Source organism: Suricata suricatta, chromosome 11 (genome assembly GCF_006229205.1).
Source record: "Suricata suricatta isolate VVHF042 chromosome 11, meerkat_22Aug2017_6uvM2_HiC, whole genome shotgun sequence".
Classification (NCBI taxonomy): Eukaryota; Metazoa; Chordata; class Mammalia; order Carnivora; family Herpestidae; genus Suricata; species Suricata suricatta.
In genome coordinates, this window is record NC_043710.1 from 32,845,438 (window position 1) to 32,917,526 (window position 72,089).

The 72,089-nt window shown below is 37.5% G+C and overlaps 2 protein-coding genes across 3 annotated transcripts in view; one reads left to right on the top strand and one right to left on the bottom strand.

The window, feature by feature from the left end:
• The first annotated feature begins 10,550 nt into the window (after positions 1 to 10,550).
• SLC5A12 (solute carrier family 5 member 12) lies at positions 10,551 to 59,127 on the top strand. Of its 2 annotated transcripts, XM_029957175.1 has the most exons (15): positions 10,551 to 11,177; positions 20,696 to 20,761; positions 21,921 to 21,972; positions 22,822 to 22,889; positions 27,876 to 28,030; positions 28,148 to 28,288; positions 33,709 to 33,838; positions 34,989 to 35,077; positions 39,727 to 39,839; positions 45,091 to 45,158; positions 48,990 to 49,076; positions 51,980 to 52,146; positions 53,711 to 53,814; positions 56,632 to 56,759; positions 58,670 to 59,127. In XM_029957175.1, the coding sequence occupies exons 1-15, from the start codon at positions 10,839 to 10,841 to the stop codon at positions 58,820 to 58,822; spliced, it is 1,860 nt and encodes a 619-aa protein (XP_029813035.1). In that variant the 5' UTR covers positions 10,551 to 10,838; the 3' UTR covers positions 58,823 to 59,127. The 2 variants fall into 2 exon arrangements, with proteins under 2 accessions (XP_029813035.1, XP_029813036.1); XM_029957176.1 differs by lacking the exon at positions 48,990 to 49,076 and having other exon boundaries at positions 10,552 to 11,177.
• An 8,118-nt stretch (positions 59,128 to 67,245) lies between these two features.
• ANO3 (anoctamin 3) overlaps positions 67,246 to 72,089 on the bottom strand; it is a 258,575-nt gene continuing 253,731 nt past the window's right edge. Inside the window, exon 26 of the mRNA XM_029915555.1 lies at positions 67,246 to 70,663. Coding sequence (XP_029771415.1) covers positions 70,481 to 70,663 — 183 coding nt within the window. The 3' untranslated portion in view covers positions 67,246 to 70,480. The remainder of the gene's footprint in view (positions 70,664 to 72,089) is intronic.

The window sequence follows — 72,089 nt, forward strand, 5'->3', positions numbered from 1 at the left end:
TTCAATTAGCCTTTAATTCCTGGGAAGGATGGCATGTGAAATTGACTTCTAAAAAGGTTTCATCCAAGATGATTTAGATCCTGAACATTATTGAAAACGTTGCATTTATTCTAAGAAGTAGTACTATGTTTTTCAGTTCATACCAATGATTGACTATTTCCTGTGATAAAACTTTACAATTCATGAAGTCATAGAACTTTAGCTAAATGTCCATTTATGCTTGTGGACCTGTGAACTTTAGTGTAGGTAGGTAACAACATCTTATTAGTAGATAAAATAATGATTAACAGAAGCCAAAGTCCAAAAACAAGTCCTTAGCTGAATAAAAAACAGTCTTGGTTGTGTGCAAACTGGCTAAGTAAATATTTTAAACATTTTAATAAAGTTAAGATTTTCTTATAAGATTCTTGTAAGTTGCTGTATTTATAACATTATAACCTCAGCAGTAAGACCATTTATTGAGTTATAATTTATTAAACCTCATTTGCATACCTGGTATTAATTATCTTATCCATATAACCATAATACTATTCTTAATATTGATTATCTTAAGTACTTTAGAGGCATTGTCTTATTTAATCTTCACAACTACCTTTCAAATTGTTGTTCTTATTTTACAGCTAGGGAAACCAAGTCTCAGTTTTCATAACTTCCCTCAAACTCATAATGTGGAACAGAGCTTGAAAAAGAATACAGATTTGACAAAAGCCATGATCTGTCTACCATGATACCTTGTCTTCATAAAAGTAAACTTTTATTTCTGCCTTACAAGATCACAAGTTGATTTTTAAAAGCCCCCATCCCCCTTTATTTTTTCCTTGATTATATGCCAGATTTGCCAGTTCAGTGGTTACTCAAGACCAGAACCCTTAAATCAAGCATAAGATGTCTCTCTCTTAGGGAAGGAGCATGTCAGGCATACAGTAAATGAACAGACAGCTACACTTCCTAAACATTGAATTGTTCTGTTGAGTAGGAGCAGAGTCAGTGGATTCTTATGAATACATCATATAGAAGCTCCTAGGTTTAATACATAGACAAAATCAAACACAAATGTTTCTAATTTTAGGTATTATGAGGATTACTTACTTGGTCTTCTGTTTTTTTTCCCCTTTGACAGTGAGGTTGACCTTAATTCCATGGGCAGTTGGGGCATTTTCCCTCTCTAGTGACTATAAATAAACACATTAAGAAGTCAGGCTCAGTAGAGCATCAAAGCATATCAGCCGCAGTGTAGGTGTTCCTCCACCTGGGTGGGAATGCTGTGTGGGAGGGTGCTTTTTCACAAGATGTTGCATGATGGGCCCCTTCTTGATCTCAAGCATTTCCCCAGTGAAGGCACTGCCAGAGAGTGGGGGCGGAAACCAGAACATTCCGCAACCTCTTGTGATCAGAAACAAAGTACCAATCACTGGCCTAAAAGTTGGCCTGAGGCAGTTGCAGGAATTCAGTGAAATTTATTCTCACACTGTCCAGTGCCCAACTGTTTATCCCCTTATAGAGAGGGTGACTATTTGTCTTGGTCTGCTTGGGACAGCCTCAGTTTACATTTCTGTCCCAGGATCATACCACTACCTTTTTCACTGTCAGTAGTCCCAGTGAAGACAATGTATTATAAATTACATGATAACTTTATTTAGAAACAGCCCTCCTATCTTCCCATCTCCACACCCCTACACGATAATGAATATCTCAGGAGTAAGAACCAGGTTTCATTTACCCTTGCATACTTTCTGAGCACTTCACTCTGACCGTTTTATGTAGTTTGTACTCAACAAATGCTTGCTTTATTAAATTGAATCCATATGAATACTCCCATAGTGAAGAAAGAAAGAAAGAAAGAAAGAAAGAAAGAAAGAGGGAAAGAAAGAAAGAAAGAAAGAAAGAAGGAAAGGAAGGAAGGAAGGAAGGAAGGAAGGAAGGAAGGAAGGAAGGAAGAAAAGAATAAGAAAAGAGAAAGAAAACAATATGCATTAACTATTGTGTGGTAGACAGTGTCTTAGGCAATGATTTATATTATTTATATTTATATTTGGAACTCATAACTACGCTGCTAGGCATTCTCATTTTACTGAAGAGGAAATTCAGAGAAATTAAGTAATCAGACTAAGTTGTATGGTCAGAAAATAATGTAGCAAAAATGCAGTCCAGTTCCATATCATGTCTAAGCTCAAGATACTATTATCATTCTCCCTGCTTCCCCCTGAAGGGTTTATGTCCGTACCCTTGTGTAATGCTTTCCCAGTTTATAATCCATAATGGTATGGAAACCTCAAAACAGACTTTGAGGTAGGTAGTTTCATCTTCATTCTACAAGTTAAAAAATGTTTTAATGTTTATTTTTTTTTGAAAGAGAAAGAGAGACAGAGCATGAAAAGAGGAAGGGCAGAGAGAGAAGAAGATGCAGACTTGAAGCAGGCTCATGGCTCTGAGCTGGCAGCACAGAGCCTGACACGAGGCTCAAACTCAGGAACTTTGGGATCATGATCGGAGCCGAAGTCAGATGCTTACTGACTGAGACAGCCAGGTGCCCCTCTGCAAAGTTTTATTTGTTTGTTTTGCTCAAGGTCACACTGAAGATTAACAGTAGAACTGGTCTCAGTTCCTTTTACTCAAATCCCAAATTCCTTTGATCTAATATTTTTATAAATACTGAAAATGGAGAAGTACGTTAGTTGGTGATATGTTCAACATCTTGTAATTAATTGTGCTCTCCCCACTTCATGCCAACCCTCCTTCCTCAGTTAGACTGCATACAACCTGTTAATTTGTACTGATGATGAATTCTTACAAACAGTACATTTCTTTGGCTTGTAATGTTTTCCTAAAATTGTTATCAAAAGCACTTCGGGTTAAAAATGTCACAGTATCATATCTTTCCCAGTTAATAATTTTTGTTACTAACTCATGCTTTCCCATTAGGAATACCTCAGTATCCCCTGACAGACCTCACAAACCTCAAGTAAAATCTATTAATTTGGAAAGATATTTGGCAGGAACAAGGAGTGGGATTTTGAACATGAAATATAGTAGGTAAACACATGAAAATGTCATCCATATACACATTTCCATACAAAGATACATTTTAAAACAAATAGACAGTAGCTACTTGAACTCATGTTTGTCCCACGAAGGCACTGGTATGATAAGTGTTTTTCCATAAACCCTTTCTCTAATCCTCTAGAATTTTAAAATACAGAGCACACAAAATTGCTTGCAAATGTGTTTTCTTGCACATCCTTCTTGAAGTCCTAGTTGTTATGACATTCCATAACATTTTTGGCATCATGGAGGGACTGAAATAATTCTGATCTGTGTAAGCTTAGAACATTTATAAAAGTAAGCCATACACTTGCTTTTTAGAACGCAAAAGTGACAAGAAGTTACCTAGAAGCTGCGAGGGCTACAAATACCTACAGAATCACAAAACAAAGGTGGTGGTAGTCTTACCTGACAGATTTCAGCTGAGCTAGAATTTTTACCACATTTGTAAGAGCATTCCTATCCCAATACACCAAAAACTCACCTAAAAAGAAAGAAAGTGATATGAAATCTAAAACGTGACAAATTATACCGGAACAATGAAACCTAAGGGATTTCTGTAATTTAGACATTGCATATGCAGAAGAGAGCACAATCCAAGAAAATTCCAAGTCGGGAATCTGACTTTTGTTCCCCTGGATTGGGAAATAAATAATTACAAGTGATACTGTGGCTCCTCCTATGTTGTTTCCCTATAGTCTTCCCTCTTTCCAGAATAGTGTTCCACGTGTAAGTACAAACGTTGAAATGTGACAGCTGTCACTTATACAGTGACGGACATCAGTTTTGAAGTTCTTATGATGTGCAAATACTGAGTTTATCTTATCTCTAGTATTCACTGCAGTCTAGTGAAAAAGGGTCTTAATTCTATTTTGAAGATGAGCAATTGAGTGTCAAAGAAATGAAACACCTTGTTTAAGCTAATAATATTATAAATGGCTGAGCAAAAATGTGAGCTTAGCTCTGTCTCAAATCCTCCAGTCTTCAATATTAAGATTCCCCACTTATTGACACATAGTATGTATCTTTACTTGATGATCACATAGAAGTTTGTTAATATGTCCCAAAACCAGAAGCAGAGGCACCCAGAGAAAGCTTCAATAAAAAGAGTCACTATTGGAAAAACTGTATGGTGTAGTTACCATGCAGTGGTATCTGATGGTGACAGGAATGGCGTGAAGAACCTAGAATTGGTAGGAAATTAGGAACAAGGGAGTTTCCATGGTAAACGATAAAATTACATCAGAATTTGCCAACTATAGGGGTACCTGTATGGCTCAATTGGTTAACCATCTGACTTCTGCTCAGGTCATGATCTCATGCTCTGTGAGTTCAAGCCCCACATGGGGTTCGGTGCTGACGGCTCAGAGCCTGGAACCTGCTTTAGATTTTGTGTCTCCCTCTCTCTGCCCCCTGCCTTCTCACCCTCCGTTTCTCTCTCCCTCTTTTTAAAAAATAAATAAGCATTTAAATTAAAAAAAAAAAAGAACTTGCCAACTATACTGTATTATTCAAGTGCATTTCCAAAGAGACTCAATAATAAAAGTCACTTAATATTAACACTTTGTTGAATTGAATTGAAATTTTCTTTCTTTCTTTCTTTGGTACTTGAGAATATGACAGTATTACAGAACACAGGCAACCTTGGTTATCATTGCTCTATTTCACTGGGGATGTATTGATTATCACTGTTCAGATTGACAGGACAGAAAGACCTAGATTTTTCTTCAATGTTTTTGAAAAATCTCTCTATTAAACCTGGAAAGTGAGTAAGCTGAAAATGTCTTTGTAAGAAATACTCAGCACAAACAGCATAGATTTCAGAGTTGTCTAGGCTATGCTTGGTCTAAAACCACTACTCAGCAGCTATCTGACCTTGCTCTTGATCTTGGATAAAGCACTTTTATGTACATTTTTTTCCATTTGTAAAATGAGACTATTGACACTAATTTTTACAGATTTTTATTTTTTATTTTTTTAATTACAGATTTTATAGCCATAAGGACCAAAATGATATCAAATATCAAAGTGTCAGACACATAGCAAATTCTGTCTCATTTTTGAAGCTTATTCAAAAGTTCTATTTTAATGCCTGGAAGTCTAAACTAAGCAAGAAATGTTTTCCTGGGGTGCCTGGGTGGCTCAGTTGGTTGAGCGTCCGACTTCAGCTCAGGTCATAATCTCACAGTTCGTGGGTTGGAGCCCCATGTAGGGCTCTGTGCTGACAGCTCAGAGCCTGTAGCCTGCTTCCAACTCTGTGTGTTCCTCTCTCTCTACCCCTCCCCTGCTCATGATCTGTCTCTGTTTCTCAAAAATAAATGTTTAAAAGAAAGAAATGTTTTACCTTTATATTTATTTAGCAAATCAAGCCCATAGCAGATCATGCACGTGTTTTCCCTTTTGCTGTTCTATAATGGAGGGTCTGCTTGGTACTTAGGGCAGTTAGTGAAGGACATTGACCCTCATGCTCAGTTGCCCTTCCAATTGGATATTCCTTTAGAATGTTCTACCGCTGCAATGCCAGTAGTCTGTTTTAATATTAAATAACATTATCTGCTGGACTTTGAAATTTGCTTCTTCAAGGTTTGAGTCACTGTCTCTTCAGCTTAGCTGAGTGCATGGAGAATGAGTGAATGAAGTTTTAACTATAGTCTCTTTTAGCTACAATGACTTTGAGAAGTTGATTGTTTGGAATATACATTTCAGTTTTACATGGAAAATGTACATGGAGGTAGATCAATATTCCAGCTTTAAAAAAATCTTGAAAGTTTTTCTTTGAGTTTTTCCTTTTTTTTCCAGTAAGACAGGAATTAAACATAGATTATGAAGATGGAATGGATCCCTGGAATTTATACAATTTAATTTAAATTGTTGAGTGTCTACTATGGGACAGAAACTTCTGGGTACTGAGATTAACTCAGAGGACAAAACTGACAAGGCCCTTTAGAAAGCTTTGACTTTAGTGGAAGGATGTTGATATTTAAAATATTATATAGTATATTAGTAGAGAATACATTTTTGAAGAAAAAATAGAGCATACAAAGGAGATTTGGAAGTGGTTGTTTGCACTTTAAATAGATTAATCAAAGAAGGTGACATTTGAGCAGACTTTAAAAGATGATTTAGTCATTTATATTAATCTAAGTATCTAATTATTAAAATGATATACCATCTTTTTTTTTATAAATATGGTAACTAAGAACCAAATAAATAGTACAAAATCACAAGACAGCTCAGAGACAGGATAGAGAAAGAAATTTGGTCTCCTGTTGCAGGTAAGTGTTTTCACTATTTTACAATAGGGGTTGGAAACATTTTTCTTTGTGAGAATATGTAAATAAAATTCAAATGTCAAATTACAGTGCCCCAAATCCTCCAACCTTCTCATATTGCTTTTCCTTTTATTAAAAAAAAAGTTTATTTATTTATTTATTTATTTAGAGAGAATGTACTCACACATGAGCCTGGGAAGGGGCAGAGAGTGAGGAGACAGAGAATCTTAAGCAGGCCCTGTGCTTTGACATGGGGCCTAATCCCAAAAACCAGGAGATCATGACCTGAGCCAAAATCAAGAGTCAGAAGCTCAACAGAGTGAGCCATCCAGGTGCCCCACTCTTTCTTTTAATAGAAAAGAAAAGGAAAGGAAAAGAAAGGAAAGGAAAGGAAAGGAAAGGAAAGGAAAGGAAAGGAAAGGAAAGGAAAGGAAAGGAAAGGAAAGGAAGAAGGAAGGAAGGAAGGAAGGAAGGAAAGAAGGAAGGAAGAAAGAGAAGGAAAGGAAAGGAAAAGCAAGAAAAGGAAAGGAAAGAAGAAAGAAATGCAAAAACACAAGCACAAGACCAAAAAACAGAGAGACAAGAAAGCTCAGTCTCCTGACTTTGATAGACTATGGTACCAAGTAGTCTTCACCCACCTCAATCACAAAGATTATAAAGACTGTCAGGAAGTCTTTCTCCAGTTTTTGTTTCTTCTGGATTCTCTGTCTCCCCTAATGTGTCATATTTCCTTCAACAATTTTCCTTTCTTATCCCCCAGGTTGAACCCAAAGATGAACACAACCTCTTTTCCCTGTAGTGTAATGTTGAAACACCAATATAATATCCATGATGTAGCAGCTTTTCCATAAAGATTGTGGGTAATAAAAGAGAATCACTTCAGCACAATATGGTTTACAATATGGTATTACTTACTTAAAGTTGATAAGAGAGCAGATCTTAAATGTTCTCACCCCTGACCTCAAAATGGGAAATGATGGAATCAACTTACCCTGCTGTGGTAATCATTTTGCAATATATAAGTGTATTAGGTCATCACATTGTATGTCTGAAACTTACACAATGTTATATGTTACTTATATCTTAATGAGCTAGAAAAAATTAAGACTCAATATGAGTTAGTCTCATTGCTAGAATCCTTTTGGCTCTCCTTATATTGGTCTTGAGTTATCCTCACTGGTTTTGAGAGATATCTCTGCCACCAGCCAGATTCCTGTACTGTTTCTTTGTCTTCACTCCTATTCCATGTCCCCAACACCATACCCTAGATGTCTAGTCTTGTCAGTTTCTTTACCCTTTCCTCCCTTTGGTAGCATTTAATTTTCCCAAATTCTTTTCCTTTTTCCTATTAGAATTTGTTCCAAGCAAGGTGCAGAACTAAGGAGACTATTAATGATAACAACAAACAATCTAACCTATTACATGGTGGGTAATTGAATAGTGCAGCATCTTTAGGGAAGAATGTGTCGGGAGGGCAGGCCTGACATTTTACCCTCTAACAAAGGTCACAGCACATATGAATGAATAGGTACAAGTGTTTGCAAAAGGGAGCTGGAGATACTGGGGTTTCTTCAGATCAAAGAGGTACATTTCCTCTCCCTTCCATGTTAATATTTTTGATGTAGAGATGCACCTTCTAATTGATATAGCTGTTAAGTGTGCTGGTTCTTTTGTTTTCACTGAAAAGTTATTAATAAATTGACTCTATGTCTTATAATCATCATGAACCTTGCTCAGAGTGAGCTTCAATGGGAAATAAAGAGTTTGAAGACGTTGAATGCTACTAAAAGGAGAAAAAGATTTTTTAAAATGGGAAATAGCTGAGAATAAAATTAATAAGTTGATGCTGTGGCTTACAGTCAGCAAAATATTGAAAGCAAGGAATATTTTGCGATGAGAGACATGAAATTTCCTTCACATGTCAAACCATTAACCATTCTGCTTCTTCACGATTTTGAAATCCAAGATGAATAGAAGTTTCATAGGCAATACTGTTTCATTTATTTATTTACTTATTTATACTGAGAGAGAGAGAGGGAGAGAACATGCAAGTGGGGAAGGGACAGGGTGGGGAGTGGGCGAGAGAATCCAAGCAGGCTTTGCACCACCAGTGCAGAGCCTAATGAAGTGTTTGAACTCATCAACCATGAGATCATAACCCTAACTGAAGTTGGATGCTTAACTCACTGAGCCACCCAGGCACGCCCTGACAATACTGTTTCTGGATGATTGTTCACTAGAAAGAGCAGTACTCTTTGCCTTGTCAGCTGTAAGCTTCTGGTAGTTAACCCTGGGACCTCATAGATATAATGATAATGTTTAGAACAAGTATTCACCTGACCTGAACAAGTTGTTTGTGGATTGAATATTAACACTTAGCTGGTGTTAATATTAAAATATAAAGTAGTCAAGTCTCTGAAAGCCAGAGTTCTGATTTTCTGCTGAGACTATTGCAAAACAAAAACCTGTTATATAATTTAAATACCTCATGATAAAAATAATTAGAACCTTGGGGTGCCTGGTTGGCTCAGTCAGTTAAGTGACCGACTTCAGCTCAGGCCAGGATCTCATGGTTCATGGATTTGAGCCCCGCGTCGGGGTCCTTGCTGACACCTCAGAGCCTGAAACCTGCTTCAGACTCTGTGTCTCCCTCTCTCTCTGATCTTCCCCTACTTGTGCTTTTTGTCTCTCAGTCTCTCAAGAATAAATAAATGTTAAAATTTTTTAAAATAATTAAAAGCTTCGGTTAAAATAAAAAAAAAAAACAACTAAAGACCTATTTCCCATTAACACTGATTATACCAAGTCTGCAAAGTTAGAGAAGGAATTTTAACAACTGGATGCAGATAGCTCCTGGCAGAGACTTTGTAACCAGAGTAATTATTTGTAACTAAAAGCATATTTTGTCCATCAGAGCTTCCCGTGGCCTAATTTAAATCCATGGAGTAAAGTTGGGAGTGAAGACAGTATCCAGACTAAACAAATAATCAAAGATTTATTCCTTTATCCAGATGTCAAGAGCAAAATCAGAATTTCCTCTGTTTGACGGAAAATGTTTCTGATTTGGGGCATATTGAATAATTTATGTTTTCTTCTTTTGCTTTTTAAATTATATCCTTATTTTCTATAGTAGCCACCATTTCTTGGGCATTATGGACCAGGCTTCATGCCTCTGTCTTCCAGAAGCTGGTCGTCTACAACAATTAACTGACGCAGACAGATCCACATATACATTCTTTAAAATAGGCAAGGATTCTTTCAGAATTCAAAATGAGTACCACAGGATGCTGCTTCCCACAGAAGCTGAGGTAGAGTGAGCAGGAGTGAGTCAGGAAAGGTTCCACAGAGCAGAGGAAGCAGGAACTAGATCCTGTGAAAAGACTAGACTTTGTAGAGCTAGGGTCAGGGAAGACCACTGAGAAAAAGAAGTATGAACAAAATGGGGAACTGTCCCCTCAGAGGTTTGCTGGGGATACTGCAGAACAATTGGCAGCCTAACAAGAACAGAAACAGGAACTGTACTGGATTTTCATCTCTTTTCTCATTTGTCCAAGCGGTAATCTGACTTATCCTCTGGGTACACGTGTCGTAAATGTCCAAATGAAGGGGAGACTGGGAGATAAAACTGAGGACTACAGATGTTTTATTAATAATTTTAAAATGGTAAATCAACGGAGTCAAGAGACAATCAACCATCTGTTCAGGGGTACTCCACTATGAACATGAATAATGGCCAATGAGGTAGATGTTATTATCTTTCATTTTACAGATCAGGAGAAACAAGGTAGCAAGTTTGAGACACTTAAAGATTTCTAGTAACACTTGTAAGGTCTTAGTATCCCCATGTTCCAGTTTGAAGCTCAGAAAGGTTAAATGATTTGCCAACTACACAACTTGCTTGCACTTAGAGCCAACTTGAGCAAAGGTCTCCTGAATACCAGTCCTTTCCTCTTTTCCCTCCACACCCGCTGCTTCAGGCAATCACGGGCACCCATCCTTCACCCTCCCTTACTCGGGCTGAGACACCACTAAGGGTGGTGTTGTGTATTACAGATTCCATTTCACTAATTTAAAATGCTGAGATGGTCAACTTGTATCACTTCCATTTTTTTCCCCAGTAATGTTTAACCTTAAGTTAAAAAAAAAATCTGGAAGATAAAAGAGCATGTTATCTGGCGAGTTCATTCCACCCACATGGTTATTAATTTCAGAACACATCTAAATTCCTTCTCTGTGGCACATGCTTTAGTCCAGGAGCAGACAGCTCCTGGCTGGGGTCAGATTTCAAGTTCTCATCTGTTGGTACCAATACCACTACCAGATTCTTCTTTGTAGTCAACTCTTGGGGTCTTCCCTGAATACGACTTGGGTCTGAAGATCTATCCAAGTGCCTGTCGTCATCAGTCTTTTCAGAAAATCATAGCCTTCACTCTTGGCAAAACGTCTACTGTACTGAGCTTTGCTTTTGGAAACAACTTCTCCCTGAGACCTGATTTAAAGAAACTCTCTGCCATACTTCCCAGCATGGAGGTGAAGAACTTCGCAGTTTGGGATTACGTCGTATTTGCAGCCCTCTTTGTCATTTCCTCTGGAATTGGGGTGTTCTTTGCTATCAAGGAGAGGAAAAAGGCAACTTCAAGGGAGTTCCTGGTTGGGGGAAGGCAAATGAGCTTCGGCCCTGTAGCTTTGTCTCTGACAGCCAGCTTCATGTCAGCTGTCACTGTCCTGGGGACACCCTCTGAGGTTTACCGCTTTGGGGCATCGTTTGTGCTCTTCTTCATTTCATATACATTCGTCATCATCCTCACCTCAGAGCTCTTCCTTCCCGTGTTCTACAGATCTGGCATCACCAGCACTTACGAGGTAAGACAACTATTCCCTGATGTGGGAAACAAAGGTAGAAAGAAACGCAGATAAAATTAAATTTCCTTCTAACCTGCAGCCCATTGACAAATACTTAAGGCAGGTGGACTAGAACAATTCTCCAGGAACTCACAACTGTCTTTCTGTTCATGTTCTGCTAGAGGGTGAAACCACCTTAACTTGCAATAGCTAGGCCTGAGGATCCCGTGAGTCTCCTTTAACATATAAAAGTCCTTTTGGAAACTTCCCCTTGACTTTGCCTCCCCCAGCTCCCAAGTGTATAATCAGTCACTCCTCACAACCCCAGAGCAGCTCTTTCTGCCCGTGGGTTCTTGCCTGGTCCCATGATTTAATAAAAGAACACCTATTTGCACTGAAGACATCTCAAGAATTCTTTCTTGACCACTGGGTCTGCACCCCAACACTTCAAAACACATCATTCTCTTCTTCACTTTGGAAGGAATTGCTCTTTTCTCTCCACTTGGACATTTTTTGTTATTCTTTTTTTTTCTTCTAATAACATACATCATCTTAACAACACATTGTAGTTCAAAAACATTTATTTTCAGGACAATTACATATCACAATAAAATACATTTTATTGTTATTGGGAAAAATTATCTTTGGATATACAACTGTTTTTCTATTTGTAAGATGAAAATCTGGAGCCAATCCCAGAAAGCTATTTCGATGATTAGAGGAGAACCTATCTGTAACCACGTTATGCATGGCCTGACTTGTAAGAGCGTTTCAATGAGAGAGAGCTAAAGTCATTATCTGTATTATTGACATCATTATTCTAAAAAGTATTCAGAACATATACTGTAAATATTGTCATTTTCCAGATAAGAACAATGAAACTTACATAAATGACTTAGTCAAAATAAAGCCTACTGTGAGCCCATTTTGTCTTTATCCCTTTCCATCATATAGTAGATGAGTATTACAATCTTCCAATTTTCAATGGAGAAATGGTCATGTGTTTTAAAAAATTAGAAAATATTCCAAAGGGGGGAATATTTGAATAATAGAAATATGGGGATTATGTTAGTGAAAAGAAAATGAGGCAGTGGCAGTTTGATTTTATAATAATTCTCTAGAAAAATAGCATGTTAAAACTTAAATTTGAATGTCCAATATTTAAGCATGATCCTAAATCAATTTATCAGTTTATTTTCCTTATCTAATATCATCCCTACTAAGTCACAGCAGAGGACTCTTAACAGACCTAACAGATCTTTTTTTTATTTAACTCCCTAAATTAACTGATTATAAGAGATTACTCTAGACTTCAAAGGCCACTTAGGCACAAACTTTCCAGAAAGCTTTAAAACTTACTATTCCACAGATAATCATACCCTAAATATCCAACCTCCAATTCCCCTCCCCACCAAAACTAAGTAATCAGAATTAGGTAATACAACAGTTACTTTCTGGGATGTCATTCAAGGGAAAATGACTAAATTTTACTTAATCCTAAAATACATATGCACATGTCTTTATTGTTTATCAGTGTACTGCTAAAAACATAAATATATCCTTGGTTTTTTCCATTCAGACATTAAGGTTTGACTCCCAAAGGCATTGCTAGCATTAAAAGAAAGAAAGAAAGAAAAAAAGACTACCTAAGTAACTGCTAGATAAAGAGAAAGACCAAGAGAAAGAGAAAGAGAAGAGTCAGAAAACAGGAGTTCAATTTCAAAGTCCATTACTTAATAACAGGATGACTTTGTGCAAGTTAGTGAGTATCACCTCCAGCTTTCAGACAGGAAATCATAACTCCCTTCTTTCATGCAGGTTTACTTAAGTGTAAAAGAGCTTTTCAAATTATTAAAAAATATAGCCAAATGTGGAAAATCATTTTTACAACAAATTCAAGTCTATTCAATACTCATTAAGCATCTATGTTCTAGGCACACTCTAGGTCCCAGAGATGAAACACTGAGCCCAAATCCTGCTCGCATGGCACTTGCTTTATGACAGAGAAGGTGATCAGTAAACATACAATGTAACAGAATCATAACAGGAAAGTATTTGCTATTTAGCTGTGTGTTGAGCACTGCTCTAGCTCTAGATACTTTGCATGTATTAAATCATTTGGCCTTCAAATAACCTTTTTAGATAAGTTCTATTATTACCATCCCACTTAACAGACTAGAAAAATGAGGCACAGACAGTTAAGTCACTTGCTCAATGTCACACAGCTAGCAAGTGGCAGTTTTTCAAACCTCGGCAGTCTAATTTTTATTTTTTTTAATGTTTATTTTTGTAAGGAGAGAGAGAGAAAGAGAGAGTACCAGGGAGGGACAGAGAGGGAGACAGAATCTGAAGCAGGCTCCAGGCTCTGAACCGTCAACCAGGAGCCCGATGCAGGGCTTGAACCTACCAACCGTGAAATCATGACTTGAGTCTAGGTCGAATGCTTAACTGACTAAGCCACCCAGGTGCTCCAGGACCGTCTAACTTTAGAGATTGAATGCTGAATCACAATGATATTGTGCCCTACTCAATAAGATAGAGGAAAGGTAAATAGGATAATGTAGACTGTAAGAGTTCTGCTTTGGGTGCAGAATGTCGGTAATTCACATAGTGTGGTTAAGTAAGACTTCAATGATAATGGGACATTTCAGGGGGGACCTATAGAAAGCAAGCAATTACACCAAAAGAGGGAAGAACATCTGAAGCTAATCACAGAAGCAAAGGCCCTAAGAGGGAAGTGTGATTAGCATGTTTGAAGAACACATAGAAATCAGTGTACTTGATGAGTGAGCCAAAGGGAGAAAGGAGAAAAATGAGATCAGAGAGGTAGAAGCCCATTACAAGGAGTAGCAGTTTTAGTGGACGTGGTGTCAACACAGGGAGTTTAAATATTTTATGGAGCAATTGGGTTGTCACGATGATTGGGGGGCACTACTGAAATTTATGGAGCTTGGGCAGGGTCACCGGGTATCTTGCAGTATATAAACACGTATATATAATAAATAATTGTACCATGTGTTTAATGATTTTTTAATGCCCTCATGTTTAAAACCTACTGCAAATGAAATTAGTAGTACTTTACTACATAATAATGTTAATTTTTAAAAATAAGAAGTTATCCACACAGTATAAATTAGTATATTTTCCCCAAATTAAAATGGAGTAAAAACATTGTCTTGAAATTATTGAAAAATTTACTGAGCAATCTATTCCAGATGTGCTACTCAATACACAGTTGGCTGTAAGTAGTTTTAGTCAAGTGATTGAGTTACCACATTAAACCAATTGTAAATATGTAACTGAGGAGATTTGAGACTGCCTTTCAATTATTAAATTAATATAGATACAGGAAATGTAAGGGTTTCACTGATTTTAAATTATAGAGTTTGTTGCCCTCTACATATTTTATTTTGTTTTTAAATGTTTATTTATTTTTGAGAGAAAGAGAGGAAGCAGGGGAGGGGCAGAGGGAGAGGAGGACAGAGGATCCAAAGTAGGCTTTGCGCTGACAGCAGTGAGCCCGATGTGGGGCTCGAATTCACAAACTGAGATATCATGACCTGAGCCCAAGTTGGATGCTCAACCGACTGAGCCAGCCAGGTGCCCCCACCCTCTACATCAGGTTGTGTAAACTGCATAGGAGGTTATTTGAGGATGGAATTCTGCTTTGTAAGAACTGGCAGTATGACACAGGGGTTAGAAGCTTGGACTCTTTGCTCAGTCTAGGTGGCTTTGAGTGCTAGCACTGCCACCTACCAGCGGCGTGACTGGGAAAATTGCTTAACTTCTCTGTACCTGGTTTCCACATACGTGAAACAGTCATAATAAAAGCACCTGTCTCAGAGGATGTCGGTGATCAGTAAATTAGGTGTTACGTGCAAATATATTTTTTAATGTTTATTTATTTTTGAGAGAGGGAGTCAGAGCACAAGTAGGGGAGGGGCAGAGAGAAACGGAGACACAGAGCCCTACCTGGGGCTCGAACTCACAAACTGTGAGATCAAGACCTGAGCTGAAGTTGGACTTCCAACCGACTGAGTCACCCAGGCGCCTGTACAAGCAAATACTTCTAACAGATGCCGGCAAATGGTAAATGCTGCATAGGAGTTTGTATAGTTGTTGTTGTTGTTACTGTCCCAAATTTATACCACTTAAGCTCTTTGTAGCAACTTGAGATTATATTTCTTTGTTCATCCTCCATTCCCTGCTACCCATCCGTAGATATTCTTTCCAGGGTCTTTAAAGTTCTGAAGACTAAAGACTGAAGAGGTGGGGTCTATCTCCCTACCCTTTGAGTCTGTGATGGCCTTGTGACTCACTTTGACCATACGAGTGTGGTAGAAGTGATGTGTGTATTTGGGCCCTGGGCTCATGAGGTAGATAGCCTGTGGCCTTGCCCTGTTGGTTCTGCTATGTCAGGAAGCTGGGCTAGCTTCTGGAGGACGAGTGGACAAGAGAGGAGAACAGAGACACCCCATCCAGCTCGCAGACATGTGAGTGAGGCCTGTGGACATCTTCACCCAGCTGACCCTACAGTTGATCACAGCTCTATGAGAGGCCTGTGGAAACATGCAGAGAAATAACCCAGCAAATCCACAAAAGTTATTAAAAATGGAAATCCTTTTTTAAATGTTTTATTTTTAGTTGTTTTTTTTTAAATTGCAGGACAGTTGAGCATGTCCTTTGTTTTTATGCCATTGAGTTTCGGGGTGAATGTTCTACAGCAATAACCAACCCATTTAAATGCTTTGACACAAAGTGGGATTTCTAGACTAAGATGTGCCATCTGTGCGATATTGTCACTATCCTGTCCCATGTCAGAGCATAAGGAATTGTTCTCAGCCTCACGTTATAAATTAGGCTCAGCTCATTTGCAAGATCATACATTTTCATTATCTCCACTTGGACATTTTATAATTAGTCTCCTCATGTTGTCACCACTTCAGTTAAAGTTGTTTCCTTCTTTTTCTTATCACATGCTAATAAATACAGTCTGTTAGTATCTGTCCTTTGCACTAGTTTATACGTTGCTCTCTGCCCGCCTTCTCATTTTTCTCAGACTTCTTAAAAACTAAATGGCTTCTGAATTACTTACTTCTCTTTAATCCAAACCTTTTCATTATAAGAATGCACAGGCGATTACTTTCTAAATATCATCTTTTATAGTGGTTTTTAAGCATTATAGGTGACATAGTTTGGGGGCTAAATTTATTTCCTTTCAGTTCTCCTTTTACGCTCATTGTGTTCTAGTAATATTTAAATTTTCAGAAATAAGATGTAGAGGTATAAGATATTATTATTGAATATTATTTCAGCATAGTAAATGCTGTTAAAAATGTTTGCTTTAAAGTGGATATTCAAAGTTTGATAGGGTTTTAACCAATGCTATGAAGCCTTTTAGGTCATCATGAGGATTGACTCTTATTCTCTGTGAGACAGGTCATTACAGCGTTTTGACTGGTGAATCAGGAGGTCTAGTTAGGAGGCTTTTGCTGTAACCCACACAAGAGCTGATGGTATTGCAGTGGTCAGAGATGATGCAAGTGGCTATATTTTGAAAGTGGAGCATAGGAACCAGGATTCTTATATGAACTGGATGTGGGGAGTGAGAGAGAGAGGAGTAAGGAATAGATCCATGTTATGTGAGTTTGAACCAACATGAGAAGTTGAGTTACTATTTACTGAGATAGAAAAGAATGTAGTTTGATCGGGTCTGGAGTTTTGAAAATAATCGAATATATATTGATGGTAAGTGTTACTTGTACTGTTTTTGAAAATAGGCATGAAGCATGCAACCCCTCAGTTGACCTTCTGTTTATACTTTTGACTGTATACATAGATAGATATACACCAAAGTGGACCATTGAGGGAGGGAGGGACTAATTGAAAGACTGGGCAAATGCATTCATTCAGGTATAGAACTTTGTAGTTGGAATTGTCTCTATGGTTTCGTGGAAGAGAAACCAGAGGGTCAAGTCAGAGTGAGACAGTGGCAAAGCTCAAAGTAGAATTCAAGGAATTTTACTTCTGATCATGTCTTTTTCACACACACACACACACACACACACACACACACACGTTTTTTCCCCTCAATACTGCCTCTCAGGTTGGACTGAATTAGCTGAATTTCATGAAACTAAACATAGATGTTAAAACCCTTTACTTTGTCCAGATTTCTGTAGCAATTTCTTCGCTGTCTTTTCATTTTTCAGAAACAATTTTCCCTTTGTTTTCCCAAACATCATGTGCCATCCAGGCCCAAAGTCAAGACCAAATATTTTCTGGATTTACTACAATATTTTTCCACTCCTGGTACCAATTTTTATATCAGTTATCTACTGCTGTGTAACATACCACCCCAAAATAAATTTCTTAAAAAAAATTTTTGTTTGCTTACAATTCTATGGGTGAGTGATTTGATAAAGGCTCAGTAGAGTCCTCCTGACCTCCCATGGCCCTTATATATGCCTGCCATCAGCTAATGGGTTGGCTAGCGGTCTGTGAGTCTAGGGGAATTCAGTCAGACAGCTTATCTATGTCACAGTGGGTCTCATCCTCCAGTAGGTTATCTTGAGTTCTTTTATGTGATGGGGAAAAATTCCCATTGGCAGGGCACACCTTTTTACACCAGCATTTTTAAATCACCACTTGGATTATGTGTCTTAAGTTATATTTCTCCAAAAGCAAATCCTGAGACAAGGGTTTGAATGCAAGTCACTTGGGGGGTAGTGATGTCATTGAACATGGATAGGCAAGTGGCAGTTAAAACATGGAAGGAAATAAAGCTGATAGAAGGTGTGTTTTTGAGTAGGTCACCACTGTGAGCAGGTGAGGTTCAATCTTATTCGGGATCTCTGGTAATCAGATAGATCCTGTCTCAGAGTTGTCCTTCCTCAATGACAAAGAAGCCCAAATATTTGTTTAACTCCCTTTGGTCACTAGCTTTTGGCCAATAACACCACCAAGCACTTCCAGCTTGCCCTGTGCAAGGGCTGAAATGAAACCCTGAAGCAAATGATCACAGGTGCATTTAGATACCATCAACATGTACTGGAATAGTGAGTGCCAATAAACTCAGGCATCGCACCCACACTGACTGCTATAGTCATTAATATCCCATTATATTCCTGTCCCTGTACTTGGCACTCTCATATACTATGCCACTTGAGCCTTATAAGTACCAGTTTGAGACAGAGAAAGCCATTGTTTAGTGAAGTAAATGAATTTTCTCAAGGGCATATGATTTGAACCTAAATTGTCCTCCCCACAAAAGTTTTGCACCATTTTCTATCCTATGACACCTGAAACTTAACTCTTCACTGATTCCTTACCTCTTTAAGCATATTTCCCTTATATCTGGTGCCCTTAGTCACACACCCACTGGACTATACACAGTATACTGAATCTACCATCCGAAGAAAGAGGGTCTGCAAGGAAGATGGCTATTTTCTTGGAGTAAGGGTTGAACGGGGTAAGTTGGGAAATGTGTCTTAGTATGAAATTGAGTAACAATTCTGCCAAGGGAATTACCTTTAGGGTTTCAAATAAAGACTCATCTTATACCTTGAAACAACACTTAAGTATCATTTCTAGGAAAAGAACAAACCAGTAGTTAACTCTGGACTTAGTAAAAAAATTATTTTTCTTCAATGCAGGTAAGACAGAATTACAACCAATTAAAAACTACTACCAAGAAATTGAATCCTCAAGTCATTTGCTACTTTAAAAAAATATGCATATATTTTTAAACGCTTACTTCTTTTTGAGAGAGAGAAAAAGAGAAAGCAGGGGAGGGGCAGAGAGAGGGGGAAAGAGGATCCAAAGTGGGCTCCACGCTGACAGCAGATAGCCTGATGTGGGGCTCAGACCCACAAACCGTGAAGTCATGACCTGAGCTGAAGTCAGACACTTAATCCACTGAACTACCCAGGCGACCCATTTTCTACTTTTCACATTTATTTTGTTCACTCCACACATGTTTATTACGCAGGAGAAGACAAAAACTAGTGTTGTCTAGAATATTTACTCAGGAAGACCTTTCTTGACTTCTGATGTTAAACCAGATCCAGCTATTAATGTATGCACAGCTCCTGGTAGTTCTTCTAGAACATATCATACCTGGAACATCACTTGTTATTAGTATGCATTTGTTATTGGTCACTCCTCTAACCTGTAAGATCCCCTAGGTTACAGATGATATTATATTTGGTATTATCGTATGTCAGAATGAAGTAGGGAAGTCAGGTAATAATTATTTAATAAATGAGTGAATATGTGAAAGATGAAGATAAAAATGAATAAAATAGAACACTGTTTACATGTATCAGGGAGGGTAAGTGTGGTAGGCTGAAAAATGCATCCCTTCCCCTCTAAAAAAATATCAATATTCTAATCGTGGACCTGCGACTATTACATTACATGATTTAAAAAAAAATCTTCGGGGTGCCTGGGTGGCTCAATTGGTTAAGCCTCCAACTTCGGCTCAGGTCAGATCTCACATTCATGGGTTCAAGCCCCGCCTCAGGCTCTTTGCTGACAGCTAGCTCAGAGCCTGGAGCCTGCTTCCAGTTCTGTGTCTCCTTCTCTTTCTGCCCCTCCCTCTCTCATGCTCTGTCTCTCTCTGTATCAAAAAAATAAATAAATAAAACATTAAAAAATTAAAAAAAAATCTTTGCAAATGTGATTAACTTAAGGTTCTTAAAATAACAGATTATCCCGGCTCTATCCAGGTAGGCTCTGTATACACTCATATGTACCTTTCTAAGACGGAGGCAGAGGAAGGATTTGAGAGTCAGGAGATGAGGCAATGTGACCACAGAGCCACATTGTGATGGAAATGATGGAACTAGAGTCTATGGAAGAAAAATTATTTTAACATTGAGGATTTAATATTCTTTCTTAAAGCTTCCAACCTGCCAGCACCTTGATTTGGCCCCAGTCAAATTGATTTTTGTATTTCTGGTTTCCAGAACCTTGAAAGAATAAATTTCTTTTACTTCCAGCCCCAACGAATCTGTGGTACTTTGTTACAGTAGCCTCAGGAAACAGATACAGTGACATGATTAGAGCCTTGCTGTAGCAGAAACAATGTGCCAGAGGTATGGTTAATGGAATGGATGTGCAAGGGTTGGAATTAGGGAGATCATCTGTGGGGGTGCTGCAGTCACCTGGGAAAGGGGAAATACAGGTCTGGGCTGAATTAGGGGCAATGGGATATAAGAGGAAACAGTGGCTTCAGGAAGACCCCCTGGGTAAATAGCCAGAGGATCTGGATTTTTATTCAAGCAATAAAAATTTAAAAATAAAAACATTTATCTTCTCTATCATGAGAAGCTTAAGGAAGAATTGAGCTTTAATAGAGTCTTGATATTTCTTTGACTTCAAGCAGTCCATATTTTTCCTTTCTTCCAAGTATAACCAGCAAAACATCATATTATAAATCCAAAGCACTAACCTTAGAGGAATACCAGAACCTTCTGAGCAGCTTGTGTGTAAAATCTCACCAACTATTTGCTTGTCATTCTCTCTGTTATTTCCAGTACTTACAACTGCGGTTCAATAAACCAGTACGCTATGCAGCCACTGTCATCTACATCGTGCAGACGGTAAGGGGAAGAGGACAATTACAGAGGCAGAAAATGTGGGGTGACCAGAGATGGGCTTGTTTACTTAGGGGGTCAATTCATGAAACTAAGAGATGGACTTAACACTAAGAGGAAACTACTCTGTTCCAAGGATAGCACTTGGGAGACATGTCATTACATTGAGAATTATCCACATTGTGCAGACCCTGTATATCCATCCAAATGGTAAACAAGTGTCTATTATAAGCCACAAATGAAAAACATTAAAACTTTATTTAAAATTTTTCTTTCACTTGTACGCGTTGCTTTGGATGTGAAATGGTCTGGTAACTGGTTTTTCATTAGGAAACTGTGTTGAAACAGGAATGTGCATTTTGCTGAACCTCATTTTAAGGCAATATTCTCTCTTTCCCCTTTTGGGTTCCCCTCCTACTTCCTAGGCTCTGGGCTCCTTCGTGCTGTCCCCTGTTGGCCTGTGGCACACTGTTGGTGTCCTTCCTATGACTCACCAAGTACCTTATGCTGGAAAATAGTCTTCTTCCCTTTCTTAATCAAAACTTCCACTTACCGACTGCAGAATTTAAGAGAAATGGAGGAAAGCAGCACTCCCTGACCTGCCCGTACACTTCTGCCTTTTAAAACCCTCACACAAATCTCTAAATGGTGAAGTCACATTTAAAAGAAAATGGGGCTGCACTCACTTCCTTCAGTGTAGTGGCTACGATCCTGGGAGTCCAAAGACGAACCCACTCACGTTGTTATAGTCTGTCTTGCACTGTACTGTCTCCATTCCCAAATCCATATTTCAACAGGCTGCAGAAAGGAGGCTGAGTCATTGTGACATATGCATGGAGGCAGGGGTGGGTGGAGAAAGGTTAAATCAAAAAGTTACCTGGAAGCCTATTTTTGTATCCTTCAGAAATATCCCATATCTAGCTATAAAATCTCATCATTTATCTTAAAAGTCCAATGCTCTTCCTCCATCTAAGGCTTATTAAACCGTTGGCAAACCAATGACAATGATGGATGATTTCAAGATTAGAGTCATTGTCAGTGACAGGTCTAGTGCACTCGTTGAGGGAAATACCTCTCTAAGGTCAGTAAGGAAACTTTAAGGCAGGTTCCCTTCCCTTCCATGTCCCTGTTCATACTGTTCACCTGATTCTTGTTTCTCCACTAGATTCTCTACACAGGAGTGGTGGTATATGCTCCTGCCCTGGCGCTCAATCAAGGTGAGTTACCCATATTCCCTTGGGTACTTACCATTGTTTGTATGCCTACTACACCTTGAGAAATATACATACATTTTGGGGGGAACATCCTTTGGCTAGGGGGCTCTGATGACTGTAGTTGTCACAACATAAAGCTCCAAAATTCCAACATGGAAAATAATGGAAATTCTTAGTTGCTCAATTTTGCCCATATGGTTTCCAACACCAAGTCTGATTGCCCTTTGTTGATTTTTTTCAATCACTGAAAAAGTAACAATTTTGGTATTGCATACACATAATCACAAAGTTTGTTTATAATGTATGATCCTGTCTCAGTGATTTAATGAAGTAGTTAATCTGAATATAGTTATAAAAGGTAGTTGTAGTGATTATTTTAAGAATTATACTTGACCTTTTTGAGAGAATAGAATCCTAGAAACAAAAATTTAAAGAATTTACATAAATTTCATAATGATTCCTATAATATTAGAAGTCTTCAATGTTCAATTTAATCATTCTATGTGCTTAATCTTGAGAAATATTTACAAAGCTAATGTTCAGGGGGTTTCAAAGCACTCAGACAATATCTGTTAAAAAAAAAACAAATGGTTGGTGCAAAAAACTGGAAGTTACAGAATTTTAGGAGACAAACTTTGGCCTTCAACATTATCTAAAAATTAGAGATGGAGTTGAAGTCTAGTAATGCAATAACATAATGCATAATGCATACCATAACAACAATATTTTTCAGGGGTAAATTTAATAAGAGAAAATTCTAATTTGATTTCCATTTGTCCATGAAGAACATTGACAAAAATATGACTTTTTTTCAGTATTTGAAACTTTTTCAATATTTTTCTCCTTTTCTAGTGACTGGGTTTGATCTCTGGGGCTCTGTGTTTGCAACAGGAATTGTTTGCACTTTCTACTGTACCCTGGTATGTATCTAACTGGGAAAAAAATATTTAACACCAACTCCCAATATGGCATAAGGGCAAGTCTCCAACAACAGGGCATCTATTTATAGCAGAAATGGCTGTTCCAAAATTAAATAGAAATATGCTGTCTTATCTGTCACAGTTTCCTGAGGAAGGTTCTGTTGTTTTATTTAAATTTCTTTTCAGTACCATTAGTAGAATTGGGGTTCTGGGCTCATTTGAGAAAGTCATGGCAAAGAAAAGATTTAGTGAAAGAAATACCTTCTTGATCAGAGGATAAGTGACCATCTGCAATTGCTGAGGAAAAAAATGTGCTTGTTCACAGTAATTATGAACCATAGGTAGCACATGTTTCACTGCCTAGTGATTGTGAAAGACAAAATGCATGCATGAATGATAAAAGATGCTGGTGTTTTGTAAACTTGAGGATTCCACAGGTTGTTTTTTCTGTTACTTGTGGATAATCTTGAATTACGTTAACATTTGGCTTAACACATGCTCAGCTTTTAAGCAAGGAAGCTGGGTGGTACTGGCAACATATTTATATAATTGTTAAAATCAATTTAATTGAAAAAAAGTCATTGAGCACCTATAATTTATCACGCCCTGCAATGGGAATCTTTATTTTTCTGAGTCATTGGCAACTATATACAGAGGCTGTAAGGACCCAGTTAAAAATATGACAGTAGTTTTCAGATGGCTGGATTTTCCTTTCTCCTTTATAGACAAAAATAAAGTCATCCTCTGTTGTCATATAGCAGACCATCCCTGGATTTTGGTCCTGTGTGCATATCAGATACTCTCTGAACATATATCATGAAAATATACAATGTAAAAATGCCCCTATCTCTCATTTCCATACATTCAAATTCCACCACTTGTTTGCACCCCTGATTTTTTTTCATTCTATTCATACTACGTTAGTTCTCTCTATTCCAGACACATATCTCTTACCTAGGTTAAAAATAAGCTCCTGGTCCATATCCGTCTGGCCGTATGTGACAGATTAGTTGCTCTGAGGCATCTATCCCTACACGGATAACTAGATGCATTGCTAGAGCACTGAAGGCAGACTTCTTAGCAACAGTAATGGAAGGCAGAGACAGTGAAATAATATCTTCAAAGCATGGATGGAAAACAATTGTCTACCTATAGCTGCATATTCAGCAAAACACTAACTTTCAGGAACTGTCAGGAACCAAGAGAACCAAGGGAGTGTACCGCGTACGTCTTCCCCTGAGAAAAAACCTACAGGTACTGTGGGATGAAGAAAGATTATCCAGTTTTAGATGGAGGAAGTGATGGTAACAAAACAAAATATAAACACTTACTAAGTCTAGTCCAACAATTTTTAATACTTAGTGATAAAGATATTTTTAGTATGGTATAATTACATATATATTTATAATGTATAACATTATAAAATACATTCTTACTACCAATTACTATTATATGTAGTTTTGGTATTAAGAAAAAAAATAGCCCTTATTTGGACAGCAATAGCATGTAAATCAGAAAGAAAGTAATCAGACTTGGTGGTTTTGTAATCTTTGAATTGTTGGGGATTAAGACATTCTTTAAACATAGACTTAACTTAAAGACTTATGGCAAAATTTCAAGACGTCCCATTTAAATAAAAAGACCAAAGTGGAAAAAGGGAATTAAAACAATACATAACAAAACCTCAAGTGATTTAAGAAAAGAGAAGAAAAACAGAAAAACAGGGAAAAATAGAGAAGGCACAAATAGAAACCGAAAAGTAAGATGTCAGAAACAAGTCTGGATATTTTAATAACCACAACAAGCTAGAATGAACTAAATTTACTGCCTCTTAATTGTTTTCAGTGCTTCCCTCCACCCTGCATGCCTGTAAGATTAATCTTAATCACCCATTTCTTCATGCCACTTAACTGACCCAATTCTCTTCTTGCTTCTTATTGTTCAAAGGATAAAGTGTAAGCCTCTTAGCCTAGTCTTGGAAATCTTTCCTGATGTGCGTCAACCTGTTCATTTAATCCCTTACACACCTCTGTCCCATCTCTTCTCTCTCTAACCAGGTGACAGGCTTCTGGATCCACTACAACGGTGGCTTATTTATCTAACACTTGTTGCTCATATTGCAAACTCTTTATAATCTTGTGACTGCACAGCATAATCCTAGACAACCAGTGGAAGATTAAAACAATAAGTGATTCCTGCCATTCAGGGATTTGCAATCTAGTGAAGTAAACATTAGATTTCAAACATCACAGACTGATTAAATACATCAGTGACATCTCGGGATCATGATCAGGGTTATAGATCAGTGGTGTGTGTGTGTGTGTGTGTGTGTGTGTGTGTGTGTGTGTGTGTGATTGTATGAAAGAGTTATACAGTCAGGGAAATTTTCATAGTGGCTATAATCTGCCTTTTGATGTACATTTGATAAAGTGTTTTGTTCTCTTGTGTCATGTCTAACTGAAGTTCAGGTTTATGCATATTTTTACATAACCAATATCAAGTAGCCTCTGGAAACTGAGATCTTTGACATTTGGTCTTCATTCACTAAAATCTGATGCTATGATTTGGGTTTAGAAGCCTTAATATCTTTAAAGAAAATCAAAATACCACTATTTTGGAGGTGGGAGATAAGAATCGATTATTTCTCAAGTCAGAATGTGAACACAATAGATAAATACAAGGCCTCTGGATGGACTTTGATGTCTATTTATTAAGTTACATTTTACTTACTTGTTAAAAAATTTTTTAATGTTTTTTATTTTTTGAGAGACAGAGAGAGACAGCGTGAGCAGGGGAGGGTCAGAGAGAGAGGGAGACACAGAATCCGAAGCAGGCTCCAGGCTCTGAACTAGCTGTCAGCACAGAGCCCTACGCGGGACTCAAACCCATGAACCGTGAGATCATGACCTAGGCCGAAGCCGGACACTTAACCGGCTGAGCCACCCAGGCGCCCCTAAGTTACATTTTAATTACAAAAGAAATGATAGGGCAACCCCAATGTTTCCTTTCTTCTCCAGATAAAGATGAAGCCTGTCAACTTTTCACAGAAGTTCTTGACATTCTGGAGGAGTAACCGGGGATGATAATTCTATTTTTCAATATTAAAAATACCGCCTCCTTCTATTCTCATAGTGCTTATTCATTTCTAAAGCACTTTTTAACAATATCATTTCATTTAAGCTTTCCCAGTTTGCTCATTCCACCTTCACTGTGGTCCTGAGGGGATTCTATACCTGGATTACTCCAGCAGCCTCTTTTTCACTTCCTTTCCTCCGGTGCATGTGATCTCAACTGGAATTGTACATTAGAATCCCTGGGGAGCTTTCAGAGAACATGCAGGAAGGGGTCCCAACCCATACCTCAATTTATTTAGAATTCTTGGGGTTGGGGCTGTGACATTGGTTTTGGTATGTTTTTAAACTCTGTATGTGACTCTAAAGAGGATCAGATTTTGATCCGCACCATATCAATCTCTTGTCGGGTGCCTCTGTCCTGAGTTCTACTCTCAGATTGACCCTCTGGTCCTCTGGAGAAACTGCTTTGCTCACCTCACTACTTCATCATCCTCTACTTCTCAAAACTCCTTTCTCCAGGAATGCCTGGAATCTATCATTATTTTCTTCTTTCTCAGCCTTACACCATCTCAATTCTCCAAAACTGATTTATTGGCACTCAATTAAAAAATACCTTTCATGTTGTATAAACTAGAGCCAAGTGATTATCCTCAATTCCTTCACTTCCTCAGAATCTGTGTGCAATTATTCACAAGTTGTGTCGATTTGACCTCCCAAGTATCTTTCATATCCATCTACTTCTTCTCTCCTGCTCCAAGCCTCTGTCATCTTGGGCACAGACTCCTAAAATTAGCTCTGAGCTCATCTCTTACTCCTTCTTTTCTCTCCATGGTCCAGCAATCAGATGTCCTCACTACCACCTCAGACACCATTAAGAAGCAAACTGTTCAGCGCAGAGCCTGATGCGGAGCTCGAACTCATAAACAGATCATGCCTTGAGCCAAAGTCAGACACTTAACTGACTGAGCCACCCGGGTGCCCCTAAACTTTTTAAATGTTTTTTTTTTTATTTTTGAGAGAGAGAGAGACAGATCATGAGTGGAGGAGAGGGAGAAGTAGAGGGAGACTCAGAATCTGAAGGAGGCCCCAGGCTTTGAGCTGTCAGCACAGAGCCCAGTGTGGGGCTTGAACTCACGACCACAGATTATGACCTGAGCCGAAGTCAGGCACCCCTCTTTAATGCTCTTTTATTGCTCGTAAGAAATCATTTAAGTAGGTTTGTCAAAATCTGTGTGTTCTTAGCTCTAGCAAATTCAGCAACCTCCCTTTGGGCATTCTGTATATGCCTTGATCTATATATTCTCTCATTTCTTTAGGCAGCCATACATCTCCATCCTTCATGTATGCTCTTCCCCTCTACTCTTGTCCTCTGTTCGCAGTAAATTCATACTCATTTTTGACAACATAGCTTGGATGCCACTTCTTCAAGACTAGGTCAGGACTCACTGCTGTATGCTGTCATAGTAACCTGTCCTTCTTAACTGCACTGTTCACAATCTTAAATAATTAATTATATTATTGTCTGATATCTGCTTCTCCCACCAGGTTATAAAGCCTATGAAGTTAAGGAAGGAACCTGTGTTTTTCCACTTACCATTTTTATTCCTATGCATAACATAGTACTTGACATATAAAATACCTCAGTGACTATTGGGAAAGAAAAAAAGAAAGAAGGAAAGAAGGAAGGAAGGAAGGAAAGAAAGAAAGAAAGAAAGAAAGAAAGAAAGAAAGAAAGAAAGAAAGAAAGAAAGAAAGGAGGGAAGGAAGGAAGAGGAACGAAGGGAAAGGAAGGAAAAGAAAGAAATAGAAAAAGAAAGAGAAAAAGAAAATTCCGTCATCAGAGAGGTTGTTAAGAATTGGAAGACTTGCAGCCTTCCTTTTCAAGAACTCACATCCATTCTCTCCATTTCAGGGAGGATTAAAAGCAGTGGTGTGGACAGATGCATTTCAGATGGTTGTCATGATTGTGGGATTCTTAACGGTTCTCATTCAAGGATCAGCTCATGCTGGTGGATTACACAATGTGATAGAGCAATCAACAAATGGATCTCGACTAAATATATTTGAGTATGTCCAATACTACTTTTCCATGTTTAAAAAAGATTTAGCTGCATGACCTCAGCAACTACAAGTATCTGGGATCAAAGGAACATCTTTGTTCACTCACTTCTCTCTGCCTCATAGCTTTGATGTGGACCCTCTCAGGCGGCACACTTTTTGGACAATCTCAGTGGGAGGAACTTTTACATGGCTCGGGATCTACGGAGTTAATCAGTCGACCATACAGCGATGTATCTCTTGCAAAACAGAAAAACATGCCAAACTGTGAGTTATAAATAAAAATTTCTGTTTTCTTTCCCCATATTGGATAATTATTATATGCTTGGGTGTGTGTGTGTGTGTGTGTGTGTGTGTGACAGAGAAATGGAAAGATTTCAACTTTCAGTAAGTTTTTGAGGCAGGCACTACTACTCCCACTTCAGCAGGGAAGTGGTGTGCGCTTACGTCTGGCTGCCTTTGCTCTGTCCTTTGCTATCTCCATTTACTGAGAAATTACTAGGATAAATCATGTGCCATGGGTGGCAGTGCAGAGGTAGATGCGTATATTTTCTAATCACAGTTTCTGTGATGAGGTGGCGCCTATCACTTGTTTGATTCAGCTGTGATCTCTTGAGCTACTATTTTTCTTTTCAAATATCCTTCAATTTTCCAAGGACAGGTTTAAAAGAAGGAAAGCCAAGGTCATGTGGTGAGGCATAATGAGGCTTCTGCTAATTCAACTCTTGCTGAGCTGTCACCAGTCCTGCCGGGCCTGCTTACCCTGCAGGACTCCCATGGAGGCACAGTTTGTGAGGCCATTTCCAAGCCCTTCAAGGCATCCTGCTCTAGAACAGGGATTGGAGGAAGTGATGTATTATTCTGCAGAACTGGAAGCAATCAGCTAGAATTACATCCAAAACGGACTTTTTATCCTCATTGTTGCTGTCCAAATACCAGCACCCAGATTTATCAGGATGCCCTCCATGTTTCTTAGAGTGAGGAACAGCCACTGCAAATATTTCCACAACTGATTTTAAAATACTTTCAATGCATAGTTTTCTTTTTTTTTTTTACATTTTTTATATCCTTATTTTATTTTGAGAGGGAGACAGAGAGTGAGCTACAGAGGGGCAGAGAGAGAGAGAGAGAGAGAGAGAGAGAGAGAGACAAAGAATCTGAAGTAGGTTCCAGGTTGTGAGATGTCAGCACAGAGCCCCACGTGGGGCTCAAACCCACAGACTGTGAGATCATGACCTGAGCTGAAGTCGGCCAGTTAGCTGACTGAGCCACCCAGTTGCCCCTGCATAGTTCTTTTCTTTAGACTGAATAAAAGGTAGCATTGCTGGGGCATGGTTCACCATTTTGTAACTTGAATTCCAAAACAGCACATATTAGTTCTATATTTCACACACTCTCAGAAGGAAGAATTGACAGCATTATCTAAGTATCCCATTCAGTCACTGATATCATATTCAAATCCTATTACAATCAATAATATTAACAAACCCTCCACACTAGATCATCACTTTATTAAAGATTTGCATTACTGAAAATGTAAGATCAAGTGTGACCTTGATCTCACAACTCATTTGAAATTAAAATTCATTTTTAGGGGCCCCTGCCTGGCTTAGTAGGTAGAGCACAAGACCCTTGATCTTGGGGTCATGCGTTCATGTTCGGTGTAGAACCTACTTAAAAAAATAAATAAAATTAAAATTTATTTAAATTCTGTTTTAAAATGGAGTTGACTGGGGGCTGTTGGGTGGTTCAGTTAGTTGAGTGTCTACTTCTTGATTTCGGTTCGGGTCAGGAACCCAGGGTCATGGGTCAAGCCATGTGTCAGGCTCTGCACTGAGCATGAAGCCTGCTTGGGATCCTCTTTCTCCCTCTGCTCCTCTCCCCTGCTTGTACACCCTATTATAAAATTAAAAAGTAAATAAAACGGAGTTGACTGTATCTCTACAGGGAAGGATATGATGGTGAGATAAGTAATAAATCTGTTATATCTAGAGTTTTTTAATCTTATGTTTGTGTTACATTATTTTTTCTTGTGAACATGCCTAATTTCTCCCTTTACTACATTAGGACCTTTTTTCATCATTTTTCCCAAAAGGTCAAGAATAATATTTTGTTCTTATTAAATATTTATCACTTAGTTAAATATTTATCACAAAGGTCATGCTTATATGTGTTTAAGTATAAACACATATCTGGAAACACATATTTATGTAGAAATATACTTATTTATATGTGTCTGTATACAAAGGTGTGTGTGTGTGTATGTGTTGTGTGTGTGTGTGTAGGCACACTCATATGCATATACACACACACTTCCAAGTTTATGTTTGTATTTGCATAGCTGTATGCCTCACTTAGTAAACTGAAATCAAGCAACAGTCAACATAATTACATTCATAATAGTTACTTGGAGTCTGGAATTTGTTTCATGAGTATTTAATGGGTACGAAAACTGCCAGAAAAAGGAGATATACTCATGGAGCAAAATGACATGATTTGTTAAGCATTTAGGATTGCAACTACCAGTTACACCCATCCCCTCTTCTGTGGAAGGACCAGAGCTATGATAGGCATTTTTTGTCAGTTTATTTATTTATTTATTTTAAGAACAAGAGAGAGAGAGAGACAGCAGGGGAAGAGCAGAGAGAGAGAGAGAGAGAGAGAGAGAGAGAGAGAGAGAGAAAGAGAGAGAGAATCCTAAGAAGGCTCCATGCTATCAGTGCAGGGCCTGATGCGGGGCTTGATCTCATGAACCTTGAGATCATGACCTGAGCTGAAATTGAGAGTCAAATGCTTATCTGACTGAGCCACCCAGCCACCCTGCTGTAATAGGAATTTTGTGAGAATATGAAAGGAGAAAAAAATAAAAATTCTCTTTAGAAAATACTTCCCTGAGAGAATCCAAATTGATTTAGTTCATACAGTTCAGGAATGAAAAGTCAGTCCAAATGGTCAGGACAGTTGAAATGCATGCAACTGAAAGAGAGGCTGCAGGGAGGATGTGGTGAGGCCTCTACTTGTCACACGATGGACGCCTCAATGTTCATTCACCACAGGTGCGGATAGAGGCCACTTGGAGCCAGCTGCCCATCGGCTCTCACCTAGAAGATTCTGCAGAATGTTGATTAAATGCTCTGCTTCTTATTATCTGAGAGCCTGGTGCCATTAGAACATTCCATCAGAATTTAGGAAATTCTCTGCTAGCTGGGAAAATACATCCTGAAACATTTGTAGGTGAAAATAAATCCAGAATGTTCATACTGAAAGTGTCCATGGGTTAAAACCAGGCATTTATTTATGCATGTGATTTCATGGCCAGGAATGCTGATTACTCACTAACGATGATTTGATTGATCATAAGCTCAATTGATTTTCCTCACATCTAGAAATAGTATCACCCACCATGTCATTTTAGATGTTCCTGGGAAGTTGACTTAACCTCCTCTTGTTTCTAGAGGTTTATGAGTTTATCTTTCAAGTTCATCTTTCAAGACTATTGGTTGTAAATGGTGCTATGAGGGTGGAAAGGGTTGATGCCAGCTCTTAGGTCCCTGCACATCTCCATCCTGTCTCCTGGCTAAGATAAGCACACCCACTCGAGTCACTTTTGTTCTATTCCACTGCCTTAGTTCATTTCCCTCATATCTCTTATCACATCTAAAAGCATCTTATTCATTTATTTCATTTCAGTGATCATCACCTGTCTCTAATTCCAGAATTTAATCTCTATGGGGATGGGTCCTGTGTTGCTCACTTCTATACCCCAGTATCTAGAACAACCTAGTACATAGAGATGCCTGATAAATATTTTTCAATGAATCGATGGAGTGGCTTAAGTTACAAGTATGAGAATTAGCTTGTAAAGAATCACAGTCCATTTCCACAAAAAAAATAAATTCATAACACAAGGACTTTAATATGTAATACAGTCTCACCATTGGTTTCTCCTTTCCCACAGTTGACTGTTGAGGTTATAAAATTGTTTCTGGATAATGTATGAATGTTCTCTATATGGCTATATAACGTACATTTATTTTAACCAAGTGTAACTAATTAAATCCTTATACTAGTCCTGTAATAGAAGTAGAGCAGGGTGTTAACACTCTTTTTTACAGAAGATTTGACTGCTTCAGCATGTTATATAACTTGTCTAAGATCAGATGGCTGTTAGAAATAAAGTCTTATGACTCTGGGCCCATTGTTCCCTTTAAAAAATAAATGATATAAACAGTACAATCATATTGTACTCAATTTCTGCCATTAATTAACTCATTCATTCAATTATTTATTACCTCAAATAAAATAATGTCTGCTTTGTGCCAGAAGTATTCTGCATCACTGTGTTTGTTTGAGTGGAGGAAATCAATAATAAGCAAATAAATATATTATACAGTTCCAGATTATCATACACGCTATAAAGATGTAAAAGAGCATAAGAAGTGGAAACAGATAAGACAGGTGAACGTGACTGTTTGAGATAAAGAAGGTCTGGGAGGCCTCTCTTGGAGGTGGCCTGAGTCAAGGCTTGGGTCCAGTCGTCTGGAAGGGGAGGAAAGCGAGAGTACAAGCAACACAGTTAATAGATATTGGCCACCTCGTGTGCCCCTGGTATTCCCACACAACCTTCTGTAACTCAACCCCTCTACACAAAAACAAATGATCTGTAACTCCACACCAAGCATTGTTAGAATTCTCTCAAGGAAGTAACTTCTGGGGTAAGTCCCTCTTCTAACATAAATAGCATAAAATAGAAACTTCCAAACGAGATCATTATTAACCATATTTGTTTCAAAAATGAATAGTTTGACTTAAGGGCTTTATGAAAGCTAGGTACACCTATATATTATGGGTGTTAGGAGGCTTTGAGATTAATGTGTCCTTATATTTAAGTGTGGATGTATCTGATTCCCTTTGAACAATGACTGGATCCAAGGAATTCCCCGCTGTTACTCTCCTAGCCCTTTGAAATTCTCCCCAGAATGAGAATGTTTATTAAGTCCAGCCCACTCTCAAGTCTTCCTTGAGGTGAAGAAAATTAGAATTATTTTGACCTTCAAAAATCGGTAATAGTTACAATATAGCCATAGCATACTGCCAAGGTACTCAAGCTAGAATTAAGCATACCTGTGTGTTGTTCAATAGAAAGAAATGTTCCCCAGAATATGGGTAAAATGACCTTTAGCTTTTGAATACTTTCTATTCTCTCTTAAAAAAATCAACTTTAAATTCCTGGATCAGTCTCCAGTGAATATTTCCAAAATACGTCTACTTCTACATTTATCTCATTATGCCCCTGGGAAAAAAGATATGAAAATGTAAGTTCACTTTTTGACAGTTTTATGAATTGAGTGGGGGGGAAAATCACTGGAAGTTACATAATATGAGTGATCGGTATTTAAATTTCATCCAAGATCTTATACGACACATTGAGACTGTGCAGAAAAACTCCTGATTTCAAGAGAAAAGCCATCGAAAATCCTCATTCAAATTTTGTGATCAGCCTAAAAATGTAACATTCCCAAACAAAAAATATGTAAAAGTGTACAATGTAATGGTTCTTGAAGGCTGTGGAATTTTATTTTATAGCAAAAAGCCCCCAAAATTTTTACCTTGGACTTTTGGTGATATCGTCATCATCCTGTAATATGGCAGAGAGGTTACTGATAGAGCCATGTGTTCTCTTCTAGAGCCTTATATTTTAACTTGCTGGGTCTCTGGATCATTCTGGTATGTGCTGTCTTCTCTGGCTTAATCATGTACTCCCACTTCAAAGACTGTGACCCTTGGACTTCCGGCATTATCTCAGCTCCAGACCAGGTATGTGTTCCCTTGGGGCCAGAAGGGATTGCTGAAATCAGTCTGCTTCTGGCCATAAATGAGTAATATTGGTTCTTTCTCTTTTTTCACCTGGATCTCAAGGCACTTTCTAAGACCCAGAAAGTTAATTTCTTTCCTCTCCTCTTGGGTGACATCACTACACACCAGGTTCTAATAGGGGGGATGATGTTTAAAAATGTATCTCACCTTGTCCTTGAAGACAATGCCACAGACCAGGACAAGGCTGGGGAGAGTGGAGGTTAGGCTTGAACCCATGGTTTTGGTTGTCCATGCAGCCTTTCAATTCTTTTTTCTACATGTCTCAAGGTTCATTAAAGATGCTTTATTCTCAGATTGAACAAAATTACCCTTACTTCTAAAATGCTTCTGCTCATGTGTTCTCATCATAGCTTGAACACCATCAGCCCAATGTAGTACATTAAATGTGCTTTCAAAAACTTCAGTTATATGGGGCACCTGGGTGGATCAGGTGGTTGAGCCTCCAACTCTGGATTTTGGCTCAAGTCATGATCTTGCAGTGGTGAGCTCTGTGCTGAGCCTGGAGCCTGCTTAGGATTCTCTGTCTCTCACTCTCTCTCTCTAAATATATAAATACTTGAAAAAAAACCCCTCCATTTATGGAGGATATGCTCAGGAGGAACCATTACTTCTCTCCCCTCTGTATATTTCACTGTTCCCTCTGTCCTGGAAGGAGGTGGTTCCCCCTCTCACAAATCTGGCTAGAGAGTAGAACCATAATTCCCAGGTTCCTTGAAGACCTGTTTTAAGTATTTGTTGTTAGGATTGAATTGCAAACATTAAGGGTTAACAGGCAAGGGAATGGCATATATGGCAAACATAAGAAAACTAAAACAAGTTCATGAACCTTCTACAGTTCATCCAACCCTTTTTCCTAGTATCAGCTGCCCCTTCTCACTCTTCCTTCTCCCCTACAGCTGGAGCTGGACTTCAGGTTCCATGAAATTGGACTGATCATAACTTTAACTGCAAGCATGTAACAACCTTAGTCCATGCAAACTCCTCTATTATTTTTATTTTTTTCCTCACCTCCTTTTGCTAAAAATAGACATCTTCACATTTCAGACTCTGCCGATAAGACCTCTAATTCCATCTTGTTTTGCCTCTAAAGCTGATGCCATACTTTGTCATGGAGATATTTTTCACAATGCCAGGACTGCCTGGACTCTTCGTGGCTTGTGCCTTCAGCGGAACACTGAGGTTAGTATACTGACAACACCCCGCTCTGATGATGCTGATGATAGTGACAGTGGTGACGGCAAGGGTGTGAGATTACAAGGGTGATGGTGGCGGTAGTAATCACCAGTAATTACTGAGTACTTGCTGTGTGTCAGCTGGGCTGCTGAACGCTTCACACAATGGATACAACGTTACTCAGAAAACTTCATGAAGTGGTTTGAATCTTAAGATAAGTGCAAGGCATTAGAAGCATTAAAAATTTTTCAAAACCTGCCAATTATTTTACTAGCTGAAGATGGATTTATTGGGGCTTGTTGGGAAATAAACGATAAATATAATCCAGGACAAGTAAGATGTAGCAAAACCTTATAAAAGTCTGGGGAACAAAGGAGACGTATGCTTTTTTTTTTTTTTTTTTTTTAAGGAGAAAAGGACTAAGTTGGGAAGGCTGTTAATGAACTATAAGACCACGGAGTAAACTGAGAGTTCAAAGTGTGGCAGCTTTTCCTTGGCTGAGTTGTTGCTGGGGGGAAAGCTTCTCTTCCTCAGACTGAAATAGAGACTAGTATCCAAGTGCAAGGTTAAATTTCTGTCTTCCTCATGGGTCTGTCTGCAATTGACTATAAGTAGTATGGCATGAAGTCTCCTCCTGCCAAAACCCCCTGACTGCATTTTAATGAGGTTTTCCATTACTAATTTTCTCAGAAGGTTTGAAGCTGGGCAGTGAGTGAGTGCTGTCATACAATTGAAGCCTCACAGTTCTATCAGGCAAGGGACTATGATAAAAGCAAGATATCATATGTTTGCCCTTATAGGTCTAACAGGAGAACAGGAGAAACATAATGGAGGACCATGGGGAGGGGAAAAGGGAAAGAGAGTTGGGGAGAGAGAGGGATGCAACCTGGCAACTTGAGAGACTATTGAATACTTGAAAACAAAACCAGGGTTGAAGGCGGGGGGGAAGAGTGGTGGTGGTAATGGAGGAGGGCACTTGTAGGGAAGAGCACTGGGTATTATATGAAAACCAATTTGACAATAAACTATTAAAAAAAAAGAAAAGAAAGTGGGGAACGAGTAGCAGGCATTTGCTTGATGCAGGTGAGAGATGCTGGTAAATTGAAAAAGTGTGAAGGCAACACAGTATCATTACCTTCCTTTACACCAGACCCTCTGCCTACATGAACTCAGCTGGTTGGAAAATCCTCATTTCCCTTCCTGGAGCTCAGTTGCAGATAATCATTGACAAGGTTTGTCAAAGGCCAATTTTAAGATAGGAAAATGGTCAGAGTCAAAATTCAAACAGTAGCAGAAGATCAAAGTAAAAGCTCTAGATCTTATTCCTCAAGTCTGTTGTCTCAACCCACAGAGTTAACCACTGTTAAAAATTTCTTGTCAATGAACCTGAGAATTTCCTTGTGTATGGGAACATATATACCTTTTAGTGAATGAAAAAAGGATAATATTATATATAGACTTGCATTTAAGGTAATATAACTTATTAATCTTTCCACATCAGTAGATCTACCCTACTTTTTCTATATGTAATTTATTCAATCAAGCCTTTAATGTAAGACGTATCTAACAAATTTATGTCTTCGTCTGCTCAGACTGCTTTAACAGGATATCATACACTAGATATGTTTATAAAAACAATTTCTTACAGTTCTCAAGGCTAGGAAGTCTAAGATCAAGACTCCAGCAGATTTGGTGTCTGGTAAGGGCTCAAGTCCTGGCCCATTCGTGATAATTTTCTTGTTGTGTCCTTACATGGGTGAAGGGGTAAGGGAGCTCTCTGGGATTTCTTTTGTAAAGTCGCTAAGCCCGTTTATGAGAGCTCCATTGACTTGACTTCATCATTACCAAAGGCCCCAGCTCCAAATACCATCACATCGGGAGTTAGGTCTCGGCATATGACGGAGCACAAACATTTAACCCATAACAATTACAGTGTATATATTTGTGAAATTGTGCAAGGATATATGTAGGCTACCTTCCAAGAAGTAGAATTACTTTGTCAAAATACTTAATCCTTTAAAGTTCTCATGGACATTGCTGAACTCTGCTGCAAAAACTCTCAACAGTTTATATTATAAAAAGAAAATACTAGAGTGTTTCTTTCCTCATACTACCACCAATATTGGGTGCTATCAAACGTTTCAACTTGCTAAACTAATAGGTGAAAAATGGTAGCTAATTTGAATATGAATTCCATTGACCATAAGTGGGACTGGTTACATTCCCTACTTTCATGAGCCATTTATTTGTATTTCTTGTTCTGTAAGATACCAGTTCATGTTCTTGGTTAATTTTTCAAAGTTTTCCTCTTTGTATACAAGAAAAATAGTCTCTTGGCATATATCTCATTTCTTCTCATTTGGTGTTTGTATATTTGCTTTATTTCTGAGTATATGGAGATTTTAATTTATATTGACCAATTCTTTTACATTATGGTTTCTGGATTAATATTATTCTCAGAAAGACTTTTCCACTCTATCATTATAATTAATAACCCGGACACCATTCTAGTACATTTATGGTCTTATTAAATAATCAAATCATCAAATCATCCAGATTATATGTGTGGTATAAAAAGTGAACTGTAGCTCCACACTTATTTTCCTTTTAGGTTAGTAGCCAGTTATTCCATTACTTTTTAGTAAATAAGCTATCATTAGTAAATAAGCTATATCCTGCATTCTTCCATATATTTGGGACTTTTTCTGGATCTTCTTTATATTTATTTAATCTATTTATCTATAATGATACAAACACTAATAATTCTAACCACTATGCTTTAAAATATGATTTAACATCTGTTATTCATAATGTTTTTTTAAAGAATTTCCCTTGATATCTAAAATTTTTTCCCAATTATTTTCAGTTAATTATTTTGTATTTGATTTTACAGGACTTGTGATATATGCAAATACTTTTGAGTTTTCTTTTTTTTAATAGTTATACTTCTAAGTTCACTTTCATATACTTGTGCATTGAGAACAATGGTAATAATTGAGATTAGCAGGGATTCTTGTTTTTGTGATGACTTTGAAGGAGACGGCTTTTGGATTTTACCATTAAATATGATATCAAGTTTTAAGAGATATTATTAACATTTAATAATATTTATTTTAAGTTAATAAATTATAAAAAGAACAAAATGCATATATTTCTTCCACTTTTAAGAAAGTATAAATTTTAGTAAATTTTTGCCACTTTTGAAGTGGATTTTTTTAAGCTTTTGGCATATCAAGATGTTGACATTTTCCAAAACAACATCCTTGAATTTATATAATGACTTTAACTTGTTTTGGTGTGTAATTCTAATTTAGTGTATTACTGAATTGTTTTTACTAATATTCTTTTTAGGATTTTGCCTCAAGAACACCAACTGATATTACTCTGTGGTGTAAAGATTAAGATCTCAGGGAAGTTCAGGACAGAAAAAATGAGCATCAGGGAATCAAACACAAGGGGAATGACACTCTAGCTTTTATTTTATCCCTTTCCTACAGAGCATTCCTTATTTATCTTTTTCATTGCTCTAAGGCTGAGTCTCTCTAGATTGGAAAACATACATTTGTCAAAAGAGAATGGTTGGCTCATTTGGTCTTAAGACCAAAAATTCTAAGAAAGGGACACACTTGGCAGTGCAGGCTATGGAGAGATTACTTCTGCTACAACCTTAAGGAGGATGTTGTTCTTTATGAGAAATTAAATAAGCGTCCATGTTATTCTGCAAAGAAAACCCCAGTTCCAGGTCCTTTGTCACCATAATGAGTTTTAAGGCCATAAGAGTGGACTCTGAGTGGAAAGTCAGAGAGAGGATAAAACCTTTTATGTGGTTTTAGTCTTTGCCCATTTCCATCTTATTCTTTGCTCCTTTCTCCATTACTAATTGCATTCTACCCAATCTGGTGGCTTCAGGTTGTTGCTGAATGCAACAAGTTTTCCATCTAGAGGTTTTTAAATGTAATTTTCCCTTTGCTCTAGAACACCTTTTCCCCAATTTGCTTAGGTCCTTTCAGTGCGTATCTTAATCATCATTTCCTAAGGAAAGAATTCCCTAACTTCATACCACTTTAGGAATCTGCAAGGCATAATTTGATAGCACCTTGATATTTTCCTTCATACCAACTGTGATCAATTGTGTAATTGGTTGTTGAATGTCACTAAGTAGAGTATAAGGTCTGTGCTTTTCTGGTTCACCCCTGTATGCCTAATATCTAGAATGGAGAGATTCATAAATGGTTTGAATGATTAATGAATGGCAAATTGTACTTCTTCCTGGATTAGGATAGTCAGTGTTTCCTGCCTCAAGTCCAACCTAAACACCCACGCATGCACGCGCACACATGCAGAACCTCTATTACGCCTGCTAACTCATTTAATGTCTTGTTCAGGGGCATTAGTAGGCATTACAGCATGAAAGTCTACCTTCGTCACTAACTCACTAAGTTAGAAGAAGAAATCAAGGGGCACTAAGCACAGAAACAGCTTTGAAGAATGAGTAGGCGGGCCATGTTGCCTCCCTGGAGTCCCAGAGTAAGGACATATGTCTGCCTCTGTTTTTTGTTTCTAGAGGCCTGTCTTTTCTATTTGTTCTGAATGACAGGGCAGGGTGGTCAGCTTTATTTAGCTTGGACTGTGTTCTTGCTTTTCTCTCCCTGTAGCACTGTGGCTGCAAGCATCAATGCCTTAGCAACAGTGACCTTTGAGGATTTTGTCAAGAGCTGTTTTCCCCATCTCTCCGACAAGCTGAGCACGTGGATCAGTAAAGGCTTATGTAGGTACAGCCAGTGGACCTTCTACTCCCTGTCATGAAATGTACATGTGGTATAGGCCAAAACCCCGCACATGCTATTCAGCGCTCTCTTACAGGCACAAATGCACACTGAGACGTATGAGAAATTTCACAAATGGATTCACACTTCCAAAAATACCAGGAGGGTAAAGGAAAGAGTTACCACCTAGCTTACCTTTCACCAACCTTATATTCGACACTCTTGAGTACTCCCTCAACACTCCAGATTTGTCACTTCAATATCCCCTGATGATGCCTTGTATTAATCATATTCATCCCTCTACATGTAGCCATTCACTTTATTTGTTAAAGTCAAATTCTTTCTCTTTCTTTTTTATTATTTATAATTGTTATTTATTTACTTATTTATTTTTAGTATAGTTGACACACAATATTACATTAGTCTCAAGTGTACAACATGGTGATTTGACAAGTTTGTACATTGTGTCAGATTCTGTTCTAAGGAATTTTTTATTACCAAACTCCTGGTAAACTCATTTGCTTAATCACACATTGCATAGTATGTTTATGCTCACTGTAGCACTTATCATACTGAATTACAGTTTTACAAAGATTATTTCTTTTTAAGTATTAACAAATTATATACTTATTCACTTATTATGGACGATATAAGTAGTTGGAGAAAATATATGTACTTTTTAAATAAAATTATACCTAATTTTGCTCCAGGTTGGTTTTTTTCTAGGATACTATAGTGAGCAGTTTCCTGTGTCATTTATGCATTATTTGAAAACATGGTTTTTTAATGTTTGCTTAATATTCTGCAAAATGGCTTACTTTTATATTTTTATGTTGATACTTTTAAAAATCTTTTTTAAAATTTTTTATAACATTTTGATATCTGTATACATTGATCTATGATGGCATACATAATTTTTTCCTTAATAAAAACCTCCAAAAGAAAACTACCAGATCAAATAATACAAATTCACTGACAGTTCTTGACATACTCATGAAAAATATCCCGTCTGGTCAGATTAATATTTATGTGTGGCAGCAGTGAGTAGTGACATGTTTTTCCATGTCCTTGATATTAGTATCTTTAAAAATTGGCCCACTTGATGGGCAAAATAACATCACATGTTTACTTTAGTTTACATTTTTTGATTTGTAGTGAATTTGAACGCTTGTCAGATGATAAATAACCATTTGTATTTTTGTGAAAATTTTATTTATGCTTTCTGTTTATTGAGATATTAGACATTTTGTCTGGAAAATCTCTTCATGGATAAAGTAAATGTGACCCTTGCATATTGAAGAATGTCCTCTAGATATTTTTTATGTACAGAAATTATAATTATATCATTGGTGAAATATATGTATCATTTCTTTAACTATTTTATCCATTTCTTTATGCTTACAAATTTCCCATTCAAAACTCTTTTAAATATTTCCTTATTTTTTCTATAATGTAAGATTCTTTCATCTATAAGAATTTGTTTAAGAATATAATATACTTAATTTCATTAAATTATTTATCAGTTGTAGAACTAATACCATCTTGTTTTATACTCTAGATTTATAATGTTTTACTTAAAATATCTGCTAGAACAACTCCTGCCACTTTTCTTTTAATTTAAAATTTAAAACTTTTTCAATTGTAACTTCCCTTTGTTTTTCTACTGAACCAAACTTTCAGTTATACATGTTTATATATTCTTCAGATTAACTTTAAAATACTTTATTGTACATCATGGAGCTGCACGTCCATCCCAATGGTAATGCATTAAATCTAAAAATGTTTTGGGGAAGAACTGACATCTTTGTAAGCTTTCCATCTACCAATAGTATTTTTCTATAATAGTTTTTTTTAGCCTGGATATGAATTACACTCATGTGTTCCTTCTTCAGCTTTTCCCTTCCTCTCCCTTCTCATTATTCTTTATCTTCTCCTTTTCTTCTTTCATTGATATTATGAATGGGATGTTTTCTCCATAGTATCTTCTAAACTGTTTATTATGAATGTGGAATACCTTCAGCTTTTCATTTATTTTGTTTTGTATCTGGTCATTTATCCTCGCTGGTTCTTAAAATTCTAATTGGTTTTCTAGTAAGTGTCTGAAAATACTGATTGTTTTATATCCTTATTCTTAAATATTCTTCTAATTTGGATTGTTTGTTCTCCATATCCTTTACTTTTTCTCCTATTTTTGTAATTTCTTCCTTTCCTCTGATGTTACTTTTCTCACTATTTGCTTTTAGTTCTCCACAAAACAAATTTATTAACAATAATGATTTTAATTCTGTGATTGTGCTTCATTCCTTATATTTTATTATATAAATTCAATCTTACAGTAAAATTTAAAGAGTTTTACTATGAATTCTCATATATATACCCTCTAGATTCTCCATTAATATTGTCCTAAACTTGCTTTTTCATATATCCATCCAGCTCTCTATCCATTCTTATTATAACATATATTTTGATACATTTAAAAGTAAATTGCAGACATCAGTACACTTCTCCCTAATTATTTTAGGATACACATTATTAACTAGAATTTAATACTTTGTTTTAAATTTTTTTCCTGAGAGAGAGTGAGGAAGAGCATGTGTGAGTGAGGAAGGGGCAGAAGGAGAGGGGGAAAATCTTAAGCAGGCTTCATGCCCAAAGTGGAGCCTGATGTGGGAATCCATCCCATGACCCTGGGAATATGACTTAAGCCAAAATCAAGAGTTGGTTGCTTAAACAACTGAGCAATCCAGGAACCCTTACAAGTTTTTATGTAAAAATCTACTTACAATGAAATAGACAAATGGTAAGTGTATTTGTTGAGTTTTGACAAACTCATATACCACTCAACCACTAAAGATATAAATCATTACCATTACCTTGGAAGGTTCTCTCTTGCTCATTCCAAACAATCCCTGCTTCCCCTCACCTCCAGAAACAACCATTATTCTGATATTTCCACCATAGATTAGTTTTACTTGTTCTAGAATTTCATATACATGAACTCACACAGCACATACCCTTTTTTGGTAGGACTACTCTCATTCAGCATGTTTTTGTTTTCGAGATTTATCCATGTTGTTTTGTATATCAGCAGTTCACCCCTTTTTATTATTTAGTAGTATGACATTATATGAATATACCAGTTTCTTAAACTTCTATTTCTATTAATGGACCTGGACTGTTTCAGTTTGAGTTTATAACAAATAAAGCTACTCTGAATACTCTTGCACAAGTCTTTATGTGAACATATTTTCATTTCTACTTAGTAACAACTTCAGAGTGGATGTGCTTTATCAATTACCATTTTTTATTTCTTTATAGTCCTTCCTTAGCCCACCTGGACCCATCTGTATCTAAGCTTATTGGTGTTGCACCCTATCTTGCTTTTCTTCATCTCACTTGCTTTCTCTTGATCTGAACTTGACCTCAGCCTATGTGTTTTTGCATCATATTAAAATTGCCAAGCAGTTGCTAACTACTTTCTTTCTGGTCCCTAAAGTAAATTATTTCTACAAAGCATACTCTGTATTTGAGCTTTTATGTTAATATATTCATTCATTTGTTTGGCAATATTTCTTCTTTTTTTCTGCTTATGCTTAAACAAAGATGAATAGGTCAATGCTGACCACATGTTTGTTAACTAGGTAGGTGAATGACCTTGATTTTATTCATTATCTCACATATAGATTAAAGCTAATAGCAGGTGGATGGGCATTACTTCCAGTACAATTCCCAATTTCTAGAAGATAGTAATAAATATGTTCTATGACAGCAGAAATGTCTTCTGTGCCCCTGGTTTATTGTCTGATCCAATGAGCTGATATAGCACTTGTAAAATTCATAGCATTTTCTGCAACTGTGGAACTTTCTCTCTTTCCCACATTTACTGCTTTGTTTGTGGTGCCATTCATTCCAGGTCTCTATGAACTCCTACCAATTTCCCTTACATTTTCTGCCTAACTAGTTGCTATTGACTGTAATCTGGTGGTGGAAATATAATGTTTGAGCGGGAGGGGTACTGAATCAATTCTCTAGTCAGCACACAAAAAAAATACAACTCCTGGATTGAGAGATGGCTGCCTAGAATTTCACTTGAACACGTAACTGTTAGCCTAGTAGGAGGAAAATCAATGGTTAACAGCAAACGTGTCTTTTGTTATTTTTTTCAGGTATGTGGAGTTCTTCTTATTCATGAAGCAGTTCAGAATCAGGGAAAATATTGTTTTTTGCAGTCCAGTCTATCATCTTTAAAGATAATGAGCTTCTGACCTGACCTTCTTAGAATGTGGGATCTTTGGGACAGGAATCAGATCCTGACTTTATAGCACTGGCACTGGTAAAGTGCCTGACATATGGTCAGTACTCCATAAAATTGAATCAATAATCATGTTGGGAACTGAGCTAGATATTTAGCTGAGAGATAACTTCAAGCAGAATAAACAAAATCATTTTCTTTCCATTTCTGTCACTGTGTCTCTGTCTATATCTCTGACTCTTTGTCTCTCATTTAGTTTAAGGGTTATAATGAGAATTGAATGTAATTTTAAGATCATCCTTAAATAAAAATGTATAAAAACAATGACTTTTTAAAAGGTGGCTTAAAATAACTCATCATCTTAAAAAGATGAGTAAGAGACTTATGTTGCTTCATTCAGTGAGGTCCTCTGGTATTAGTGGTCCTGTTTGAGATGCTTTAAGGCAAGGTACTCCGATGGCCCTGGCAAGTCTCCCACATAGATATGTAAACAAATAAATCATTATGCAGTATACAAAGGGCCATAAAGATGACATGAATAAAGCACTAAAAGAAAACAGAAAAACATTCCAGATTTGCAAACGCTGTGAAGTAAAATGTATAGATACTTTAGCTGTCTTAAAGATGAAGAACTATCTGAATCCCAGAAAGGTCTTCAGTTGATTATTGATGAGTGGTCATACTGGAATTACTTTCCACTAAGTTGGTCTGGATTAGTCCAGGCCAGTGTCTTTTCCACATTTTCCTGTTGCATCTACATGATAACTTTCTTCCTGAACCTGGAGAGAAAACCCCTTAAGGCTGGATTCCAGCTCCTTTTGCCTGACTGGGAACAAAGTTTCCCTTGCTTACCCTCTGGGGCTTGTGATGGCTGAGTGGCAAAGACACTTCTCACGGAGTTCCCTTCCAAAATGGCTTCCCTCAGAGACAGTCCTGGGTAGGAGCTCAAGAAATCCCTCAAAGCCAGCTTGGATGATGGTCACAGGTTTTCTTTCTTTCAGGTCTTTTGTTTGGCGTGATGTGTACCTCCATGGCTGTGGCTGCATCTCTCATGGGAGGCGTCGTGCAGGTAATGAAAGAGAGAAAAGATGCCTTTGATTTCATAGCAATTTTAGGCCACTTTCTATGCTAAGGCTTTGCCTATCCCTCCAAGTACCATATGCTGAGACTCTGATACCAGGTCTGAATTAAACATGCATGTAAAATTTCAACCAAAATTGCTTTCAGAAGGGGAAACTTTTAAAAGCTAGTAATGGAAGTCAATAATGGTACACTGCCCTTTTCAAATACATATCTGAGCATGTATGATCCTGAAATAAAAGTAGTATTGATAAGTCATAATGATAATTATAATCACACCCAAAAATATAACAATTGCTATTAATGGAGCACTTACTCTGTTCCAGGTACACAATCCCAAATGTTTTACCACATTTAGCCTTTATTACTTCTCTCAGGGTAGCATAATTAATATACTAACTTTACAGATGAAGAAACTAAGAAATAGGGAGGTGATGTGATGGTCTCAGCGTCACATAAGTAAGGAGTGGGGAGCTGCATATGAGCCCACTTCTATTGAACTGCCTCCCATACATCCAACTCCTCTTTCCATAAAAAGATGGCACAAGAAGGAGTCTCAAGGGTAATACGGTTCAGCATCTTCATTTTGTAGATAAGTACAGAAAAGAGTGAACATATCCTGCTCAGGTTCTCACAGCTGGTCAGTGTCTGAGCCAGGTTTATGGCCCAAGTCTCCTGAGCCACCCTTCTTCCCTCTGCAAATCGGCCACCTCAGAAGCAACAGCAGATAAGCCCATCTTCAGATTTTCCTTCTGCCCTATAATTCCCCTTGTATCTTTGCATAATTTATTTTTTAATGTTTATTTATTTATTTTGAAAGAAAGAGAGCCCTAGTGGGCTAGGGGAAAGAGAGAGAGAGAGAGAATCTTAGGCAGGGATCTCCACACCCAGTGCAGGTCCTGACTTAAGACTGAATCCCATGGCTCATGATCTGAGCCAAAGTCCAGAGTCAGTCACTTACCCAAACCTCCTGGATGCCCATCTTAGCATAATTTCAACATCCTTTATGTTATCTTGGAACAGCATAAGTTTTCAATAAATGTTGCTTCAACAATGAAATGAATAAGTGTGCCTGAATAGCAATCGCTGATTTTTAGTTGCTTTACTTTACTTTTTATTTTTTAAAAATATTTATATTTTATTTTTTAAAGCTCTATTTATTTAAGTAACCTCTACATCCAACACGGGGCTCAAACTCACGACCTTTACTCAAGAGTCGCACACTCTTCCAACTAAGCCAGTCAGGAACCCCCAGTTTTACTTTAAAATGGGACCATAGACCATATGTAGAGAAGCAGAGGGTACAGGGGGTGGGGGTGGTGGCAGAAACAGGGGGAGGGGCAGGTAGCAGCACTGAAGATCACGTGTTAACTAGTGATTTGCAGAGGTCACTTTCAGAAAGGTCGTTCTATTTATTATGCTTCTATATTAACCACTATCATCTAGCTCTGCTAAGGACTGTAATGAGTTCTAAGCATGTTCTTATCTCCACTTAAGAAAGTGCAAACAGTTCAACAACCAAATGGCATGCCTTGGGAGTCAGAGGGCTCACTAACAGGGTAGGTAATACCAATTAAAGGATGTAAAAATAGTGGATAACACTTGAAACTAATATAACACTATGTGTTAACTAAATGGAATTAAAATTAAAACTTAAGGAAAAGAAAAAAGAAAACAATAATAGTAGATAACATTTAGGGGGTGCCCATTATGTGATCTGGAGCACTTAGTCACTATTCTGACCTTTCTCAGATTACACATTGATTACTCCCAAGAAACCCCAGGAAGCAGGCATCATGATTTCCACTTGATATATGAGAAAGCTACAACCAATATGGTAACCCCCAGCCCAAAGCACATGCTCTTCTTCATCATCCCCAGTTTGCAGGAGCAATTTACGTGAGATTTGCCCACTGAGAAGAAAGCTGTTGGATGAGACTTAAGTCTTCCTCCAATGGAACCTGCTTAGGAACAACAACAACAACAACAACAACAAAACAAAGATAAAAATTAAGATTAGTTTAGTTGTGTAAGTTATAGAAATACACATCTTCAAAAGCCAGAAACTCTTGAATTTTTTTTCTTTCTATTATGTAAAGACCTTTTTATACAGAAGCATATTGGTTGGTGACTTTATGAGATTCTTAATGTATTTTCCTCCATGGGGAGGGATAAACACCTTTCCTAACTTATTGATTCTCTTATATAATAGCTAGTCAATTAGCTTCTGAATTCAGCAACCAGGGCAACTATGAATTCATGCTATCAATCAGCAGAGGAAATGTCGAGGATATTAAATTAAGTAATGACTTTGGGGAAGAGTATCGACTTTAATCTTATCTGCCTCTATCTTGTCAAAGAGCTATCTGTGGCATTGACTTCATAAAAAATTAAACAGAAAAAACAAACAAAAATGCATTGCAGCTCATCTTTCTAGAGAAAAGCACTCATATTACAGATGGAGGGGATTTGATGGCCTCTTGGTCCTATCTATTTTTCATAAAGAAGACACTCTGAAATAGAAGGTGCCTGAATTAATATTAGAACATTCACCAAATCAGAGTTATGAGAGGCAGGGTCAAAGTTAGAATCCAAATATTCTGTTGGTGATGGAAACTTTCAAGAACATTTTTCCCTTAAACAAAATGAACCATTATGAGAGTCTGTGTTCTTGACATTTTTTTCTGTAGACTGCCTTCAGGAGAGAAAATGTGGGTTTTATAGCCAAACAAAGCTAGCTTAAATCTCTTTAATCTTACCTCTCCCATTTTTTAAATGGAATTATATCTTTAATATGTTTTCTGTCAGTGCAGTGTTCTCTTCTATAAAATTCAGTTAGTGGTATCTACCAAACAGGGTAATTGTGAGGATGAAATAATCTGGAGTGCTTATGTAGTTCCTATATGTGGTGCCTGACAAACATTAAGATACAGATAGGATCTTTATAGTGCATCCGAATCTCACTGTTGATGTAAGAGCCCTACAGATGCATTGAAACAAGATACTGAAGGATAGCATGTACGTGCTCATGTGCATGCATGCTGGCACCCACCCATGCCTGCTCACTTGCATGCATATCAGTGCGTGTATGTCCAAGACTCATGGAAGGCCATGGCACAGAGCTACAGGTCAATAGCAGATCAGTTTAATGAAAGCCACTTGCCGAGATAATGGGCTCAATAACATGGAGGCTAAGACATACGGAAATGCACTTGTCAAACTCCCTCAATCGCCAAAGAAAATGGAGCCCTTGAAAATGGGATATGAGATATGGAGTGTCCAGTAGTCTTTCTAACATGTCCCAGCTGAATGCTTCAACATCTGGGTGGGCTGTTGGGAGTGGGGTAATCTGTTATAATCAAAGTGATAGAATTGTTTAAACAAGATTAGAATAGGTGATCAGTTTGTAAGACATGAAACATAAGTTATAGATATATTTATTTTGGTACATTATAAAACAAAAGGTTTTTTTTTTTTGACAAGATAGAAAATGTAAACAAATCAATGAGTTCCACCTTAAGGGAAAACTACTTTTACCAAATCCAAATTACCTGTGTGTATGTACACACACACACACACACACACACACACACACACACAAATGTATGTTTGCATGTATTTTTATTATTTTATACAATGCTTATCATTGAGCCCAGAGGGGAGAAATGATTTCCAGAAAGCACATGGGTAAAAAGTGGCACAAGCAGGACTAGGGTTAAATTTTATCCTAGGTCTGAGAGAGAGAGTGACAGTGTGTGATCCCAGGTGGCCATGGATTCAGGGGAGCCGGCACGTTTATCAGATCCATCTTGTTCCACAGGCTGCGCTCAGCATCCATGGCATGTGTGGGGGCCCAATGCTAGGCCTGTTCTCTCTGGGAATCCTGTTCCCTTTTGTGAACTGGAAGGTAAGGATCCTGCACGTCTCTCCACGATTCCCACTAAAACTTCATGAAGCCCAGCTAGCTTCTCTCTTTTCTCACTTCTCCTTGGGTAGGTCGTCTCTCTGTGTCAGGAAAAAAAATGGTGGCTTTTTTTGGTGGTAGACCTAACAGAAACCAAACCCTCCTATCTCTGACATCAGTGAAGCCTTTTTAGAGGCAGAAAGCAAGGAAAGTAAGAGGAGGACATGAAGTGCTGGATGTCATGCCATCAAAGTTGACTCTTTAGGATTTAAATTGTTCTTCCTAAATTCAGGGCTCACAAAATGAAATTTAATAGATATATTGAGTTCAGGAATAATTTAAGTTAAGGACAACTTTGAAGACTCAAAAACCTGTAAACTTTACTTTTCTTTCTATTTTACTTAAAATGATAATGACTTTAACTTAATTAACTAATTTAAGAAAGGGAGAGTAAACAAACCTGGTGTATTCTGAAAGCTAGATACTCTTGGGTTTGCTGCCTAACAAGCTAATTGTGTATCTTTTTTTAATGTTTATTGATTTTTGAGAGATAGAGAGAGACAGAGTATGAGCTGGAGAGGAGCAGAGAGGAGGAGACACAGAATCTGAAGCAGGCTCCAGGCTCTGAGCTGTCAGCACAGAGCCCAATGAGGGGCTCGAACTCACAAACTGTGAGATCATGACCTGAGCTGAAGTCAGACGCTTAACTGACTGAGCCACCCAGGCACCCCTAATTATGTATGTTTAAGTAAATGTTGTTAGGATGACTTTTAGTAAATATAAATCAAACTGAACATTTAATTGAAAAAACAATATAATCTTTAAAACAGTTTAAAAATCATAATTTTCTCAATCTAGCAAAATTGTCATTTTTTTTACTTATTGACATTCATACACTTATATACATATATTTTTTATTGTCTTTAGATTACAAAAATCTGACTCTACATGTTTTAAAATATATTTTAGGGTGCTCAATGAAGCCTGAGTCACATGGTATATCTAATTAGGTGACTACTGCTATCTGACCCTTGTTGACCTTTATTCTAGATAAATCTCATGGACCTAGGCAAAGAGCATGGATAGGTAGGGACCATTTGAGAATTTTTAGTGCTTTCCTTATAATCTTACTTGTTTCAATTTACTTTTCAGATATTGAGGTTGACAAGGATAACTATGTTTTGGAGAGATAGTATGAAGGAAGGCAATATGACCATGAAAAAATGGTCATATTGAGCTACAGAACATCTTAGTCATTCTACACATTAACTTGTTATCCATGTTAGTAAATTGTGGTTCTTGCACAGAAAACCAGCTTGCTTCAGGTAGAGGAAGGTAAACATTACAAATTTGGTTCACCTCCCCTCATCATTGGCCATGGCTGATCCTACTCATCATCATGTGGATGAAGCCCCAGAATTTTTCCCAGCATGGCTTTCTAGGTACCTACTATAAATCACTGAGGGTTGAATCTTTTGTTGACACCCACTCACTCTTTGCTGGTAGGCCAGGGGTCAGCAAACTACACCCCTCAAGACAAATCTAGCCAGCGTCCAGTTTTAGGTATGGCCTGCAAGCTTCCAATGGTTTTCACATTTTTAAATGACTGGAAAATTTAAAAGAAGAACAAAATTTTGTGACCCCAAAATATATGAAATTCACAATTAAGTGCCCCAAGATAATTTTACAGCTTATAACCACTCCCCTTTGTTTACATAATATGTATGTCTGTTTTTGTGCTATAGGGCAGAAACTGAGTAGTTGGGACAGACACGGGATGGCCCACAAAGCCTAAAATATTTACTAACTGGCTGTTTGTAATAGAAGTTTCAGACTTCTGGTCTAGACCAAGGCATACGTATTTGGATCATATACATTGCTTTAGTTTCCCCAAACAATAATGAACAAAACATTTTAATCCTGTTATCAAAAAGTCTTCCCTGAATAAACAGAGTAACTACCAAATTATTTTCTCTCACATAGGCTCAGCTGTCTAGTGGAGGCTGGGAGAATTCAGATTTTATTTTCCAGTGGTCCTGGTCACTGCTAGACTGCTCTTTCTCCTTTATAAGAGAAATGACTCTATTACTCATTGACTTTTCACTGTTTATCTGTCAAGAAGTAGGACTTTAGAATGGCAACACCAGTAAGCATGCTTGCTGGTATTTAGACCCAAGCAAAAAGCTCCCAACTTGTGAGTCAGGGACTCTGCTAGAATCACTTAGAAAGAGATATGAAAGAAAGAATTTCTATATAATAGCTTATAGTGTCTGTCAATAAAAAATGAGCACATTGTCTCCATTTTCTGAGGGTTTCCCAGGCTTCTGAAATTCTTCTACTGGGAATGAAGTCTTAATAGACTTTCCCCCCAGTTTTTAAATATAATTGATGTATGGCACTGAATAAATAGAAGAAGTACAGAATAGTGAATTGACTTAGATATTTGTGAAATAATTACATTAAGTGTGCCATCATCTCATATGGACAAAAAAAGAAAAAATATTTTTTCTTTATGATGAGAATTCTTAGGATGTACTTTCTTAACAATATCCAGATATGCCATACAGGGATGTTAACTGTAGTCATCATGTTGTATGTTTCTCGACAGATTAAATGGTAAGAAAAAGCTAAATGGAGGGAAAAAGAAGTTCCTCCTAGAAATCTAAAAATAGTAACCATTAAAACATTCTTCTGTGTTTTCATTTAAAGTACAAGTTACTCCTAAATAAAACTGCATTGTGGGAGTTGGCAAAAAAAAAAAAAAAGGCAGTTTGGGTGTGCTGTTTCCAGCACGTGTGGCCAAGACTTAGGGTGGACAGTAAGGATCTCTGAGGTGTGGACTCCTCATCTCCTTTTTCTTTCAACAGCTTTGTCAAATCTCTCATTTTTTCTCTCCCTTCATCAAGGGTGCACTGGGTGGCCTTCTAACTGGAATCACCTTGTCATTTTGGGTGGCCATTGGGGCCTTCATTTACCCTGCACCAGCCTCGAAGACATGGCCCTTACCTTTATCAACAGACCAGTGTGTCCCATCAAATGTGACAGAATCACCACCTACAGAGCTATCCAGCAGGTGTGTGGACCTTAAAAGTGATGTTCCATCCCAGGGAGCAGGTAACCAGGTTTGAGAAAGATGCATCCTCCAGGGATAAGTCTGATGAGCCAGGTCTTGCTTTCCTGTTAAAATCCTTCTGGGCAGTGCCCAGCATTGAAGAGTGCCATGTAGAGGTAATGACTATTCTGCAGATATTGATTCCTCTGCATCCCAGGGTTCACAAGAGTAACCTCAGCAAAAGAGTTAATTGGAATTATGAGTTCAAAATGGGAAAAGTAGTAATTGGAGGGTGAAAATGAGTGGTATGGAGCTCAGGGATCATGCCCTGGAAAGAGTAAAGGGCCTGCGTAGAATGGTTGTGAACACACTGATTTGGGAGCACTGCTGTGAACTTGCAGCTTTTAGATCAAACTAAATGGAGCTTAACAAAGGATTTCTCTTGATTTCTGGATGGAATAGGTAACTTAAGACACCAAAATACAGAAGATAACATAGTGTAGGGAGAATATCATTTTCTTTGAAATCATAAATGCCTAGGTTTAGATGTGGGTTTTATCATTTATCTACTCTTTCTCTGTATAAGTTAATAACTTGTCGCTTCATGAATTCTCAAGAGTCTTTGAAAAAAAATGAGGGTAATAATATTTACTTTACTGGTTCTTTGAGAGGATTAAGCGAGAAAGGATAAATATAGCCTGTAGCAGTGTACCTGACTTTAATAAATGCACTTTCTCGTGCTCTCATTGTCTGTAGAAACAAATCTAAGAAATGTGGGAGAGCTCCTTGTCTCTATGTATCAGGTGGAAAAACTATTGTGGGCTGCACTGGGATGATGTAGGTAGAGCCACGTTCTAGGACTGTGTTCCTGAGTAGGTTGTCCTGCCTACATAGTCTATGAACACTCCATTATCTTGCTTCCATTTGCTTCTGAGTTTCATCTAGTTTAGAACCACTCCTTTTCATGAATCTTATGAGCACATAATATCAACCTAGTACAGTTCCTACGTTCACCATGTTTCTTCCCTCAGGCCCATGCTTCTTCTATCCTCTGTTCTTTGAGTGCTAGATATTGGCCCTAACTCCCTTTCTTGACTCATCTTTAAAAACGAGCTCAGGTATTGGCTCACACACAAGCATTTTTCATATGCTCACAGAATCCATTATTCCTAATCCAGGGTGTTACCATTCCACTTTAGGATTGTCTGTTAGCTCCTATATGTAGACTTTGCAGCTTACTCATCTTCTTATTTCTGATACCTGCCACAATTCTTGGCACTAAATCTCAGCTTAATAAATGTCTAAAGAGTGAATAAAACAAAAAAAAATGAAAGGCACAGTCCTCATTGCACTTCTTATAATTAGTGCATATGTTACAATACTTATAATACAAAGATGGGTTGGATTGAGTGCAATACAGAGCACAGCTAGTATACAATTGATTCTTTAAAAAACTAACCAAATGGCAAAAAATTAAGTGTTGGAATTTTGAGAAATGCCAGGTTCTACAATAGGCCTTTAAGTCATTGTGGATCATAGCATGAGAACTCATGGAACCGTCGACATATGCTGTTGTCCTCCACAGACCTGCAATCGCTGACACCTGGTATTCGCTCTCCTACCTCTACTACAGTGCAGTGGGCTGCCTAGGATGCATTGCTGCTGGGATAATCATCAGCCTCATAACAGGTTGGTTATGTGGATTTCTCTCATTGGGGCCAAGGAAGACATGGTCTAGCTTCCTGCATTGGTGGGCTAGATGGATGTCTTACTAATTTGGAGTCCACTGATTCTAATCCCATGATTTTGGATCCACTGCAAGAAGCCCTTCTTCCCAAAGACATGTCTCCTGTTTTCAAGCTCATATGCAAAATCATTCTCCTGATTATCATTTATATATGATTATTGATATGTTTAACACATATATTTTAAAATATCCCCCATACATTATGGGAAAAAGAAATGATGTTTCAACACATGGCCCCCAGAAGCCAGAGTACAAAATCTTTTGTAATGTAACAATCAGTAGGAAAGTTTAAATATTAAGAGCATATCTTTCCTCCTTCATCTCAGTAAGAAACTGGAGTTTTTCTCATAATCACCTCCTATCTCATGGGTGAGACTTACGTAACATACTAGATGGGGACTCTTTCTCAAATTCATTCAAAATTCTGATACAGCTGCTGAAATTTCAAGTGCAAAGTACTTTTTTGCAGGGGAGAAACCTACCTCCTCATCCACAGGAAATGGTCTCATCCTCTTTGAGCTTCTCCTTTCTCATGACTTATGCTGTCATAGTCATGTAGTTTCTGTTGACAAATGTGGTTTCAACCAGAGGGGAAGATGGTTTTCAATGCCTGATTCCTAAGGTCTTACTCATTAAATAGATGATACATGCTCTTGATTGAGGGCAAATACAAAGCTTCAAACTTGAGTTCCATTTTCATTTTTAACCTTGCTATCATTGATAACTGCAGTCCTAAATTTTGATTTTTTTGTTCACCATCTCCCAAAGGCTTCCCCCACCAAGAATAAAACTAAATTTAATCCATATGAGGCAAAACCAGTGTTACACTATATATTAACTAACTACAATTTAAATAAAAACTTGAAAGAAACAAACAGAAAAATCCATGTGAAGTAAAGAATGTTTTCTTCTTAGCAAGCCTCAGCCTCCTGCCCTAAGAGATAAAGTATCTATGTTATTTGATGAAGTGTTTGATATATTTGTGGTCTCTTAAGAAACAGTCTTCTTTGCTTGATATCCTGGGAATGGTTGGGTTGAGGATTAAATTTTTCTTATTCGAAGCTGCCCTTGGTTAGCAGTTTGAGGTTATAAGAGTCCCTTTATCACTGCCCATACATACACATACACTAAGGAAAATGGAGTGTTTCAGGTTAAGATCACATATGTTCAATTTCTTGTTTCACCATTTTCCAAACCATAGAAAAATGTATTATTTCCTCACTTACGCAAGGAGAATAATAATATGTATTTTATAAAGAGTAGATGTATTTTATAAACTACATAAAATATGCTTAGTACATAGAAGGCATTCACTAATAAAAGAAATACAATTATTAAGAGGAGTACAATTTATTTGGTTGAATGTCTTTTAACAGAGTGACATAATGCCAGGGAATATATCACTTAAGCTTCAATTTGAAGCATTAGGAATCTATACATTTTTTATCTCTAGAAAGAAATTTGAATAAAAAGCTTGTAGACTGGCACAGTGTCTGGTACAGAGGTGGAACGAGATCAAGGTTGTAACTGCTCCTCTGCTGCCCCATTTAGGGACAGTCAGACTAAACTGGTTACTGAATTAATGACTACCACTGAATGAGATTGGGTATGCATGAATATTTATCATGGTACCAAAGTTTGCAACAGTTCTAGACAAGGAATATTGTCAGCCTTTAAATCCTGGCTTAAATATCAATGTGGCTCTTATTCCACAGCGGGATTTGAAGGAATGGGGCATTGGACAGGTATATTTTAATGACTGAAAAGGTGTCAGGAAAGTCTAGATTGGCTGAAGGGAATGTCAAGGTATTGCTTATTCAGAATATTGGGGTGGAAGGAAGAAGAAATGGTAAACATAATCTTTTTAATTTTACAAATAGTGACTCTGATGGCTTCTAACATACCTGATTTGGGTGAAAAATCATGAGTTTTCCTAAAGGAAGAAATTATGAGTTCTGCCATCCCTTATGTTGACCTACAAAGGGGTAGAGTTTTCTATAATCCATCTTTATTTTTTTTATTGTACCATGTCACAATTTCTCTTTTATTATTTCTACATTTTATTTTATTTTATTTATTTTTTATTTATTTTTAATTTATTTTTAATAGTTTATTTTCAAATTGGTTTCCATGTAACACCCAGTGCTTCTCCCCACAAGTGCCCCCCACCATGACCATCACCTCCTTCCCTCCCCCCCCCCCCCCCTTTTGTCCATGGTTTGTTTTCAGTATTCAATGGTCTCTCATGATTTGCGTCCCTCTCTCTCTCCAACTCTCTTTCCCCCTTCCCCTCCCTATGGTCCTCTGTTAGGTTTCTCCTATTACACCTATGAGTGCAAACATATGGTATCTGTCCTTCTCTGCCTGGCTTATTTTGCTTAGCATGACACCCTCGAGGTCCATCCCCTTTGCTACAAATGGCCAGATTTCATTCTTCCTCATTGCCATATAGTACTCCATTGTGTATATATACCACATCTTCTTGATCCATTCATCATATAATCCATCTTTAAAAAGAAATACGGTGTCTCTACTTAAGTCTACGACTGTGAATTAGCCTGACCTGACAGTTTGTGGCTATTTAAAACCTATCCTCCGACTCACTTAAAGGAGTTACCAAACTCTGTCTATTAGCCAGTCAGGCTTATTTTCACCCTTATACTAAGAAATGACCTACATAGTAACTATACAATATTTAAATCCTTATAGAAGACCTAGAAACATGCAATTACCTAATCCATCTATCTTTTCATTAATAGGTTACCAAAGTGGCAAGGATATTCAACCACTGCTAATTAGACCGGTTTGCAATTTATTTTGCTTTTGGTCTAAGAAATACAAAAGACTGTGCTGGTGTGGTGTTCAGCATGATGGTGAGACTGAGCAGGTGAGCTGATGTTTGAGCTTCTGAACAACACACATGAGCTCAAAGGGATTCCCTTGTTGCCCAATTAAACCATCTGCAAAGGTGGGTGTGAGAAAGGAAGGCAATGAATATTATAATTTGAATCTAGTTTCAGCTTCAGTTAACCTCAGCTAATCAGCTTTTGAGCACATAAATATGTCCACAGGCAAATGTAATATACCCCTGGGGGTGAATTGTTGACATTGCAAGTGGTCATTTCCAAAAATTTCTTTTAACCCTTCTGGGGTGAAATCTAGGAAAAATATAAAAATGAACAGTAGGAATAAAGGAATAAAAGAGGGAGCGCAATCTAGTATAATGGTGAATAGCAGTGGCTTTAGAGCCAGTCCTGGATACCATCCTGGTTCCATGTCTTATTTGCCTTGGGTAAATTGTTTAACCTCTTTCAGCTTCAGCTTGTATTGGAAAAGTGGGAGGAGACCATACAGTGCCATCTGGGCACAAACATCTCTAGCTCCATGAAGTGTAAATATAGAGTCAGATTGACTGGGAGAACTTCTTAGGTAGAGAAGCAGCAGGCTGCACAGCTCCCCGTCTCCCAGTGAGAATTTAGACTAGGACTAGAGCACCATCCAAGTATCATTAAGCTCATATCAGCCAAAGGCCACCAGCCTCGGAACAAATCAAAGTCATTGACTTGATGCAGCCAGGGGGTGAGTGGGGGTCACTGCAGGGAAAGCAGGCAATGCCACCCTTATTGACAACAGGGATGCTGAGTGTGTCTTTTGTAAGGTTTGTGTTCCCACTGAACCCTGATAGGAATCTAAGGGAAGTCGGGAATGAAAACAAAGCTGTCTGGGGGCACATTTGGTAAGAAAGCAGTCATCCCTCAGACTTATTACAGCATTTGGCAACAGCTGGACCTTGGGAGACGTAATGTTTCCTGTGAAGTTTGCAAATGGTCTTATCTATGCCAATCCTCTCTGTATCATTCAGAACAAGAGTGTACTTGTTTTTTCCTTTTCTTAGGGCTTATTAACATTCTTTCATTCCCACACATTTCATACTTTTAGTACTCTAGAGGACAGACTTCACCCATATCACATCACCTAAGTGGCCAATTATTCTCCTTCCCTAAAACACCAGATTAATATAGACATGAAGTAAAGCTGAGGTTAACAATTACTGAAGAAAGGAGAGCAGCAACCTGATAGGCGTTCTGAATGCGAAGGCACTCTATTTTGATGAGAAAGCAGCTGCTCGAGTACGGCATTGTTTGGATAAATGGATTTTGAGGAAGTTCTAGAAGGAAATAATGAAGCTATTTACTGATTTACAACTTATCTTCCTGAGCAAGAATTTCCTGGAACGAATGATAAATTCTGTTGATACAGGCAGCTTCTGTTCTCAAGGCTGAATTGTGAGTGGGAAGGAACACTTAGCACGTCATTACTGGGTTCCTTTCCTGAAGAATGACATTGGGCAGCTTCTGAGGGAGTCGCATTCAGGTCTCCCTCCTATTATCAAGAGGCTTTGCTGTTCACAGGAAGGAAAGGCACCACCACATCTGAGACATAGGTTTGTCTTTCCTCAGGAAGTATCACTAGTACCTTACAAGCCTACTATACTAACAGAGAGATATACAATATATATTTCTTCATACAACACAGGATATATTGCAAATGCTCACTAAATTGTTCTGTCTGTTTTTATTATCATTAGAAATAGTACCTACATGAGTTGAATCATCATCATAGTTATGAATTAAGAAATGTATTGCTTTCTTATTTACACATAATTTGATTTGATATCATGTCAATTGATCATATTATATCATTTGAAGGGTGGTGCTAAGCAAGATTCACTGAGAGGGATTTGGAATACATTAAGACTAACTCTATAATATGGTTTTTTTCCTTCATTTTCCCCAGGAAACCCTTGAGAATGTCAGTTCCTGGAAACAAGGGGCTGAATCTGTCTTACAGAATGGACTCAGGCAAGAAAACCTGGTCCATATTCCAGGCCACGATCCCAAGGACAAAAGCTACGACAATATGGCATTAGAGAAGATTACTCATTTCTAACACCTGCATCGAGTATAACACACACACACACACACACACACACACACACACACACAGATACACACAGACCACATACTATGTGCCTATTGGTTAGCAGACTTGTGTGTTTGTCACTGCTAGAAGACAGGGATGGCTCATGTCTATTTATACTTATTTATAACTACAAATAAATAAAATGACTGTTCCCAGGATATTCCCAGGATATTCTTTGGAAGACCCCAGCTTCCATGTGAGAAGAAACAGTCAAGCTTTAAGTGCACTGGCAAACTTCCTTCTGGATTAAATTGGAACTGGATTTCACCACAGTGCAAAGAATCAGTCCCTTTGTTTCACGTAATAGTAAATCAGGATTTTTTTGTTTTGTTTTGATAATTCTCTAACCATCAAATATCTTGGAGTTTATAGGCAGAACGTGGAAGAGGGTATGCATATTAAATGGTTCTCCATCACTGCTAATAAAAGGAAGGAGTGTCATCTACCCCAACCCCCACATCTCACATATATATAGACACATTTCACATCTCCTCACACTGCAGTTGCAGCTGGAACACTTAAATGACATTAAACCCCTCGACCCACACCTCCACACCTTCAAGTCCTCTTCTGATCATCCCTGCTACTGCAGCTGTCCTGACCAAGCCTTAGAAATAATTTTTCTCAGCATAGGAGAAGGACTGGTATATCTAGTTAGTGCAACAACCATACCTAAATATGCTGCTCCCTTTGTACTCTTGATAAAGCATTTCTTTCTTTCTATCACCTTACAGGGGAAAAATGACTGCACTCATCAGAAGTCTGGAGTCTTTCCAAGGGTTGGGTAAAGAGGAAAAAGGAATGTCCTATTTAGGAGGCGGTTAGGATGGCATATGGAAAAGAATCTTGCAAATAGCTTACCAGCCCACAGATTTCACTAGTCATGGGGTCTTCTTTGGAGCAAAATACCTCATCCACAGGATTTATACTCTACTTATTCAGCTCTTATACACAAAGTCAACATGTTCCACCAGGCTAAGGTGAGAGAAGTAAAGAGCTATACGGTTGAATCACGAAAATTACTTTTTAAGTTCTAGAGTAAAAGGAAATAATCGAACAAAAGGTAACAAATGGAGGGGCAATGCAAGCTTTTTGGAAGAAGTGAAGAAATGAAGTCCTTAAAAAATGAAAAAGAACCAGTGCCACAGGGGCTAGACCAGAGGAAAGACAGAAAACGAGCCAACATCTCAGTGTCAGGTCCCTTAGGGCAAGCGTCAGATATATATTGATTTTGGTGGCCCGGTAAGATCAAAAGATCTGGAAATATATCAGCAAAATAAAAAGAAATGGTTCGAATGGGAAGGGTAAGAAGTCCAAAAGGTTATGTTGTTTAAACCCAAGCTGGGAGGGAAAACCTGGAAAGAAGCATAAGATAGGGGGGAAAATTATGTAACCAGTAGTTATTACTAAGGAGAGAATATAGAAAAAAATCCGGGGTAAAACACCTGTGAAGGAACTAAAAACCAACTGGAATTTACAGGCCACAGCCCAATGCTCGTCTTCTCTCCCTCTACTCAATAGAAGAGACTAGAGGGAGAAAAAGAGAGAATTGGGCTGTGGAAAAGATACATTTGGAAAAAGAAGGAAGGAAGTAAAAAGTACAAAATACATTTGGAAAAATATGTGAAAGTGAGAAGGAGCAGAATTTCTAGAAGCACTTTTTTCAAGTCCAGCAAGCTAATGAAAGTATTGACCTAAGGATTTCCGAGTTGAAAGGCACAATTATTTTCTAGATGCTTTGGTAGTTAGGACATTCTTCTGAATTAGAGCCTGAAAAATATATTGGGTGAACGTTGGAAATGGGCCAAACCTCATTGGCTTAATTAATATCTTATGATTAGGAAGAGAAATAATCACTCTGGGGTGAGAATTTGATAAACAGCAGCTATTAGCTATGTGGCTTTTTCTCCTCCCAGAGGAATGCTTTACTGATAAATTAGCCATTATTTACTTTAAGAAAAAGATAAATCAATTACTATCCCTGCATCCTGACTTCTCACCACACCTCCGTCAGAGATGCTAACGCTGGAGAAAGAACACAAGAGTGGTGTTCTTTTCAGGCAAGAGCATGGATCTAGTCCCTGAAGGGTGTCTGAACTGATCAGCGGACACTCAGACATCAGAGAGCACATGGCGGTTGGCCACAGCAGACATTCTGAGCTGACAGCACCCCTCACCCCTGAAAGTGCGGAGATGCCTGCACACAGGCGTGGTCTCTGCTGCTAAGAACCAGAAGCATGGAGCTGCCTCTCCAGGCACACCAGACACGCAAGGCACTGGGTGAGAGGCTGCTGTATACGTGAAATAATACATTTCAAGCTTTTGAGCTTTCACTTGGAATTGTACGAAAACAAACGATACCAAATAGTTACTCATTTTACTCACAAATTATCCCACAGATATTTCACTAGGTCAGCATGTTTCCCAGAAGGTTTTTTAGGACACTTTTTCTTTTTTTAGTCACTAATTTTCTTACCTGGAGTGTTATCAAGGCACAAAATGACTTACAAAGGGGAGATTTATTATTATTATTATTATTATTATTATTATTATTATTATTAAAATGGCTCTGTTTTCTTTCTTTCATTATGACTTAACATTCTGAGAGCTTCTAGAGGTCATCTAAAGATCCCTCCTAATTCTTCCTATTTGAATAAATACGGAAAAATGTTAAGGCTTTAGGTAGAGAAGAGATGGGAGTTCCAGAAAAAACCATCTTCCGCAGTGTCCAGGAACCATATCTGTTGTGTGGCTAAACAGAAAGAAACTGTGAAGTGCAGTCAATAGATTTGACTACTTTCGTGCCCCTCTCCCTCTCTCGTTCTTCCCTAGGAATGTCAGCTCAGACTTGTGGCAAGATTGCTGGTGCAGTATAAGACAGTATAAGATGTGTCCAGTGCCAAGTTAAATTCAGGCCATGGAAACACACTGAACTTATGATTGCTTTTTTGCCATAGAATGACCAGGGATATTTTTAATAAATGGAGCTGTGAATGAGGATATCTAAGATGGCCTTAAATGTGCCAAACTTAATGCCGGTCTCTGTCTTTTAAACTCAATCACAATTATTAGTAAAAATGAAATGGAATGACTTCAGTGTCTTTTCCATTCATTCTATTGAATTCATTGATATTCTATTGATATTCTCTTTGGTACCATTTGGAGCAAAAAGTACAGCTTTTTAAAAAATATTTATTTATTTTGAAAGAAAGAGAGAGTGAGCAGGGGAGCAGAAGAGGGACAGAGAGAGAGAGAGACAGAGAAAGAGAGAGAGAGAGAGAGAGAGAGAGAGAGAGAGAGAGAGAGAGAATCCCAAGCAGGCTCTGCACTATCAGCACAGAGCCCAATATAGGGCTCAATTCTACAAACTGAGATCATGACTTGAGCCGAAATCAGGAATTGAATGCTCAACTGTCTGAACTAACCAGGCACCCCAAGAAGTACAGTTTACTGATGGAGATGACAGACTGGGGTCAGACAGCTTAGGTTTAGTTGCAAATTTTGACATAAATTATCTCAGTAATCTTGGGCAAGGTTTTTAGAGCTTAGATTCTTACAAATTAAAGGGAGCAAAAATTGTCCCCACTTAGTAGGGTTGTTGTGAAGATTTAGCGAGGTAAATCATCTGAGCTAGCATGGTGATTGGTGTCAATGAAACATTCAATGTTTGTTATCTGTAGTATATGAAGAAAGTGATATTAATTACAGTATTCATTTTAAGTTAAATTGGTTCACTGTTCCTCTTTAGAATTTTCAAGATATTGGCTTAGGATATGAATTACTGAAACAGTTTAAGAATAAGAAAGGACAAGATAACCATAAACTATAGGGGTACCTGGGTGGCTCAATTGGTTAAGCATCTAACTTTGGGTCAGGTCATGATCTCACGGTTTGTGAATTTGAGCCCTGCATCAGGATCTGTGCTGACAACTCAGAGCCTGGAGCCTGCTTCGGATTATCTCTCTCTGTCTCTCTTTGTCTCTCTCTCTCTCTCAAAAAATAAATAAATGTTAAAAAAACACCATAAACTATAAACTAAAAGTCATGCCATTAATTTCCAAACAGTAGCCTTTGAATGGCAATTTTAAAAATTATGATTTCTAAAGGTCCTAAATTCTTGAAATAAAGGAAAAAAACCCCACTGTTATAAAGATAGATAAGTTCATTACTGAAAATGCAATATTTGTATTTATGATTTGTTAAGTATTACACTGGTACACATAAACCTTGATAAGTAAACAGCATCTCAACCCACATGTGTGACTCAGTGCACAGTCTGTAGCAACTGTGATTCACCCAACAACAACAAAGGCGCGAGGGCTTTTCCATTGTTTAATTCAAATAATATTTCTTGAATACAAATTTCATTCTTTTGTGATTTTATAGGGTGCTAGCATTTCATTCTAAAGAGAAAAAGAAATAAACCACACAACTAGGGGACTTGCAAACAATATTTCAAGTCTTTATGGTATTACAATCTTACTTAAACCTCATTACAAAGATCAGTTCAGTAAACAGAAAAAAAGTAGAGCAGTCTCCTTTTAAATTGTTCTCTTAGAAATAAGTTGTTTTAAAATACTACCGACACTTTAGCTCTCTATTTATACATTTCTATATTTAGAAATTTCATGTGGTCACTTCAGTATTGCAAGGTAGCTGGGCTTACTGTAAAGTTACCTCTTTTATCAAACATTCATGACCTTGAAGTATAATCTATTTCCAAACAACTAAAATTTAACTGATATTACCAATGATATTAAAACAAAATTTTAATCAAGTGTAACTCATAATTGATAATCACGTAATGAGCTGCTTTTATTTGTAGTTCTTGGAAAGAGTTAATGCTCTTCTTTCCTCCATCCTAATCTCCTGACCATATCAATCTAGATTTGCACTCATAAGCCCCCTTTTCTCTTATTGCGCTTCTGGTGTTTGAAATATCAGCTATCTTCAGAAGACAGAGTTAAATATACAAATATTTGGCTATTTAATCAGAACATGGCCCTTACTTGGGTGTGAGAAGATATCAGTGCCTCTCTCATTATACTCTCTTGACAAATCAGAAAAATAATCTTACTCTATGATGGAAATGTTAGTTGATGATCTTTCTGTATATTAGTGGGAAATTTAAGATGATTTTTTTCTATTTTCAAATTGTATGTGTCTTTTTCATACAACTATCAAATACTTCTAGATTTAAACAACTACTCAATTTTAAGAAAAATGTCTGTAGAATGAGTATAGATATATACTTAAGATATATAGCTATTTTAATTGTTTTCAAAAGGAAGTTCAGATTGAAGTGTATTTAAATGATCAATGTGAATATTTTCTACAGGGTTAGGAGCAGGATGCAAATAGTTACCACTCTAAAATCTTTTATATAAACCTAATAGATTAAGGCAGAACTACCAAGTGACCAAGTAATCATACATCAAAATAAGGTTTGACATACTATATTAACATGAGTTCTTTTGCATATTTTGGATAATGCCTATAATATTTGGGCTTCCCAAAAGCTTGGACAACACACACACACACACACACACACACGCACACACACACACTCTCTCTCTCAGAAGTAACCATGAAGAGGATTTTATGACTTCATATAGTAGGTTACTATAAATTAAGAAAAGCAATATATAATGGTGATGTCTTTTACGGACCTTGGCCTACTTGTCCTCATGGATTTCCAGAAACAACCATTCATCTGTTTTTTAAAAATGTTAAAGCCATTGTGTGTACACAGGTGTTCTGAACATCCAATTCCTCATTACAGAATCTGCTTTGACATATTTTAAAAGCTAAAAATAATTTCATGTGGTATATTGATTCAATGTCCTAATGTAACTGCCATGTAAGAAAATAAATGAGCAATCCACAAATTGCTTATTTGTAACAGCATAAGACAGCAGAATTGGTAGAGCCAATGTCATTGATTGATTTGGAATCTACATAATAAAGGTTTATGTACTTATATTGTTTACTCTTTTCAAGAATGGTGACCTTAAAAACGGATTCAATCTATTCCAAGGGAGCAAATCTTCCTTAAATTGGTGTTACAGCTTCTTAGGAGAGTTTGGAAGGAGTCTTTAATGGTTAATAATCCAAATAAGAATAAAAATGGTTAGAGAAACCACTCTTTCTCTTCCCCAAACTTCTTCTTCAATTAGAGGACTCCACTAGCTCTTTCCTAGTTGAAAAATACAATATAGAAGCCAATGGCCACATATCTTAGGAAGATAAAATTGCATATATTTTTAAGTGCATTATCTTCAGCATTGAAAACTGAGACCTTTATTCTTTGGCTAGACTTGTCACTGAAACCTAAGCTTATCATATTTAGCGTTGTAATCTTAAAATAGATAAAGAAAAAGTAATGGGAAAAAACTTCATTTCTTCTGAATGTTTGATAGATGAAACAAACATTGGATGCATGAAATTGTGATTGTTTTTCAGTCAGAAAGAAGGCAGGAAAAGGCTGCTATAAGATTGCATAGACACACTTTTGCTCAGGTAGGAAAGTCTCTACGTCTCCTCAACCATACCCCAAATATTGCTTCCATAATTATCTTTGCCATTGGATTTTTCTGGTTCTTCAATCTCTCTCTTCTCACTTAATGAAAAGTGGGAAAAATCTGCTCATGCTATTTGTTAGAAAGGTATTAAATTTGGCCTAATGAGGGAGCACCTGGCTGATTCTGTCACCAGAGGGCGTGGCTCTTGATCTGGGGGTTGTGAGTTTAGGCCTCATGTTGGGTGTAGAGATTACTTTTAAAAAAATCATGTAAAAAATAAATTTAGTCGACTGTGTTCACCTGGTATTGTTGAGTGGCATTGGCACTGACAAAATAATTATAAAGCATTTGAGGCAGTGTGAGTACCACATGGGGCTAGCCATCCATATGACAGTTACATTCTGTGGGGAATATTTAAATAGATATCAATATGTTTTGTTTTTCAACCAATAATTTAAGAAGTTTTTGCCTTCGGAAAAACAGAAAGCAGAGAAACTGCTTTTTCCACACACAGAATTAAGATGGAAATAAATATTCTGAGGAAGTCAATATAGGCATATAACTGGACATTTTACCCTCTTCTTTGTTAAAAAAATTTTTTAACATTTATTTATTTTTCAGAGACAGAGAGTGAGCAGAGGAGGGCAGAGAGAAAGGGAGCTACAGAATCCAAAGCAGGCTCCTGGCTGTCAGCCCAGAGCCCAACACGGGGCTCAAACTCACAAACTGTGAGATCATGACCTGAGCTGGAGATGGCCGCTTAACCAACCAAGCTACCCTCTTCTTTCTTAAAGAAAGATGCGACAGCATCCACACAGTTTCATCTCTAGTGTACTCGAAGACTCACTTGGAGTCAGCTGGATGCGGATTAAGTTTTATCTAGGGAGAATATTTCTAGGGCACAAACTCGTATCATCATATAAAATAGTGAGATTTGATGGATAGCCCTCTTGTCCCTGTGAGTAGATTTAATTATATGAGAAATTGTATTTGATCCTAAATATGAGTCTCTTGTCCATCAATCTATCTGCTTTCATTTTACTTCCCTGAAAAAGATGCCTAAATGTGGATATGGCGAGAACATAGTGGCTATAATACTTGTGTTTTCTAGAAAGAAAATTATCAAATGTGGTTGTGGATGTCGTTTTTCAGATGAATCCCGATGACAAGTTCAATTGAAGGCATCTTATCACCATTACAAATACATATATCCTAGGTAGTAGGTACCTAGTCCGACCAATCATTCTCACTAAGGCCAAATCAATCTTTCAGTCAGACTATTCTTGGCACATTTCAATATGAATAGTAATGTCTGTAGGGAAATTCACACATTTCTATCAAAAGCTGGGTTTTTCAAGCCATTCCTAAAATGTTCCCTCCTAAGTTATTGAGAATACCAGAAAGAATAAGATGATAACTATTCCCTGGATAAAATCTACAATTATTCCTAAAACCTGTTATAATATGATGATTTGGGGGAAAATACATTGGAAGTACCTTATGATCATAGTAGGACTGAGTTGGGCATATCTCAAAGAGAGGAAGTATGCATGCATGTGCGCGCGCACACACACATACACTCACACACACACACACACACACAAGCACACACACCTGCCTCCAATTGACAAACTAATCAGTTCAGCCATATTAGTTAAGCAACTCATCAGGTAATCTAAATTTTCCATTTGAGCATCCAGTTGAGAGAAAATGGACAATTTGGTAGTCTCTTGTTGCCAGTTGGCTACAGTGTCCCTATATGTCCTCCTTTCTTGGCATGAACTTTATCTGTGCTGAAATTCGTATCCTCAGGAGATTTTGATGGTGATTAGTGGACCCAGCCCAAGCATGAAGAAAAGAAGACGCTTCTGTGTGATAGAAACATTTACTGCTTTCATAAGAACAAATCAACCTTCCTCTCCCATCTGTTTCTAGAACAAACCATTATTAGATTCAATATGATATTCCATCTGTACTTTTCATGTGCAAATGCCTTGATGAGGACAATGAGCTTATCAGAGAACAAATAGCCAAAACTTTTCAAGAGTGTTACAAGGGCTTCCAAGAATAGGGAACTATTGTCTTAGGGCTAAAGAATGAGCAATCCCGTCTCCCCATAGACACTCCAACTGATAGTGAAAAAACAAGCAGGATTAAATTTAACATGCAAATTATAGGAAAAATACCATATCACATAGTTTATTGAGTGAAAAATGTTCCTTTCCATTCCGTTCTAAAACAGATTGTGCTAAGAGTCATTTTGGAAGAAAGTGCAGCATTCAGAAGTTGTATTTCATCATGCAGTCACTCAGCATTTTATCGAAAAGTACGTGCACAGACTCAGACAATCGCAAACTATTTCTAGATAAATTTTTCACACACTGGACTGGGAAAGTGCTTCAGCTTTGAACAACTTGTCAAGGCAGGCTTCATGCACATATATGTTAGTCATCTGCTTGAAAAGACAACAATTTAGAATATGAAAATATATAAGCAGCATTCATGTAATACAGAATTCCTGAGAATAGTGTGTGCTATATAAATCTTTGAGAAATAATTTGTATTCCTATGAAAACCATGATATAAAACATTTCTCTCAACGAAAGCAGAGTGATTTAAAACTCACATACTGTGAGGGGCTGTCAATATTTTGCTGTCAACAACCATGAAGGCATAGCTAGGTTCTACTGCATTGTTTCACAAAGGGAAAATTTCAGGTAACTTTTTCATCGATTCTGTATTTTTCTATTGGTCTCAAAAATTACCAGAGGGGGCAATGCCTAAATCAATGTATTGTAATTTTTTATTGAAAATCTCTTTCTCTTTTCCTTTTCTTTCTCTCTAGGCAATCAATATGCTTTTAAACACTGATGGTGGTAATATAAAAATAACTCAGAAAGAACAGAAAAAATTCTCAAGGGTGTGGCTACCACTATTCTTTTCTCTACTGCAAGACAAATGTTTTTGTCTTGTATCCCTAATTTGGAAACTACATAAATGTCAAGTAGTTCATTTATGTCTTCAATAGGCATACAGAACATTTATCCTCAGGCATGGCATACATTCAACTAACAAAGAAAAGGAAATGCTGCAGACTCTACAAAAAAAGAAATTTAAAACTCCTTTGTACAGTTAGTGGAACTAGTTGTTGTGACTAGCAGGTGGCAGAACTAAGACCTCTGAGGAACCTGAATGTAAGAGTCCTTGGTGACAAGGGCTGGGGAGGGAGTCTGGGGTCCTTCCCTCTGCTCAGAATCAGAGGGGCAGTAGGGAAGTGTTTATTTTTGACAAGAACAAACCAATGAACAACTATGGCCTGTCAGCTTTTCCCTGGAGTAAAAAAAGAAATGGTCAAAAAAACATTTTCAGGGTTAGAATTTTAGTTTTCCAGTAAGAGAAACTATAATTTTCTTACTAGAGATACTCTAGCATATATACAAAGTAGCTTTATTTCCATTGTCTTTTTTCTGGTATTTATACATTTTGGAAATAATGGTGCTTTGTTTAATTGGACAAAAAATTACTGGACAAATAATAATCAGATGCATACATATATATGACCACATATATGTATATAAATGTGTGAGTCTATGTAATTTGCCCCCCATTCTTGGAGGGGGGGGAACTGAGATCAGTTTTGGTTGTTTTGCAAGGAAAGGAGTCTTGATTTCTCCCACACACTCCCTTATTTCAACTCTCCTCTTTCTTCCCCACCTGCTCCCATAGCTTATGTGTCCACCAGACTTTCTTTACTCGAACGCTTAATCATTCCCACTGCATCTGTCTGTGACCAAGAACACTCATAGAGTGGACACCAAAACAGCAACTCTACAACAAAGCACAGCCATGTCTTTTCACAGTTGATTTGATCTTGGTTTTAGATAGTTTTCAAAAATCAACCAACTCAATCTCTCAAAGAAACAGTAACACAAAACTCCCTTCACTGATGAAAAGGAAATAAAACAAAAATGTGTGTGTGCTTTTACAAATAATATAAATTTATATTCATGCTATGTTTTCATTAGCTCATGAAAAAAGTGCACATTGTTAGAACAGCTTAATGTGTTGCAAAGCATTTGGCTTCTGATTTCCTGAATAAATAAGTCACAATGGCATACTGTGTCACTGATCTCGGAGCTGCACAAAATGTAACTTGCATTACGTATTGCCAAGGTGCAAAAGTACAAGGAAAACCAACATATTTACAGCATTTCAAGTTATTCTCTTATTCTGTGGGAGTTGTTATAATAAACTAGGGAGGAAAAAAATTAAAAATACTATAAAACAGTCCTCCTCAGTAAAATATGGATGAGTGGTATTCTAAATGATATGAGAATAAACACCCATATTTTATAAGTATGTGGCTCTACTGAAATTTAATTTAAAAAAAGGCAGTGAAACTTGTTCTGCCAGTGATAGAACACATTTGAATGTAGCCAATGCAACAGAGTATGTTTCAATGAACGGTATTCTTTTTAGAATCTGAGATTTTTGGTTTGACTACTAAAGGTGGTGTGTAACTCTTCGACTGCATAGTCAATGTAAAGCAGCATAAATTCCTTGTGGCACAGATCCATAAACTCGGGGGGGGGGACAAGAAAAATTCCCCAAACCTGTTAAGCTGAAGGGACATGGAATTCTTGCAGCAGAGGCAATAATTGATGTAAGTCATTTTTTGTAAGTATCTCAACTCAACCTAAGATTCCAAAGTCAGATTAGTATGTGACTGAAGACCACATGATACTTTAAGCATGCCTGGCTTGTGAACAGTTACATGGGAAACTGTTGCTAGAAACCTCACCATCACCCTTCCTATTACACTGCAGCTAACGGAAGGTGGAGGTCTCCAAACACACAACTCCCTGAGGCTGGTTCTGAGAATTAGATTCTGGCTTCCTGCAATGGTGATCTAACCACCTAGATGTCATGAGTCACCTTTTTCTTCCCTAGAAGCCTGGATATTCCAAATCCCAGAGATGGCTGTGATGCATTTCCAAGTAACATATCACACATATGGTTTGCCAGGCATGCCTTCCTCTTGGACCCCCCCTAGAACTTAAGGTTGCTGTCTTCCCCACTATTGGTACTACCCCTCAGGTATCAACTAAGGCCATTCGTGGTGAACAGGATGACCACTTTTTCTCCGTTGTTGTTGCAAATGTTCTAGTTCAGCCTCGTACATCATCTCTTGGACTAAGTACTTTTCCCGTCGTATTCGGTCATACAGGTTCTTTGGTACATCCGGAATCAGGTATGCGATGAATGACTTGATCCCAAAAACAAGGTGCTGCAAATTTAAGAGGAGAAAGTACACTTTTCAAAGATTCTGGAATGCCAATTATAAAACAGGTCATGAACTTGCATTTGCCTTACAATCAAGCATCAGAACTCAGAATGCACCATCTAGAATATTAATATTTTCAGAAATTATGTTGGGGGTGCCTGAGTGGCACAGTTGGGTAAGCATCCAATTCTCGATCTCGGCTCAAGTCATGACCTCACAGTTTGGGAGTTCAAGCCCTGCGTCAGGCTCTGCACTGACAGCGCAGAACTTGCTTGGGTTTCTGTCTCTCCTTCTCTCTGCCTCTCCCCAACTTGTGCTGGTGCACAAACACACTCTCTGTCTCTCTCAAAATAAGTAAACTAAAAACATCTTAAAGAAATTATATTGGAACAACTACACTGCTGCCGTCCATTACGTAAGTGTTAGGAGAAAAGAAAATTCTTTCCTCTTTTAGGTGCCACATGTTGATAATCACTTTATAAACACTGCATGAATGAATCTAAATTCAAATCTATAAAATCTTTATATACTATGCAATCCTGTTATAACATGCTTTGTTATATAGAGATGAGAAAGACCACCTCCAGGGAAAATTCATGTCTGATAGATCATAATCATAGTGTGTAAGCCACACAGAATAGTCTGCCCATGACTGTATTCTATGAGACCGTGGACTCAATCTCCAGCACGTGCATTTTGTAGAATTTCTACTCTTGTAAGTTCAAAATGAGACAAAGCAGTCCTTATTTGCAACTTGTATTACCACTTGAAAAGGCAATCCGACAGATTTAATAGACAGAAGGTTAGTACCAATGAAAGATTTAAACAAGGAACTTTGCACTTGTTAGAAAATGCCATTAGAATTCTAGCACAAATCAATCAAATCATAATGGAGGCTAAGACAGTGCTTATAATAGCAATAAAAATATCTCCAAAGTTTCTGGAAATAAATAGGAATGAACAAGCAAGAGAATATTTTAAAACTCTATTAAAGTTTGTAAGAATGGTTTGAATAAATTTCATGTTTAATAATGAATCAGCACAGCTTTTGTAAATAAGTCAACATGTGTTTTCAATAAATGTAATTCTAACCATAATCCTTGCATGATATTTGGGGGACCATGAAAAATGGCTTCTGAAATGTATATAAATGATTAATAAGTCTAAAGAGCTAGGTAATTTCTAAAAATAGAGCAAACTTGGCAGGGGTAGGAAGTGGCTGGCTTTATCAGATACGAAGATATATTCCAAAGCCATGGCATTTAAATAGTGTGACAGGGAACAGGAATAGACAAATGGAGTGATGAAATCAGAACACTGAGGCAGGGAACACATCACTATAGGAACCTGGACTATTACAGAGGTGGATTTACAAATCAGTGGATACATAATATAATAAAGTAATTATAAATTATAAATATGTAAATAA

Bases quoted from the DNA above. Each gene is read 5' to 3' on its own strand.
- SLC5A12 (XM_029957175.1), top strand. From the start codon at position 10,839: ATGGAGGTGAAGAACTTCGCAGTTTGGGATTACGTCGTATTTGCAGCC. The intron at 49,077-51,979 runs GTAAGGATCCTG...CCCTTCATCAAG, and splicing joins TCCCTTTTGTGAACTGGAAG to GGTGCACTGGGTGGCCTTCT. The intron at 56,760-58,669 runs GTGAGCTGATGT...CATTTTCCCCAG, and splicing joins ATGATGGTGAGACTGAGCAG to GAAACCCTTGAGAATGTCAG.